The sequence below is a fragment of the Crocuta crocuta genome, unplaced genomic scaffold (assembly GCF_008692635.1).
Source record: "Crocuta crocuta isolate KB4526 unplaced genomic scaffold, BGI_CrCroc_1.0 scaffold343, whole genome shotgun sequence".
NCBI classification, from domain to species: domain Eukaryota; kingdom Metazoa; phylum Chordata; class Mammalia; order Carnivora; family Hyaenidae; genus Crocuta; species Crocuta crocuta.
The window spans coordinates 3,021,050-3,081,430 of NW_027532679.1; the positions used below are offsets into that span (position 1 = coordinate 3,021,050).

At 39.9% G+C, this 60,381-nt stretch overlaps 3 protein-coding genes and 1 pseudogene across 6 annotated transcripts in view; 2 read left to right on the forward strand and 2 right to left on the reverse strand.

Annotated features, from left to right (window-relative positions):
- The window catches only part of SOX30 (SRY-box transcription factor 30), a 30,411-nt gene extending 30,291 nt beyond the window's left edge, over positions 1-120 (reverse strand). The window contains exon 1 of the mRNA XM_077780735.1: positions 2-120. Within this exon, the coding sequence (XP_077636861.1) occupies positions 2-53 (52 nt within the window). The 5' untranslated portion in view covers positions 54-120. The remainder of the gene's footprint in view (position 1) is intronic.
- A 24,085-nt stretch (positions 121-24,205) lies between these two features.
- On the forward strand, positions 24,206-30,893 carry THG1L (tRNA-histidine guanylyltransferase 1 like). Of its 4 annotated transcripts, none has more exons than XM_077780730.1 (6): positions 24,206-24,472; positions 25,196-25,372; positions 26,166-26,335; positions 27,118-27,206; positions 28,312-28,419; positions 29,432-30,893. In XM_077780730.1, the coding sequence occupies exons 1-6, from the start codon at positions 24,282-24,284 to the stop codon at positions 29,591-29,593; spliced, it is 897 nt and encodes a 298-aa protein (XP_077636856.1). In that variant the 5' UTR covers positions 24,206-24,281; the 3' UTR covers positions 29,594-30,893. The 4 variants fall into 4 exon arrangements, with proteins under 4 accessions (XP_077636856.1, XP_077636857.1, XP_077636859.1 ...); XM_077780731.1 differs by lacking the exon at positions 24,206-24,472 and adding an exon at positions 24,626-24,735; XM_077780733.1 differs by lacking the exon at positions 24,206-24,472 and having other exon boundaries at positions 25,214-25,372; positions 26,261-26,335.
- Positions 30,894-33,661: 2,768 nt separating this feature from the next.
- Positions 33,662-46,616, forward strand: LSM11 (LSM11, U7 small nuclear RNA associated). The gene is made up of 4 exons (XM_077780796.1): positions 33,662-33,707; positions 38,455-38,594; positions 40,770-40,853; positions 41,353-46,616. The coding sequence occupies exons 1-4, from the start codon at positions 33,662-33,664 to the stop codon at positions 41,761-41,763; spliced, it is 681 nt and encodes a 226-aa protein (XP_077636922.1). The 3' UTR covers positions 41,764-46,616.
- Positions 46,617-58,900: 12,284 nt separating this feature from the next.
- Positions 58,901-59,701, reverse strand: LOC144245383 (RNA-binding protein 7 pseudogene; annotated as a pseudogene).
- Positions 59,702-60,381: the final 680 nt, after the last annotated feature.

The window sequence follows — 60,381 nt, forward strand, 5'->3', positions numbered from 1 at the left end:
GTCCGCGGCAGTTGGCGCTGCTGAGGCGGCGGCTCTGGCCTGGCTCTCTCCATGGGGGGGATGGGGACGCCCGGGCCTGGTCCCAGCCCGGATTGTGAGCTCAGCCGTTTGTTGGCGACCTTCCCCCTCCCCCTTTCGGTTAAGACCCTTCCAAGTGCCTTACTACCCAGAACCCTACGCGGTTCAAAAAGCGGCCCTCCGTCTTGGCCTCGCCCAATCACAAGCGTCCCGCTACCCCCGGCCCTCCAATCACAGGCGCATTCTCCGGCCCCTCCCGTCCTTCTCTCTGTCCTCGTGCTGAGTCCTCGAATCACCGGCGAGGGCAGGGGCTGTGGCACGTGCTGCCCATTTTTCCCCTCTGACTTTGCCTCTCTTCCGGAGTTCTCTTCCGGCCGTTGTCCTTAGTTACCCCTCCCCCGCCCGGAGAGCCTGACAATGGTGTTGCCCAGGGAACGGTGCGGTTCCACGCCGCTGACCTCCAGGAGATAAAGCCGAGTGAGTCCCTTACGCGGGATGGGGAGCCGGGCCTTGTACTTGCGGGCTGCGCTGCCAGAATACACGGAAGTCCCCTGCATCACGGTGGGGGCTGGGGGTGGGGGGCTTCGGATCACTGCCAAGGGGAAAGGTAGGAGATTTGCAACCCCCTCATTTGTACAATAACTTTAAATTAATCGCCAGGTTCTTTGGGCCCTACTTGCAAAATACATCCCAAATTCATCCACTTCTTTGGTTTCCACCGCCATTATTCTGCTTCCATCATCTTTCACCTGGATACTGCTGTGTAACTAGTCTCCGTTTTGCATCCTTGTTCCACTATAATCCAGCTGCCAGAGATCTTTTTAAAAGTGCAAATCTAGCCCTGTCACAGCCCACTCTCCTAAATATTCCCCTGGCTCTCCATTGACCACCTGATTAAGTTCTAATGTCTTTGTAAAGCATGTAAAGCCCCAAATGGCTTAGGCTCTGTGGGTTCCAGCCATACTGCCCTCTCATCCTTCTACTTTAAGGGGCTTTGAAAATACCCCAATGCTGTTTCTCTCTTGTGTCTCATTACTTCCTCCCTGCGCGTTTTTCAAATTTTAGCTCAACTGTCACTTCCTCAGAGAAATCAGAGCAAATTTCCTTTATGCACCATGCCCATTACTTCTTTTAAAACTCTTACCACAATTCGTAACACAATTTATTTTATTATTGACTGACTCCTTGACTGTAAGCTCCTTGAGGACAGTGTTTTGCTCATCATTGAATCCTCAGTGCTGTCCATAGAGCCTGGCTTAGAGTAGGCATTCAATAAATACTTGTTAGATAAATAAGGACTGCCATCATCTAGCAATAACAGTAATTACTATCTATGTTTAGAGTTTACTCTTGTGCTAGGCAGTCTCCAAGTCCTTTCCATGACCACGCCTCTCCTTTTACTAGGATTGTGTTTATTTTCACCATCAGGGAAACAAAATTTCTGATTACATTTGCTACATTTCTAAATGATGTCCTGAATGAGATCTATAGATTTATCTTGAGGCAGATGATTTTTGCAACCAAGACAAGTTATCTCTCCAAGAAGACCTGCCCCAGTTCTTTAATCCCCTATTGTCAAATGTGGCAAAGAGGAGTTCTTATATCTTGAAGGTAGACAAGGGCAGTGGTTCTCAAACTTTATTATCTCAGAACCCTTTACACCCACAAAAATGATCAAAGATTCCAAAGTGCTTTTATTTATCGGTATTTGTGGTTTTATCTATCAATATTTGCCATATTATAAATAAAAACTAAAGACATTAAAAAATATTTAGTTCTTAATTCATTTAAAATATCAATAATAAACTGATACATGTTAACACATCACATTTTTATGCTAAAACCATGTTTTCCCCCAAATTAGAGAGTGACGCTGTAGATCTAATGTCTGGCTTAATTTCAAAAAAAAAAATGGTTGGATTCTCAAGTCTGTTTCATGCAATGTGTTGTGATCCACATGTCATATGGAAGGCTTTACTCTGCATTCATGAGAAAATGAAGTTGAAAAGGCATATACTGTATTAAAATTATTATGAAGGGATGCTCTGCACGGCTTTAACTAAAAAACTGTGAGATCATGACCTGAGCCTAAATCAAAAGTCAGATGCTTAACTGACTAAGCCACCCAGGGACCCCATGTTTCATTCTTAATGATGTCTTTTACTAAAGCTTTTAACTTTGATTGAGTCAAACTTGTCTATATGCCTTTGATCATATCTAGGAAATCTTTGCCTAACCTAAGGTTAGAAAGGTTTTTCTGTCATTTTTTTCTTAGAAGCATTAGGCCATACTGTCTTGATTATTACAGCTTTATGGGAAATTTTGAAATTAAGTCAAATAAGTCCTCAAACTTAGTTCTTTTCCAAAACCATATTAGCTATTTTTGGTCATTTGAATTTCCATATGGATTTTTTTAATTAAAATTTTTTAATGTTTTATTTATTTTTGAGAGAGAGAGAGACAGCGTGAGCAGGGGAGGGTCAGAGAGAGAGGGAGATACAGAATCTGAAGCAGGCTCCAGGCTTTGAGCTAGCTGTCAGCACAGAGCCCAATGCAGGGCTCGAACCCACAAACCGTGAGATCATGACCTGAGCTGAAGTTGGATGCTTAACCGACTGAGTCGCCCAGGTGACCCAGGATTTCCATATCGATTTTAACATTAGCTTATCAATTTTCACCACACACACACACAAAGGCCTGTTGATATTTATATAAGAATTGTATTGAATCTCTGCAATTCACTTGCAGAGAAAAATAGATATCTTAACAATATGTTCCAATTTGCAGATTTGGAACATATCTCCATTTATTTTGGTCTTAAATTTTTCTTTACATTGGTTTGTAATTTTCAGTCTATAGTTTTGCACTTCTTTTGTTTAATTTATTCCTAAATACTTTTATACTGTTGTGAATATAATTATTTTTTAAATTTCATTTCTAGTTGGTTGTATATTGATATGATATTCACTTATTTCTTGCCTGTTGCACTGGCTTGAAGCTCCAGTCCAGTGTTAAATAGAAGTGGTGAGAGTGGACATCCTTGCTTTGTACCCAGTATTGGGGGAGAGCATTCTTTCATCTTTAAGCATGATGTTAGTTGCAGGTTTTATGTAGCTGCTTTTTATCAAATTAGAGAAGTTTTGTTCTATACCTAATTTGTTGAGAGCTATATCATGAATGTTTGTTGGATTTTATCAAATGCATTTTCTGTGTCTATTGAGATGACCGTATCATTTTCTCCTTTATTCCAGGGTCAGCAACATTTTCCAGAAAGGACCATAGAGTAAATTTTTTTGGTGTTGTGAGCTATATGATCTCAGTTGCGATCAGTCAACTCTACTATTGCAGCATGAAAGCAATTATAGGCAACATGTAAATGAATGGAAATAATTATGTTCCAACAAAACTTTATTTACAGAAACAAAGTCATACCAGATTTGGTCTGCAGGCTTTAATTTGCTGACTCCTGCTTTATTCTATTAATATATGCATTACACTAAGTGATATTCAGATGTTAAGCTAATCTGGGTAAACCTTACTTGGTCATAATGTGTAATCCTTTTTATACATTATTGGATCCAACTACTATTCTTTTAAGAATTTTAACATTTATAGTCATGAAGGGTATTGGTCTGTAGATTTCTTTTTTTTTTTTTTAAACATTTTTCTTTCTAGGAGAGAGAGGGAGAGAGAGACAGCGTGAGCAGGGGAGGGTCAGAGAGAGAGGGAGTCAAAGACTCTGAAACAGGCTCCAGGCTCTGAGCTGGCAGTCAGCACAGAGCCTGACGTGGGGCTCGAACCCACGAACCGCGAGATCATGACCTAAGCGAAAGTCGGACCCTTAACCAACTAAGCCACCCAGGCGCCCCATTGGTCTGTAGATTTCTTATGATATCTTTGTAGCTTTGTTATCAGGGTAAAATGAGCTGGAAAGTGTTCTCTTATGTTTTTTAAAGGGTTTGTATTTAATTTCTATTATCAACTCCTTAAATGTTGATAGAATTCACCAGTAAAGAAAGCCATCTGAGCCTGGACATGCCTTTATTTATTTATTTTTTATTCTTTTAATAATTTTTTTAAAGCACTGTGTTCTTAATTGACTAGTTTGTTTAGAGTCACAATCATTACTTGGAATTCATTTAGAGTACTTTAAACTTACATAAGTAGTTTCTTATCTATTGTTTTTGTGTTTTTATTTTTATTTATTTAAAATGTTTAAATTCTATTTAAATCTAAGGTAGTTAACATATACTGTAATAATTATTTAAGGACTAGAATTTAGTGGTTTATCATTTACATATAACACCCAGTGCTCATCCCAACAAGTGTCCTCTTTAATGCCCCTTGCCCATTTAGCCAAGCCCCCCCACCAGCAACCCTCAGTTTTTTTCTCTATATTTAAGAGTCTCTTATGATTTGCCTCCCTTTCTATTTTTGTCTTATTTTTCCTTCCATTCCCCTATGTTCATCTGTTTTGTTTCTTAAATTCCACACATGAGTGAAATCATAATTTATCTTTCTCCAACTGACTTACTTCACTGAGCATAATACATTCTAGTTCCATCCATCTTGTTGCAAATGGCAACATTCATTCTTTTGGATCACTGAGTAATTTTCCATTTTATATATATTCTACATCTTCTTTATCCATTTGTCAATCATTGGACATTTGAGCTCTTTCTATAATTTGGCTACTGGTGGTGCTATAAACATTGGGGTGAATGTGCCCTTCAAATCAGCATTTTTGTATCCTTTTGATAAATACCAGAAGTGCAATTGGCAATTGCTGGGTCATATGGACTTGAATTAAATAATGTAATATCTTTATTTGATATTGGTCCATTCAGTTTCTGTATTTCATCTTGAATCAATTTGGTCATTTATGTCTGCAAATTTGTTCATTTCAACTAAGTTGTCAAATTATTGGCATAAGGCTATTTATAATATTACTTTATAATCTTTAATATTTCTGTAGGGTTCAGATGTTTCCTCTTTCATTCCTAATTTTGGTAATTTGAATCCTCTTTTTTTGTGGTCATTTTACTAAAATTTTATCAATTCCATAAATCTTTTTCAAAACACTGTCAGTTTCATTGATTGTGTCTATTGTTTTGCTGGTTTAAAAAAAATTTTTTTTAATGTTTTATTTATTTCTAGGAGAGAGAGAGAGAGAGCGTGAGCAGGGAAGGGTCAGAGAGAGAGGGAGTCAGAGACTGAAACAGGCTTCAGGCTCTGAGCTGGCAGTCAGCACAGAGCCTGACATGGGGCTCGAACCCACAAACCGCGAGATCATGACCAGAGCGAAAGTCGGACGCTTAACCGACTAAGCCACCCAGGCGCCCCTGTTTTGCTGGTTTTTAAAAAATTGATTTCTGCTATTGTCTTTATTATTTCCTTCATTCTACTTTAGGTAATTGATTTTAAATCTCGTTTCCTTCCTAGTTTAAGCATTTAAGGCTATAAATTTCCCTCTGTGTACTGCTTTACCTGTGTCTCATTGATTTTGATATGTCATGAGTTTTTATTAATACAGTAGATATATTTTTAATTTCTCTTGTGATTTCTTTTTTGATCCATGAGTTATTTAGATGCATATTGTTTAATTTCAAATAATCTCCCAGATTTCCTTCTGTTATTGGTTTCTAATTTAATTCCACTATGGTCAAAGAACATACTTTGTATGATTACAGTACTTATAAATGTATTGTGATTTGTTCCTTCACCTAGCATATGGTATATTGTAGAGAATCTTTCATATGTACTTGAAAAGAATGTATATTCTACTGTGGTTAGTTGGAGTGTTCTAGTTGTTTAATACTATTGCTCAAGTATTCTATATCCTTTCTTGTTTACTGTCTAGTTATATTATGAATTAGTATTGTCAGTTAGTGAGAGAGAAATATTGAAATATCCAACTATAATTCCTGAATATAGTCTGTTTATCCTTTCAAAGTTATCAATTTTTGCTTTACATATTTCAGAGTTCTCTTACTAGGTGCTATTTGCAATTGCTGTATCTTTTTGACTAATTGACCCTGTCATCATTATGAAATATTCCTCTCTGACTCTAGCGATTTTCCTATTTTTAAAAATTCTTTAAATTTATTTATTTTGAGAGAGAGAAAGAGAGAGAGAAAGAGAATGTGAGCAGGGGAGGGGCAGAGAGTGAAGGAAAGAGAGAGAATCCTAAGCAGAGTTTGTGCTGAGTGTGGAGCCAATGTGGGGCTCAGACCCATGAACCGTGAGATCATGACCTGAGCTGAAACTAGAAGTTGGATGCTTAACCGACTGAGCCACCCAAGTGCCCCCCTAGTAATTTTATTAAAATCTATTTTAATATAGCCTCTCCAGCTTTCTTATGGTTAGTGTTTATTTTGTATACCTTTTCTCATACAATTGCTTTCAATCTGTTTTATTTTTTATGGTTCCATCCTTTTGTTTAATAACTTTTTTTTAACTTTAAAGGAATATATTATGGAATGGTACATCTTGGGACAAGCAAATATGTCTTTGAAATTCAGTAGTTGAGCCAGTTTGTCCTCTTTATAGTTTCAGTGAACTTGCATTTAATGAATTTTATTGCATTTTCATAATATTATTTCAGATGTTTTTGAATATCTTTCTATACACTTATACACTTAGAGATTTATCTTAAATCATACTTTTTATTTAAATTTTTAAATTTAATTTTTTTATATTTTATATATAGAGAAAGAGTGCATGTGTGAGTTGGGGAGTGACAGAGGGAGATAGAAAGAGAGAGAAAGACAGAGAGAGAGAATCACAAGCAGGCCCCATGCTCAGCAGGGAGCCCGATGCAGGGCTTGATCCCACGAACCTGAGATCATGACCTGAGCTGAAATTAAGAGTCAAACACTCAACCGACTGAGCCACCAAGGTGCCCCTGAAATCATGTTTACTTGATATAGAGATTATTTTATTTTATTTTTTCATTTTTTATGTATTATTTTAAAATGACTATGATTTTTTAATTCCAGTAGAGTTAATATACAGTGCTATATTACATTCAGGTGTACAATATAGTGACTCAACAATTCCATACATCACCCAGTGTTCATCACAAGAAGTGCACTCTTTAATCCCCATCATCTATTTAACCCATCCTCTTGCCAACGTCTCCTCTGGTAACCACCAGTCTGTTCTTTCTAAATTAAGAGAGAACTAAATTATTAAGAGAGAATTAAATTATCTCTCTATAATTAAGAGTCTGTTTCTTGTTTTGTCTCTTTTTTTTTCTTTGCTTTTTTGTTTTGTTTCTTAAATTCCACATGAGTGAAATCATAGGGTATTTATTTTTTTCCCTAGGATTATGCTCTGTAGCTCCATTCATGTAATTACAAATGGCAAGATTTCATTCTTTTCTATGGAAGAATAATATTCCATTATGTACGCACACGCGTGTGTGCGCGCACACACACACACACACATACACACCCCTAACATCTTTTCCATTCATCTATTGATGGTTACAGGCTGCTTCCATATTGTGGCTATTGTAAATAAATCTGCAGAAAACATAAGGGTGGATATATCCCTTTGAATTCATGTTTTGTTGTTGTTGTTGTTGTTGTTTTTAGGTAAATACCCAGTAGTGCAATTACTGGATAGTAGGGTAGTTCTATTTTTAACTTGTTAAGGAACCTCCATACTGTTTTCCACAGTGTTTGCACCAGTTTGCATTCCCACCAGTAATGTAAAAGAGTTCCTTTTCTCCACATCCTTGCCAACACTTGTTGTTTCTTGTGTTTTTTATTTTAGTCATTCTGACAGGTGTGAGATGATATTCCAATGTAGTTTTGATTTGTATTTGCCTGATCGTGAGTGATGTTGAGCATCTTTTCACATATCTGTTGGTCTTCTCTATGTCTTCTTTGGAAAAATGTCCTATATTGAACTGATTTTCCCACAGAGCCTCTAGAAAGAACCAATCTGCCTCCATCTTGATTACAAAGTGCTAGTCTCTAGAACCATGAGAGAACAAATTTCCATTGTTTTTAGCCACTCAGTTTGCAGTACTTTGTTACAGCAGCCTTGGAAACTAATACATTTCCATTTCTTTTCTCTTTTCCTAAGAGAGAATGTGCAGCAGAAAGTTCTGAGCTCGGTTCTTTTGTGTGGTTGCTACCATTCATTGACTAAAAGCCTCGAGGAGAATTTCCATTCACTGATTGATTAATTTATTCATTCAGAAAATATTTAATGAACCCCTTAAATGTGCTAAGCTCTGTAGTAGGTACTAGCAATGTAACAGGGGATAAAACAAGTAATTTCTCTTCTCTTACACAGTTTATCTTTTTAACAGAAATTTTAAATTAATAACAGCACTGTCCAAGGTCACAAAAATGTCCCTTAAGATTACTTAAAGTGAACCCACCAAACCATTATTATAGACTGAATGATTGTGACCCCCCAAATTCATATGCTGAAGCCCTAATGCCTAGTGTGGCTGTATTTGGAGATAGGATCTCTAGAGAGTAAATAAGTTTGCATGAGGTATAAGGGTGGGGCCTTAATCCAATAGGATTAGTGTCTTTATGAGAAGAGAATCTGGGGAGCTCTATCTTCTTCCCCACCCTCTTTGAGAACACACCCAGGAAAGGCCATCTGAGGACATAGCAAGAAGGTAGTCATCTGTAAGCCAGGAAGAGAGCTCTCACCAAGAATGAACTGTGCCACAACTTGATTTAGGACTTGTAGCCTCCAGCACTGTGAGAAAATAAATGACTGTTTTTTAAGCCGCCCAGCCTGTGTTTTTTGTTGTGGCAGCCCAAGTAGTTAATATAGACAGGAGCCAAATATCCATAGTAACTGGTGGGAAAGGGGTGTCTTTTATCCTTACAAAATTGTGAAATGAATTTGACTAAACTTATATTTTAAAAATTTTAGGTTAGAATTGCCACAACATGCTAATTCTTAGAACAAATACAGAATGAACCAAGTACAATTGTTTATGGGGGAAAGTGGACTTTTTTCCCTTCTTTTTGGACTTTCAGTACAGATAATTGAGTTTATTATTCTCTGTAATTCCGGCAGAATATTAACTTTACTATGGGCAAGTCCCCATGTAAATTTCCTATTGCTGTCGGAGCCATAAATTTAATGACTTAAAACAGCACAAATTTATTACCTTATAGTTCTGGGGGTCAGAAGTCTGAAGTAGGTCACATGGGACAAAAACCAAGAAGTCAGTAAGGCTGCTTTCCTTCTGGAGGCTCTAGGGAAGAATGTGTTTCTTGATTTTCCCACTGTTGAGAGGTTGGCCACATTTCTTGGCTCATCGACCTCTTCCATCTTGAAAGCCAACAAATGCATCACTCTGACCTTCCATGCCCCCTGCCTTCCATCATTACGTCATCTTCTCTGGCTCATTTATCTCCCTTTCTATCTTTTAAGTATCTTTATGATTACATTGGGCTCACCCAGATAATCTACAATAATATCCCTATTTTAAAATCTTTAACTTAATCATATCTGCAGAGTTCCTTTTGCCATATAAGGTAACATATTTATATGTTCCTAAGATTATAGTACATGGATGTCTTTGGAGGGGCATTAGTCTGTCTACTGCAGTCCCCATTCCTGTTTTATTTTTTTTATTCTCTGACACTTCTTTATTCACCATTTTCTATTCCCATTCCAATTCTATTTTCCCTCACCCCCATTCCCCAGGTAACCACTTTAATGTATTTAGTGTTTCTTTGGTTATATATGTATCATTGAGTGATATATAGTGTTTGGTGGATACATGTATTTGTTTTTTAATTCACACATATCATCTTAGATACAGACTCTTTTTTTCATTTAGCATAATTTTTAAAATTTCTTCTGGGTTATCTGTATTTTTCCAGTGGATGTGTTTACTGATTTTTTAACTTATTTTTTAGTGTACAATTTAGTGGGTTTTAGTATGTTCACAACATTGTGTAACAATCACCACTATTTGATTCTGGCATATTTTCATCATCCCAAAAGGAAACCACAAAGCCATTAGTAGTTACTCCCCATTTTCCCTTTGCCAGTGCCTGGAAACTACTGATCTACTTTCTGCCCTTATAAAGCAGAAAGATATGTAGAATGATCTGCCCATGTCATACAGGTACATCTGGTTCTGAGCTCCTGAATTCTGGACTCTGTCAAGCACTTTTTACCTCTGCATCGCTCTACTGATGGCCTCTTAGGGTGCCTCCAGCAAGCTCCTACCACCAGCAGTGTTGTCCTGGATATGTCCCCACCCCCCATAAACTTGTACAACAGTTTCTCTGCAGATACACCCAAGGGTGGGATTGCTAGGTTCCAGGAATGTACACACACCACTTCACTAATGAACAGATTGCTCTCTCGGGTGTCTATTCGACTTCAAACTCATAATAGCAGCACACACAAGTATTTCCTGTTTTCTTTCTTTCTTTCTTTCTTTTTTTTTTTTACCAACACTTGGTTTTGTTCAACCATTTTGCCAATCTTATTGGAGTATAGAAATGTCTGATTGTTTTGGTTTGCACTTCTCTGATCATTAGAAAGGTTGAGCATCTCCTCATAAGCTTACTAGTCTTTTAGCCTTCTCAATTAGTAATTATGTATATTCAAATCAGTTATCATTGTATTATTGTTCCCTGCTTTTTCCATGTTGATTCACAGGAGTCTCTTATTTATTATAGATCTTTAAATGTTGCAAGTATCTTCTTGTGTGTGACCCATCTGTTCACTTATCTCTAATATCCTCTGTTGAACAGGAATCCTTAATGCAGTTGCATCCATCATTATTTTACCTTATAATCTGTGCTTTTAGAGTCTTGTTTAAGAAATATTTTCCTGGGGCACCTGGATTGCTCATTTGGTTGAATGTCTGACTCTTGATTTTGGCCCAGGTCATGATTGCAGGGTCGTGAGATAGAGCCCTGCATTGGGTTCCATGCTGAGCATGGAGTCTGCTTGGGATTCCCTCCTGCTTCTCTGCTGCTCTCACACACTCTCTCCCTTCCAAAAGGAAGGAAGGAAGGAAGGAAGGAAGGGAGGGAGGGAGGGAAAGAAAAAGAAAGAAAGAAAGAAAGAAAGAAAGAAAGAAAGAAAGAAAGAAAGAAAGAAAGAAAGAAAGAAAGAAAGGAGAAGAAAAAAGGAAAGAAAGAGTAAAGAAAACATTTTCCCACCTCAAGTTTCTCCAAAGAATTCTTTTATATTTTCTTCCATTAGTTCTATAGTCTTGCCTTTCATATTTAGGTCTTTATTGTGTGTGATTTTCCTTTATATGTGATGTAAAATAACGATTTGAGTTCACTTCATATCTGGTTATCCTAACTCCATCTAACCATCTATGTTTTCTCTGCTACTGTAGCCTGTCTCCATGTAACAAGTAGCCCAATGAAGTAGGTACATGGAGAGGACTACAGCTTCCCACCAACAGCTACATAAGTGAATTATGTTGGAAGCAGATCATTTAGCCCCATTCAAGCCTCCAGATGGCTACACACCCAGCTGGCATGTTAATTGCAACCTCATGAAAGACTCCAATCCAAAATCACTCAGCGAGGCTACTCTTGAATTCCAGACTTACAAAAACTATGTGAGACAATACATACTGTTGTTTGTTGTTGTTTTAAGCCACTAAGTTTTAGAATAATTTGTTACATAAGGAAGGATTACTAACACAGTTTTAGTCCTGGATAAAGAGCAAATGGAGCTTTTTGGTCTCTATCACATGGTATCCTACAGTTTCTATTTTATTATTATCAGAAGAATCAAAGTTCTAGCTTTTCAATTTTGGCATTCTCTAAAATAAGAATGTAAGATAATTAATAAAAGGGGAAGATAGAAAAAGAGAGAAAGATAGCTGGGAAAGGAACAAATATTTGAGGTCCCTCACAGTGTACCTACTGTGTCCTTTTTTATCTTGTTTGGTCAAAAGAGCATTTGGTCAGCTGGCAAAAATGTGGTTCTTGTATTTTTATTATCTTCGATCTCCTGCCACATAAAATCACTACTGGCCAAAGCACAGAGCCTCAAGCACTGTTGGCTTTGACTTGGGTAGAGGCAGAGGTCTTAGAAAGAAATGAGGTAGATTTGGAAAATACTGTGAAGGAGATGTACATGTTGAATGTAATTTTTTTTCTGATATTCTTTAAGGTCTGTTGTCTCTGATATTCTGAGATACGGTTCTTTGTCTGGTACACTTCCATCTACCCTTCAAGACTCAGCTAAAATGTACCATTCCTTAAAAAGGTATCTCCAGTTCTCATAGGCAGAGTGAAACATTTTTTAAATCTATTCTTTCACAGTATTTTTTATATACCTCTATTTTGGCATTCATATTGGAAAAGGGGTATGGTAAACACTCTCGGTTGCCTACTTTTTCACCATTCTCCCTTTTTCCTTACAACAAAACCTTGCTTTTTTACTGTCCCAAGTACTGTTCCATTAGTTGAGATTGGTATAGAAGTGAGCACATGACCCAAGTTCTCTCCACTGAGACATAAGGAGCTATTGGATATTTCTGAGGGAAACCATTTTCCCTAATAGAAGAGGGAGCAGATATACAAAAAAGTTTTTTTATGTTTATCTCCTTCCTTTCTGCTTTAGATGTTATAGTACCAGGACATGATATCTGGTACTGTGGCAGCCATTTTGTGAACATGAGGAGAGATCTCTCTGATATGGTGTGGACAGTAAAGCAAAAAACCATTTCCCAAGTATTAAAAGTGTTCCAATCCTGATGGCATCATTGAGCCACTGGATGGGCCCTGGAACTGCCAAACTCAACTTCCCTATAGGCTATAAGTAAATTTCTGGATTGTTTAAGCTTCTGTTAGTCAGTCTTCTAGTTATTTGCAGCCAGAAGCATCCAAATTGATAGAAAGGGAATGAAAATAACATTTGTTAAACATTTGTAATATACTTTTTAATTTTTTGTTAACAGGTTTTTCTCCTGAAATTGTTAGTGTAGGGACCTTGTCTTAATCAATTTCTAGCAACTTCTACAGTGTCTGTAGAATGGCTGCTTGAGAAGTGTTTGGGCAATGAATAAACAAATTAATAAGTAATTGAATGGATAAATCTATAAACCATGTTATGTTATTAGGAGTCACTGTAAAAAAATGGTTAAGAACATAAGCTCTGGCATTACATGTTGGCTTTCTATCCTGGCTATACCATTTACTGGCTGTGTGATCTTGGACAAATAGTTTAATCTCTATAAGGCTATAAAATGGGGATAACAACAGTATATACCTAAAAGAATTGTTTGGAGTGTATTATTAAATGTTCTATGTAAAGGCTCAATAAATAATTTGGCATCTAATAAACATTCTAACTATTATTATTGAAGGAAAACAGAGAAGTGCCAACAATGATCCCAAATTTTCCAGCCTGTTGACTGGGAAAATGAAGATAAGTCTGGCCCAAATTCAGTATGGAAATGGAAAAGATGATGTTCATATTCAAACATGTATAAAACAAAGCCTAAATATAGTTCAAGAGTGAAGATACTTTGGTTATATTTATATAAAGAGAGTCAGTCTGATCCTAATTTATATTGCAGTTACTCATCCTGAAATTCTATAATTACAGAATTGTGCTTTTAAATGTAGTAATTTAAAGAGGAGGGTAACTTCAAGACTGCATCTACGATGAGTCAAAGGGGGCAGTAATTTGTGAGATTTTGCCTAAGAACATGTTCTTAAGTAGTGATCTTCATAAACAAAATATCACAGAGAGAAAAGATTTCCTTAAATGGTGTAAATACATGCAGTGTCAGTGAAGCAGTGTGGTTCAGTCTCTGAAATCCTTTGAATATTCTTCCCAAAGTTATGTTTCTCCACAGAAACAAAGGCAAACTGTGTCAGAAAATATTTAGAGGTGAAATTCTGTGTGTTAGTGTTCTAGGAACCACTTTTGATCCCCAATTAGCCAGAGCCAGTAATAAAAATCAATTTGTTATGTAGGGGTTCATAGTTAAAATGGAAAAGAAGATCTCATTGAACTAAGATTAGGAAGTAATTCTTCCCAAGCAAATTACTTAATGGATTTTCTTTTACCTTTAATTTCCTTCACTTAAGAATGAGTAACAGTATAAGCTATACAGAAAGGCAGTTCACATTCCAGATTCCACTTTTAGATAGGCGTGAAGATTTCAAATACTTTTTTTCAATAAAGCAGCCCAGTCACTGGAAAAAATTAAATTGAAATATATCTGCCTGTATCAACTCACTACCAACTTATGGTCCATTCAGGGCCAAATAAATCATTATGGAGCACTCAAGATGCAGCCCTATAAATAACTCTGTTATATGGTAGAATTTATACTTCATTGAACATGATTCTGTCTCTGTATCAATAATAATATCTGTAATTATTTCAAGATATCTTAATGTCTTGGCTTTTCTAAAAAGGATTAAAGATTTTTGTGATTTAGGACCTCAAAACATTTTATGGATGCCAAATTCTTTTCTGTTTCTTCACCCATATCTTCCTTTTAGTCAGCACTGCATATCTGAAATGTTAAAATAAATTCTCAGTTGGCCTAACTTCCTCTGGGTTTTTTTTTTTCCCCTCATGTACCCTTCATGCCATAGCCAGATTAATTTTCCTAAAACGCCATTAGATAGAGCAAGGCAAAAGTCCTTACCTTGTGCCTGATATCCTCTAGTCTGATTTTGTCTCTTATAGTTTGTTTTCCACTCCCTACTTTCCATCTCTGTGGGTCTCCTAATGTACCTCAGTCTACCTTGCATATATTACTCATACTCCTGAATTTATCTAAAGGTCATCCTATTCACTTTCAAGTTCATCTTACCTCTGTGAATTGCTTTTGATCCAACTCAAACTGATAAACAAAATGTTGGGTGCAATTTTTCCTGTTCTTAAATTATACCAAAGGCCTAAAGCTGAGAACATTAAGTGCAAAGTAGCCCACCTCTAACTTTCAGAAGCCCTTAAGCCAGCTACCTCCCTGAAGGGCTTGCTAAAGAAGCCAGAACCAGACCTACTGTAACCACCTCTTCACACTGAGTTGATAGAAGAATAGGACTGAAAGGGAGAGAGTTGCCTGCATTTGGAGGAGCACAGTGCTCTTGACCAACATTTGAATACCAATATTAATACATTTCACCTACTGAAAAGTTATGGGATCTGGTCAAGATTCTTTAAGGGAATTGCTAACCATGAATAAAGGAGATGAGAGAGCAGTTACTAGGAAAAAAGAAGTTATTTATTTATACCCCAATGAAATGAGGCTTCTAAAAACCCAATTTCATATACAAAAAAGGAACTTCTTGGTTTAATTTTTCAAGTTATTTATTTATTGTTTTACATGTGCCAAGCACTATTCCAGGCACAAAAAAAAAAAAAAAAAAAAAAACAGCTTTGAAAATATTAAGCAAGGTCCCTGCTCTCTAAGAACTTGTAACAGTCTGGGAGTGGCACTCTGTCCACTAGCTCTAAGCACAATGCTCAACTCAATGTCATCAGAAATTGTTTTCTGTATCTTTTCAGGTTTTTCCCTTTTGTATAGACCTAATCAATGGGCAGACTCTTCCATCTTGAAGGCAATGTGATCACCATTGTAGCATTTCTAATAGGAAGAGAATCTGGTTTTTGTAGTCATTCTAACAGAATGTCAGACTATCTCAATGATGGCTTAGGTCAGGTGCACATCTCTAAACCTTAATGGTAAGGTCTCAGTTATTGGTGAGGCCATGATATTTGTGCAGGTTGGTCACGACAAGAGGATAAGCAGGGGTTGAAATCCAGTGTGGAGAATACTTACCAAGCCCCTGCCTGGTGCACAACTATGTCTGCAGGAAAGGGGGCCTTTTTCTAATTCACACTGAGACACTACAGTGGTCTTGGTCATGTGCTTACCCTAGAGCAAATGTCAGATGGGGTATTCTCCACATAAACCAAATGGTCTGGTAGGGGAAGGACACTTGGGGGTGTCATTGCCATAAGAAAGAAAGAAGGATGCTGGGCAGGCAAAAACAAAAGCTATGTACTTTGTTCCTTTAAAACATAGCAAGGCAAGGTGGTAGAGTGGAGAATACTTAAAGTTGGCATCAAAAGGACTGGGTTCTAGGGAGTGCCTGGGTGGCTCAGTCAGTTGAGTGTCCAACTTCAGCTCAAGTCATGATCTCATCGTTCATGGGTTTGAGCCCTGCATCAGGCTCTGTGTGACAGCTCAGAGCCTGGAGGCTGCTTCAGATTCTGTGTCTCCATGTCTCTCTGCCCCTCCCCTGCTTGTTCTCACCCCCACCCCAAAATAAATATTTTTAAAAATTTTTTTAAAAAGGATGGGTTCTAATCCTGGTTCTGGAAGCCATGAGACATTGGGCAAATCATTTAAACAGTTCCCACAAAGTTTGTTTCCTTTCTTAGAGAAAATTATTGTTCTGCCTCCCCCACAGACTCATTGATAGGGAAAAAATAGGATATTGTATGAGGCTATGGTTTGGACACTTTAAGTTTCCTGCACTTAGAAAGCACTTTTTAAAAAAATTATTGCTGTTGTTGTTGTTGTTGTTTGTTATATCCTCCCAGTCAGTACCTTTCCCAGTGCCCTTACACACTGAAGGTGCCAAATCGGTCTTTTTTAATTGGCTGATCCATGGTATGGAAACTCACATTACTCTGATCCTTTTCCAAAATTTTGTACAAGCAAAATGTTTTGGCAAACTGTTTATTCAACATTAAATTCAACAATTCCAGGAACATATGAAGCAAGCTGCTTTTTGACGTCGTTATTCAGGTCATTATTTAAATACTGCTTCCTCGGGGAAAACTTCATGGACCATCCTTAGCTGCCCAGTCAGAGCAGGGCCTACAAGGTATTTCACAACACTGAACACAATTTTAGTCCAACAGTTACATGTGAAACTCTTTGTTTAATGTCTGTATTCCTCAACTGGCTGCGAACTCCATTGTGTAGGCACTAGAGGTGTATTGTTTGTTGCTGCATCCCAGTGAACATGGTACATAGTAGGAAATTAAGAAATACTTGTTTAATGAATGAGTAAATTTGTGGGATTAAGTGGTAACAAGGTCAAGTGGACTAGGAAACAGGCATCTAATTCCCCTTTTCTATTTTCCTAATGTCTTTTTCTAAGCTCTCCAGTGACCATATCCTCATGACTTCTGGAACTTCTACTAAGTAGAGAAAGAATGGGTAGTTACCAAAACATGTCCATTTAAGGACACAATTGATGACAATTTAAAATAAAACACATTCACTGTGACCTATGTAAGCTACATACAGGACAAACATATTATAGCAATTTCAAGGCCCTGGTAATCATTAATTTATTCTAGAATAATAGTTATAAATTTTATACCCATGTAAACCCTGGTATGTACTGATATTTTTATCTGCCTGAAAACCATGATAGAGCTAGGCAGTCTATTCCTGGAAGTGTATACATTACTCCCAGCCAGAAGTTTGATTGGAGTGGTTTAGAGCAGAGAAGGAGACTTTAGAGACAAATTATTCCTTCTTCTTACCCCCTCCAACCCGAATTTCATTTACATAATGTAGCTCTTAGTACAAATGAAATGAGTCAGCATCAGGGAAGACAAACTGAAATATGACTTCCACACCAAAGGCAATTATTTTTATTTCTGTCAGTTTCACTGATAAGTGATCTTCTAAGTAATAGAGAATTTTAAAAATAGAGGTCATTGTCCAGTTAGGTTAAAAATATCTGCTGTGTGCAGGATTTTAGTTTTTTTTTAATTGTGGGAAAATATGCATAATATAAAATTGACCACCTTAACCATTTTAAGGGTACAGTTCAGTAGTGTTAAATACATTCACACTGTTGTACAACCAATCTCCAAGCTCTTCATCTTACAAAATCGAAATTCTATATACATTAAACAATAACTCCCTTTCCCCCACTCCTCTTATTCCCTAGCAACCATCATTTTACTTTCTGTATGAATTTGACTACACACCTCATTGAGTTTCCAGAATCATACAGTATTTGTCTTTGTGACAAGTACCCCCAAGGCCCCAGCCCCAGTACAGGCCATGCCTATTACTGAAGGGGCTTAGAGCGGGAGACCCTGCTCTTTCATTCTGTTCCAACTCCAGCAACCTGGAATGGAGGTGGAAGCCACAGCTGGTTCTGAAATTCTCTACATCACCCTCCTCTTTTCAAGATTTAATTCCCTGTGAGGGCTGGGTTGGAATCCAGGAAAAGCAGAGGCCTTTTTATATAATTGACTTTCTACCTTGTGGTGGGAAGCCTTCTCTCTTCCTGGTGCATGGTTATCCTTGGCCATTTTTAGCACCAGGCTGATCTTCCAAGGACTCAGAGAGGAGCACCCATAGCTCCCTTTGGCCCTTCTGGCTCTGTCTGTCTTCATACCCTCTGTAGGAGGGATGACTTTTACTCACCCAGTGGCCTCAGAGGCAACTCCCAGCTCCTGTCCTCCCTTTTCCCCAACCTCGTAGCTGCTTCTTATCGAACCGCTGATGATAATGACCCCCCCAAAGGCTGAGGGGGCTGCAGTGAGGTATCCCCGTCATTTTTTTCAGGCATACCACATTGCTGATCCTTCTCATGCACTGTCCTAGTCTGTTCCAGAAACTTCCAAATATGGTGTAGTCAGTGGTCTCTACATTCACATATACCCCCATACTCAAGGGGAACAGGAGAGGGATACCTATCAGGATCTCTCAGTGACTCTCCTTAGGTACCCTGCTACAGTGATAGCACTGGGAAAATTCTTCAGGTCCCCAGATGGTAAGTAAGGAAGTGGTATTCCTTTTTGCCTGCCTTTGAAGCCTCCCCCAACTTCTCTCCTCATACTTTCCTCCACTACCTGCTTTGAGTTTCCCCGCCTGAGGATGGGAGGTGGGGGAACTCAAGGCAGGTGGTAGAGGGAAACATAGGGAGGGAAGAAAGTAATATCTCCTCTGGAATTTACAACCAATCACCTGTCTCTTTTTTTCTTTCTCTGCCTTCTCCTTCCTCTTCCTCCTCCTCCTTCTTCCTGTCTTCCCCTTCTCTTTCTCTCCCCCTCCCCAACCTCCCCCTCTTCCTTTTCCTTCTTTCTCTCCCTCCTCTTCCTCTTCTTCTTCTCCTCCTCCTCCTTCTTCTTTTCCTCTTCCTCCTCCTTCCTCCTCTTCTTCGTCTTCTTCTTCCTCCTTCCGCTCCCCCTCTTCCTCCTCTTCCAGACATGAGACTCCAGATGCAAGGCTAGATCCCACAACTCTGGGATCATGACCTGAGCCAAAATCAAGAGTCAGACACTGAACCAACTGAATCACTGATGTGCCCTGACTTCTTCTTCTTCTTCTTCTTTTTTTTTAATAGAGTGGATGAGGAGGGTAGGGACAGCAGGCTGGGAGTTAGAGTTCAGGGTGCAGGGCCTGTTAGGCTGCCCCTTTGTAACCCTTAATGGCTTTTGTGGCAGAAACTTCCAGTTGCCCATGCAATAGCATTCTCCCTTCTTTCTTGAAAAGAAAGAAAGATCCTATATTATTGGAGATGGCCAAGTGCCCAGATAAAAGAATTACATTTTCCAGCTCCACTGAAGATAAGGAAGGCTCAAAATAAGTATGCAGAAGTTGTATAGCTTTAGTAAAAATATGATAAAGAGACATGATTTGGCTTGGAGGTGTGAGCTTTGCTCTCTTCCCCCTTTTCCTTCCTCCTTCCTGGAACACACATACAATGGCTGGAGCTCCAGGCATCAAGGGTAGAAGGTACATACTAACATTGGAAAACCCAACCTCAATGGGCAGTTGTTCAGAGGAAATTAGATAGCCAATGCAATGTGACTAATATAGGACCTGGCACAGAGTAGATATTTAATGGATGGTCCCTGGTATTAACTGATAAACCTGGGGGAGATCTCAGGAGAGTTCTTATGCCTTTGACCTGTCCCTTCTCCTCCACATTTTTATAAGTTATTGGAAGGGAAAAGGAACTATGAGCCAAATCAAGTTTTGCAACTGGCTTCTTGAGTGAATTTTTCCTTGTTGGGAAAATGAAAAAGAAAACAAAAATCCTACCACAAAGCATGAGCATTATACTGGAATTGCATTTATCTTAATATGTTGTCACTCTCGGGGCACCTGGGTGGCTTAGTCGGTTAAGCGTCCGACTTTCGCTTAGGTCATGATCTCGCGGTTCGTGGGTTCGGGCCCCGCGTCGGGCTCTGTGCTGGCTGCCAGCTCAGGGCCTGGAGCCTGTTTCAGTCTGTGACTCCCTCTCTCTCTGACCCTCCCCTGCTCACACTGTCTCTCTCTCTCTCTCCTAGAAATACATAAAACATTAAAAAAAATATATGTTGTCACTCTCTATTGTTGATATGATACTAATATTCCATTTATAGTAATGACAGAGTTTCTCTTTCAAATAAATTCATTGAAGTGTTAAATAGCAAGTGAAAAACTGGGCAAGCGACTTGAACACATACTTCAAAATAAAGGATATCCAGGTGGCCAATAAGTGTAAGAAAATATGTTAAACATTGTTACTCATCATGGAAATATACTCTATGAAAGATCTACTACATACAAGTCTGAATTATGCAGCATAATCTTTTTAAAAACTAACAATATCAAGTGTCGGTGAGGATATAGAGCAACTCACGTACTATTTTGGAAAATGTAAATTGGTAAAAAAACACTTTGGAAAAAGTATGACACTTTCAACCCAAAAGTGAACAGATGTATTCTTCATGACACAAAAATTCTAGTCTTAGGTATATACCCAGTGGATGCACTTATACACAAAAACATGTGCACAAGAATGTTCAAGGTAGCATTTTTCATAATCACTCCCAAATGGAAGCAACCAAATGTCTATTCAACAATACAGTGGATAAAGTGGCATAGTTATACAACAGGATACTATAGAAGAATGAAGACAAACGAACTACAGTTACACTCTGCAACTTGGTTGAATCTTACAAACATAATGTTGATCCAAAGACACCAGATGCCAAAGAATATGTACTGCAAGACTTCACTTATATAAAGTCCAAAACAAACATAACTGTGGTGCCTGGCTGCCTGTCAGAAGAGCATGCAACTCTTCATCTTGGGATTGTGAGTTTGAGCACCTGGGCAGTGAGATTATTTTTAAAAATGAACATAAAAAAGTTATAGATGTTAAGAACGTTACTAGCTCTGAAAGAAGAGGGAATACTAATTGAGATGGATTCCTGGGAACTGACAGCGATCTCTTGACTGGGTTCTGGTTACATTGTGTTTTGTGTACTTTTCCATGTATATGTTCATTTCCAATAAAAAGATTTAAAAAGAGAGAACTGGCATAAAGAAAAATATTTCTCAATAAGGTAGTGTATGGAATTGACAAAATTCACAAAGGCAGTATGTGAATAAATTATGTTTGAGAATTAAGGGATTGGATGATTCATGTACCTTTATAATTTGAAGACTCAGTGAAGTACTGAATTGGTTGATTTCTGCCTGGTTGACACAGGCAGGAACTACTGTATAGCTGGTGAATAAAAATAAAGAGAGAGAGGGGCACCTGGGTGGCTTAGTTGGTTAAGCGTCCGACTTTCGCTTAGGTCATGATCTCGTGGTTCGTGGGTTCGAGCCCCGCGTCGGGCTCTGTGCTGACTGCCAGCTCAGAGCCTGGAGCCTGTTTCAGTCTGTGACTCCCTCTCTCTCTGACCCTCCCCTGCTCCCGCTGTGTCTCTCTCCTCCCCCAAAAAAAAAAAAAACAAAAAAACAAAAAACAAAAAAAAAACATTTAAAAAAAAAAATAGAGAGAGAGAAGGGAAGGTAGTACTGATGAGTAGCTAAGAGCATGAGCTTTGTAGTTAAAATGCTTGGTTTGGAATTCTTTTTTATTTTTTAAAAAAAAATTTTAAGTGTGCTCTTTGCCCAATATGGGGCTTGAACTCATAACCTCATGATCAAGAGTTGCATGCCCTACTGACCAAACCAGCCAGGTACCCCTCATTTGGAATTCTTGCATCACTGCCTGTTGGATCTGTGACTTTAGGCAAGTTACTTAACCTCTCTCTACTCAATTTCCACATCTTTAAAATGGGAATAATGATGGCACCTATTTCCATGCTGCTCTCCTAGCTTCTGATGATGGCTGGACATCCTTTGCCTTCCTTGGCTTATAGCTGTATCACTCAAATCTCTGCCTCCTCCTCCACATGGTGGTCTTCCTCTGTGTGTCTGTTTTTGGTTTTCATATGGGCACTAGTCATATTGGATTAAGGGCCCCCAGTGACCTCATCTTAATTGATTATATCTGCAACGACCCTATTTCCAAATAAAGTGACATCACTGCATCTTAGGTTAGTACTTCCACATATCTTTGTGGGTGACACAATCCATAACATGTAGAAAAATAGAAAAAATAATATAATAAATACCCATATGACTACACCTAGATTCAGTAATTGTTAATATTTTGCCACTCTTTCTTCATGTATCCCCTCAGATTAATATTATTCTCCTGCCTAACCACACTGCCATTATTGTGCCAGTAAAATTAACAATAATTCCCTAATATCAACTAATGAACAGTTGCAGTAGACTGCATTATTGTTCAAAATTACTTATGTTCCTATTTCCTGTGGGAAGATAATACATCCCTGCCCTGCAATCTTTGCACTTGACTATTGTTATACTGCTTTAGCAAATGTAATGTGAGCAGCAAGATGTTCCCTATGATACAAAAGCCTTTTAAAGCATTGCCTGAGTTTTGGAATAAGAAGACACATAAATCAGAACATCTACCTGGAGCATAGCAGTAGCCAAGCCAGGAATCTATGAGTGACTTGAGCAAGAAATAAATATTTGTTTTGTAAGCCACTAAAATTTAGAGCTGTTTTTAATTGCATGTTTTCCCAGTGAATTTAGAACTACTTTTTAATATTTCTCGGGCCAGTATACATTCCAGGTTTTCACATTGTATATCACTTTTATGTTTCTTAAATCCCTTCTATTCTGAAACAGTGTCCTACCTTTCCCCATCCTTCCTTTCATTTTTTCTTTTTTTCTTCTTCATGAAATTTATCTTTTTAAGAAGTCAGGTCAGTAATCTTATATAAGATTCTACATTGCGAATTTGTGTGATTATTTCCTCCTGGTGTGTTTTAACCTATTCCTCTAAGTACTTCCCGATCTTGGTTCCAAATTGACATCACCTTGTAATATTATTATACCAGTGTGTATGTATATCCATACCACAAATGGTAGCCATCATGTCTTCTAATGCTCACAATAACTTTAGAGGGTAGCAAGGGAGGAATTGGTGTCTTGAGGGAATCTGAGAAAAAAAGTAACTTATGTTAGGCATATAGTCAGTAGTGGCAGAGCCAGGGCATAAGTCCATTGACACTCACATCCTTCCTTTATTCATGTTGCCTTGAAACAGTTTGAGAGATTAAATACAGATGTTGATGTTTTTATCTACCCGTGGATGGATATACAAGAAACTAGCAACAGCCATTGTCTGAAGTATAGAGTTAGAAGTCAGTGAGAGGCTTTTCACCATATATTCTTTTATATTATTTGAAGGATTTTCTTGAGAATTAAAACATAATGTAAATATGTACTGAATTCAAAAGAGTTTTATAAGTTATAAAGCATCATAAAAAATATTAGGGTTTAATGTTACTATTACCTACCAGCAACAAGAAATAAAAAGTTGGGTCTTTGTGAAAAAGTTGAGTAAATTAATTTAGTAGGCCCATGTGTTAGAATAAGAGCCTATTTTTCTTTTTTAAAATCACCCTTTCGAATATTTGATGACATTGGAATATGCTCAAGGTTTAAGTGGAAAAATACAAAAACTGCATAGGTGTATGATTACAATTGTGTGTTCCCTGTGTACAAATACAAACACAAAGAGAAAAGTGCCTGGAAGAAACCATCCGCAATGCTTTGAAGGGAGAGGGGATATAGGAAGTATCAATTTTCTTATATTTTTCGTATATTCCGCATTTCCTGAAAGTTAATAAATGTTATTTAGAAAGAAAAAAATCAAACTAAACCTTCAAACTTGGTCAGAAAGGAATTTTTTACAACCTCGTGAGAGTGACTTACTGCACGACGGAGGAGAAAACCTGACAGCCTTGCGTAGTGCTCAAGTGCTAAAGGTACGGCTGAACGCGTCTCCACGCCCGGAAGTGGACTGAGAACTACAAGGAGAGGCGAGAGAGATACCGACCTCCACTACGGCTAGAGCGGCCAGTAAGAGACACAGGAACTTCCGGCCCGAGGCTTTCTAGGTCCTTCACCTTCCGCGGCGCGAATGTGGTCTTCTTGCAACGTGAAAGTTCGCGATTGCTGGGCCGTCACTTCCGTTACTCTGAGACGGTGCTTGAAATTGGGTGCGGCCATGGCAAAGAGCAAGTTCGAGTACGTGCGGGACTTCGAGGCTGACGACACCTGCCTGGCTCACTGCTGGGTGGTGGTGCGGCTGGACGGCAGGAATTTCCATCGGTGAGCGAGTTTGGACCAGGGCAGCAAGGTGTCCCAGGGCTTCCGGGGAATGGAACGCCGCTGGTGGCGGCCCGCTCTTGGTCACCGGGTAACGCGACAGCCAATGAGCGCGCGGCTTTGAGCCTCGCTCTGCGCGCCGGATACCGTCTGCTTGAACGCTGTCTGGTCTGAGTAAAACGGAGGCCGAGTGCCCTCGTGATGAGCAGCTGGGCCCGTGAGCCCAGACCTGTTAGCAGGGACTTGGTGGAAAAAGTCAGTCCCTGGTGCAGTATTTCAGCTCTTAAACCAGTTGCCCGGCTATTTAGTTATCTTTGAGGGCAGACTGTTTAGAGACCTGTTGAGGTCTTGCTGTGGGCTTTACAATATGTTCTTTGATTATCAGTAACTGGCCGTATTGACTGGACCCGGGGAGGACAAATAAAAAAGGGAGAAATGTAACAGATGCGGAATATAATTCTTAAAAAATACTGCTTTAATAATGATTCTTATAACTTTTATTGAGCATTTCCAAGGAGCCCGGCATAGTTATATGTTACCTACCTCTAACCTTCACAACAGTCCTATGAAATAAGTATACTTTACCTCCATTTCGCAGAACAGGGAATGGGAAACTTAGCAATTATGCCCCTTTTTCTCAGTTGGTCAGGGCGAGAAAAAATTAGACTTCTTAAATAAGTCAGGTTGTAAGCTCTCTTCCATTCATGCCCCTTTCCCTCTGTAAAGGTTTGCTGAGAAGCACAACTTTGCAAAACCTAATGACAGCCGTGCTCTCCACCTGATGACCAAATGTGCCCAGACTGTAATGACAGAACTGGAGGATATTGTGATTGCATATGGACAAAGTGATGAGTACAGCTTTGTGTTCAAGCGGAAAAGCAACTGGTTTAAAAGAAGAGCCAGGTAATTCCATGGCCTAGCTCCTTGAGAATATTTCCTGTCAGCATTTGGTTTTTGCTTTTTTTAATTGCTGACTTACAGACTGCAGATGGAATATTGCAACTGCAGAATGTATATTTCCTGTTTAGACTGTTGTACTTGTGTCTTTTATTTGAGCATCACATAAGCTTCTTTATCTAACTCTTTCTCCTCCATTCCTCATCACCATAGCTTCTAGATAGATCTGGCCCTGAACATTAAGACTAGAAACAGAGACCAGTAGAATATAATAATATTAATGATTACTACCTTGACTTTAGCCAAAAACAGCCTATATGTGCTTTACAATATTGCTTAAATTTTTAATTAAGAAGGACCTCAAAATAGACAAATTTGATATTTCATTTGGCAGTATATTGAAACTCTCAAAAGAAACAAAGCATATAATGAATTGGTATGGTTCTCTTCCTTCCAAGACCAAAACACACACATACACACCACACACACACACACACACACACACACACACACACACACACACACCTCCTGAACCATAAATTCACATAACATCTTACATAGAAAAATTTAGCATTAGTAAGTTACTTATTGGACTGGAAAGAGAGGTGGGCTGGTTTGTTTTTCTTGGCCCAGCACATTTTATCTCTTGTGTGCTGGACAGTTTGTATAATCATCTCTTTTATCTCTTGCTGGACAGTTTGTATAATCACTCTGTTGCACACACAGGCTCTATCATGGTTTTGAATTAATATGATGTATTTTCTTTTTTGTTCCACCCAATGTGCCTTACTTCTGCAAGTAAGTTCATGACCCACGTGGCTTCCCAGTTTGCCTCCAGCTATGTGTTTTATTGGCGAGATTTCTTTGAGGACCAGCCCCTTCTGTATCCCCCAGGCTTTGATGGAAGAGTCATAGTGTATCCTAACAACCAGACCTTAAAGGACTACCTCAGTTGGCGGCAAGCAGATTGTAAGTGAAACCAAATAGATGTAGTTAAACCACTAGTTGTTCCATACATTAGAGGTGCTGATTTGATACAGGTTTGGCACATGTGTATTTTGTTTAGAATGCAGTATTTCGTATTTTTTAATTGGTTGCAAACAGTTAGGACTTTTTGGGGACATAACATAGGGAGATTTATGTAAATATTCCCTATTTCCAGGGAAAAATCAGAAGACCTGGCAATACTAGGTCTCCATTCCCACTTAGTATTAGACATAACTTATGCAGTGACTGCTGCCTTTATACACACACACACACACACACACAGAAGCCAATGTGCCATGATCTGTACCATTCTCTCTTGTTCCCCATGGGTCACCCACTCTGCATTTATGTTCATGGTGGCCTCAGTGGGTGTTTGAATTGTGACCCCTGCCTTACAAAACTATGATGACATGTTTGTGTGACTTATTCATTTGGTGTATCTTGATTTTGCCAGAAGAACTGGAAAAGAGCTGGGAATAATCTAAATCAAATAACTTTGGAAGTATTCCTAAGTTTAATGTGTAAGTTAATTGGTTTATATAAAGCATAACTGAAATGAGAGAATAAAACTTTTAGGTAACAAGTTTGTTTATACTTGACCACTTCCCCCCATCTTTCCAGTGTATGGTTCCCGGCAAATCACTGAATGTCTCTGAGATCTCTCTTCTTTTGTGGAGAGAGGTGGAATTCTAATGTTATCCGAAGCGCGAGTATTGCGTAAAGATTATATCTGTATAAACAGTGCAACTCTGTTCTCCTCACAGGTCACGTCAATAATCTGTATAATACAGTTTTCTGGGCACTTGTACAACAGTCTGGACTGACACCAGTACAAGCCCAAGAAAGATTACAGGTATAAGGTCTTAACTGCATTAATACTTACCTGGGGGCGGTTTTCTGTACACTCTCCCATGACATTTTGCATTCTTTTAAAGCTCTCTTTACTGCTTTGTTTTGAAAGGATATAAAGATTATACTAGTAGCAGCCTGTGACCCTGAGCCTCAGTGTCCTCAGCTGGAAAATGGAATTGGTGACACTGGCTCTACATTCCCACGTGGTAGTGCGTGGCTGGGGCTGCATATTAGTGGCCTTCTTTAGACAGCACGTGCTCTTTGTCATCAGCCCACTTGGCATCTTTATCATCGTCATTCCCTGCTGGGAGCATGTATTGTTAAGAGTATAGGCTCTGAGAGTCAAATAATTCTACCTAGGGACTTCTGTTTAATTTTATCTCTCTGTCACAGTTCTTTATAGGTGAAATGTAAAAAATAACAGTTCCTACCACATAGGTTTATTGTGAGTATTAAATGGCATGAAGCACATAAAACCTAATAAACACTGGCGTTCATCATTAGATGACAGTGCTGCTTGTAGGATGACTGACTCTGAAATCAGGTGATGTGTTGTTACGCCTCTTAATACAATGCCTGGTACATTATAATTACACAATAAATGGTTGTCATTAACAGAGAAGGTGAAAATTTACAGAGAACAATACTTGGCATATTGGTGGATCTATCCAGAGTTTGGAAGAGCTGAGTTTAGATTTCGATTCTTCTTGTAAGAATAAAAGCAGCTTTTGGCCTTAGGCAATTTATATAATCTTCCTAAGCTTCAGAGTTCTGTTCTCTAAAATGGAGATGGTAATGAGGGTCAAATAAGATAACATACATAATGCACATAGTACAGAATAGTACTGTTAGTATTAGTTCCTGTCACCCCATCCCAGCTGTGACTTCTGAAGCCTGTTGTTTGCTACAGAAAACAGTTTCATGAATTTATACATCTAAAGAAGATTTAAACTGCTCTTAACAGTTGAAACTCATTAGTATCTATAAGATGTTTGGTAAAACCCTTCCACTTTCTTGTTTGTGGGAACTTAGAGGATGGAATGGGTAGGTAGTGTTAGGGCAGAGAGCAGATGTAAAAATATTTTTCTGTCTTTTTATTTTCTCAGGGAACTCTTGCAGCAGACAAGAATGAGATTTTGTTTTCTGAATTCAACATCAACTACAATAATGAGCCGCTGATGTACAGGAAAGGGACTGTGTTGATATGGCAGAAGGTAAGGCTGTTGTGTCCAAATTAAAATGCAGGTCAGAAAGAAGAGAGTCTCTGCCCGTCCCAAACTTTGTGTCACCTACCCCCTGTATGAAGATGTGACTCCATTGATTAACATGAATTAGGTCTTTTTTAAAATGAGATGCTATATATTATTTTGGATGCTAATTTTGTCAGTTTGTTAGTGCTCTTTGTTGTCTGGAATTTCTCTTTATAAGTAGAATCACAGATTTTGGAATTAGTTCATTTATTTTTCTGTGTCGTAAGCTCTCCAAATCAAATAAAACCCCATAACAAGGTACACTGCAGACAGAAGGATTTTTGCATTCATAGAACATTTAAAAAATACTTTCTTCCACACTGGATAATATCATTAAATGGTCCATCCATCCCTTGACAGCTGTAATATGAGGCATAGGGAAACGTTGTATGTAAGGGTTCTGCCACTTGCAGAATGTTTTTGAGATTCCCCAGATATTCATACTTACCTTAATATCCTATGCCTTTACCTAAATTCCTAATTTTACCAATATTTTCTCTCTGTACTGGCTTCTGAGCATAATGATTTCTCTAAATTTATTTCCTTCCATTTAGTTTTCTTTCCTTTTTTTAATGAATGTTTTCAGGTGTTAAGGGATACCTTAAGAATTAGTCTTCCCCACTGGCAGCTTCAGCTTATTAGTATTTTAAAAGCACATTTGCTCTTTAGCACAGACTTGGATACTTCTTCGTGCAGATGAGAGTAGCAAAAAAGTACCTCTAATTCTATAGTTACTGCTAATAAGGAACATGGAATCACTCCTTTGTTCCTAAGATCTCCCTTCAGAATATAGCAACTTTTTAAAAGTTTTTAATTATAAACAAATTCATGCATGTTGAGATACATGTGTATTTGTATATCTACCTGAAAAATATTTGTCAGAAGTATATAAAATAAAAAAGTCAACTTCCCACATATCCCCCTCTACTCTCCCAAACCCAGTTAACAGTGTTAATGTTTTAACTTTCACGTGTAGGTGGGTGAAGTCATAACAAAAGAAGTCAAGCTGCCAGCAGAAATAGAAGGAAAAAAGATGGCAGTGACTCGGACCCGGATTAAGCCAGTGCCTTTATATTGCGACATTATTGGGGATGCTTTCTGGAAGGAACATCCAGAGATCCTAGATGAAGACAGATGATCTTTGCTTCTCAGTCCTGGCATGCTTAACCATGCAAGACTCCCTAAGTTTCCTGGCCATAGGTGGCCCTAAGATCCTTACTACCAAGAACAGTGTGCCAGGAATGACATGACTGGTTGGAAAGGGACCAGGAAAAGAAGGGATGGATGGGGGTGGTTATCTTGTTCTGCTTTAAGTAGAACATTTTTTTGCAGTATTGGAACATGGTTCCTTCTGTGGGAAAAAAAAAAAGTCCTATTTTTATAAAGCAAGAACTGTTTTATGCTTTGCCGAATGAATCATTTTTACATTGTGGCATAAATCTTATAAAACACTTGTCCAGCTCTTTCCACCTATGGTAGAAGATGAACCCAAAATTTACTCGCAGCCACCTGTTCTTAACTACAGAATCCACTGACCTGGAAAGTCTCACCTTTCCTCCCCATGTACTTTGACCTGGAGATAAGTAATGGGTTGATAGCTGCAGATGCCTCTGAATTCAGGAATTCCAGGGAGGATGAGGGTTGTGTGTCAGTTTCTAAGCTGCCAACTTTGGCTGAACAAATGAGTAGTAGTTGGGATGTCTTTATGTAAACATTCCATAGATTGATTTTGAGGAGTTGTCAGCATGAGCGTCGTCTCGCCAGGGCTATTTCCAAGGTCACTGACCTCTTTCTAAGAAGAAAGGGAATTATATGTATATATGAAAAAAAGAAAATGTGTGAGAATAAATGAACAAGAAGGGAGAAGCATTTACTCTCATCTTTTCTAGATACTTCAGTTTTAAAAGCCCCCTTCCCATTGGATTCCTGAAAAGGATTCTCATGTAGCCTCTGTGTAATCAGAACACTGGCATTTGAATTGGCAGAGTGGTCAGCACTTCCCTTGGGGTCACAAGTGGCATGTGTCAGAAGACACCTAATAGTTCCACCTCCAGAAGGGCCAGTGGAGATGGGAGAGGAAGAGCAGAGGGCAGCAGCAGTAACTGCAAACACCACCACTCGTGAGGGACCCCGCAAGTGGGGATAGATGGTGAGAGAACCCCGTTGCCTGTTGTCCTGGTTTCGTATATCAGAGGAAGATTATTTGGCTCTAGAGAGAACTCAGCGGCAGCCTACATTTTAGTGCCTGGTCTTGCACTGCAGACTACAGCCACGAAGAAGATGTATTTTTGAAGGCAACGGCTGGTCTCCTCCTCCACTAATTGATACTCCATCTGTCGGAATCCTTTTTTTCCCTTCCTGTACTCCCTGCGCAGGAGGAGATATGGTGCATGTTTGGTAATTGATAAAATCTCTGAGAAATAAAGGTTTCAACTCGGCCTAAGTTTCCATTTATTTTTCTCAATAAAATGCAGTGTATGAATCCAACTTTTGAATATTATGTGTCTTTACATAAGCCAGGTAAGCATACCTTCATCGTAGCAGTGGTTCAGACTTCTCCATACAAAAATTTACTTGGAATGCCTGTTTAAGTTCCTCTTCTGGCCCCTCCACTCCCCATGAAGCTTTGAGGTTTGCTCATCTGATTTTTAACCCCAAAGGCTTCTGATGCCTGTGGTGGGTGATCTGTGGCACTTTGGGCAGTAAGGCCCTCAGGATACCGTGATAGGTCAAGTCAGGCAATAAGGTGATGTAACATCTGACTGGCAAACGTAGCAATGGTAAGTGATAAGTAGGCATGAAAGTACACACCTTCAGGACAAAACCACCCAAAGAAATGTGCTTCCTGTGGGTGCTATGTGATACTACAAAGGCTTGATTTTGTCACAATTTAGAGGGATGAGCATTTATTTATTGAATTAGCAGCAGTTTACAGCTTTGTTTTTTGTTCTTGGCGAGACGTTTTGAGCAAAGGTATGTATGGTTCATATTCCTGCCATAACCAAACCTGTAGTGCTGCTGGGAGTGCCCTCTGATGGTTTTTCTTTGTTGCCACAAGTGTTTATTCCTGCATATATTTTACAGTTGTATGTTAGTTTTCATTTTGCTCTCTAAGGTAGAGAATGTATTCTCTTGGCCTTTGCAAAGCTTAAAGAAATGTTAAGATACACAAAAACAGCTAGTATAGAATTAACACTAGTTGATAGTAGGAAAGTGATTTGTGTGGCCTGTAGGTAACTAGAAACACCTTGGCTGTGCTGGATGAGAGAGTAACACCTGGCCTGTGTAGACTATCACTTTATTTTTTAAATATTTATTTTGAAAGAGCAAGCCTAAATGGGGGAGGGGTAGAGAGAATCCCAAACAGGCTCTGTGCTAACAGCGGGACTTTGTCTTACTGTGAGATCCTGACACTTAACCCACTAAGCCACCCAGGTGCCCCTAGACTATCATTTAATAGCAAAATAAATGTTTTTGCTGAACAGAGGCTATAAAAACTGAAGGTTGTTAGACGGGTTTTGGGTGGGGAGTGGGCTAAATGGGCAAGGGGCATTAAGGAGGACACGGGATAAGCACCTGGTGTTACATGTAAGTGATGAATCACTAAATTCTATTCTTGAAATCATTATTACACTATATATTAACTAGCTTGGATGTAAATTAAAAGTAATGAGATAACAAGTACACCCAGGTCTTGGAAATCTTCCATCTTCCTGTCATCCAACAGCTGGATCCTGGTTTCCTCCACTTGCCTAAATAATGCTTAGAAAATCAGTGATATAATGAAATTTTTTTTAGTATTAAGGTGTCTCAAGTGTTAGTGCAATTACTTTTTGCACAGGGTTTAGGAAATGAGGACTGGGATCCATCCATCCTTCATAGCTTCGTTGTCCAACTTAACCAATACTAGCTGACATAAAGCATTTATATGCTCTCTATGCAGTATCTCTTCATTCTTAGGACAATTCTGTGGGTTAGATACTAGTTCTACTCTATTTCAGGTGAGAATGTTAAGACCCAAAGAAGCTAAATAACTTGAGTCCACGTAGGGTAGCCCCCAGTAAGATTCAGCATGCAAAATGGGACTGATTGCCGTCTTCCAGCCTCTTCCCACCAGCTCAAGCTAGCAGTGTACTACAGCTCCTGAGAACAGAGAAACGCCTAGTGAAGCTTGTTAAAATGCTGGTTCCAGGATCCACCCCCAGGGAATCTGGAGTATTAGCAAACATCCTAAGTGATAATGATATAAATGGGGAAACACTGCATTCAAGCAGATCAACCTGTTAGCCGAGCGCTGAGGCGGTGACCGGCCCCGCGGCACTGAGAGCAGACAGACACTGCCCTCCAGCGGCCGCGCCGGCGCAGTGCAACCCCAGGCCGCGGCTGCGCAGTGCCGCCCTCTGGCGGCCCCGCTCCTTCTTCCCATCGGCCTCGGCTTGCGGGCCTTTCAAACATGGANAGGGTGCTAGGGGCTTGGCGCTGGTCTGCTCGCGTTAGGCGGAGGGTCTTGGTGAAGGGTGCAGAGATCAGCGGCGACCGTGAGGGGCTCTCCTTGAATAGTGTGGGCAGTGGGGGCGTGGGGAAGGTCTTCTGGAGCACTGAAGGGTGAGGGAGAGCGACGGGGGGAGAGTGGTGAGGCCGTAGAGGTAACAGGGAGCCGTGGGAGGGTCCCCGCGGGTAACGGGTGTAGGTCCGCAGAGATAACGGGGTCCATGCAAGTGGCTGCAGAGGTGATGAGGAGCCTGCAACCGGGGTCTACGACCGCGAGAGTGATGGGCATCTGGAAGGGGGCTGGGGCCTGGAAACGGGACATCACAGGGAGGAGCTGCAAGGTGATAAGAGGTCTTAGGGACCACAGCCAGAGGGGAGGGGCCCAGCCAGTTTTAAGGAAGGGAGACTGGTGCGTGGGGCTGGGGATGATGGGATGGAGTGTGGGGAGATCTGTTTGTGCAGGTAAAACAGGGGACATAATTTCATAACCCCTGCACATTAAGTGACAGCTCCTTCTGGTGTTGTAGGAGAAAGCTGTGCCGTCTTCATATACATATGCTCGCATTACCAGATCACAAGTGCTGGAATGCAGCAGGCACAAATGCCACCAAAATACAGACAGTTTCCCAGCCCTCCTGCCAGGATGGGTGCAGGACTGTGTCTGTCAGGCTCACATTACCATATGCGCAGGTTATTTTAAGTTCTGAAGGTGTGAATGGCACAAGGGAATCTCTTGGAGCCTAATCGATCCTTAGAGATCTGTAAACAGCAAAGTTGCTAAGGTGGGAGTTAGGTCTTAGACAAATGGAATAAAAACAGCCCAGGGTAATGTCTTTTGTCATCTGGCAAGCAGTTCTGACATCTGCCAGTGAAGACAATGACCTAGTTAGCCATTCAGAGCATCTGTATCTTCATCACTAAACTGTAACATTATTAAATCACTGGCCTTGGAATGGAGGGTTGTGTTAAGCAAGTTGTGTCATTCCTAGAAATGTGTTTATAAAGAGAAACATCCTGAAAAGCTGTGTGCTGTGAGACGTGTCACTGTCAGATCATTTACTGTGGCAGTGCCAGAGCAGTCTTCACAAGCCAGGGTGCACTCCAGCCTGCTTCCCCAACAAGAACACAAAGATAGAGTGTGCACGTTGCTAAAATAAGAGTAGTTGGGGACTTTATTTTGGCTGGACTTTTTGCCACTATCAGATCTTTGAAATGCACTCCAAGTCTCAGATTGTAACATTTATTTCCATTTTGCCAGTTGTCGCTTTGCTACTGATAATGTCAAGGGAAAGACATATTTCTTTTCTTTCCTTTCCTTTCCTTTCCTTTCCTTTTCTTTTCTTTTCTTTTCTTTTCTTTTTTCTTTTCTTTTCTTTTTTTATTTTTGAGAGAGAGATAGAGACAGCATGAGCAGGGGAGGGTCAGAGAGAGAGGGAGACACAGAATCCGAAGCAGGCTCCAGGCTCCGAGCTAGCTGTCAGCACAGAGCCTGATGTGGGGCTCAAACCCACGAACCATGAGATCATGACCCGAGCCGAAGTCGGACGCTCAACCAACTGAGCCACCCGGGTGCCCCAAAAGACATATTTCTATGTGGTGAGTGGTTTTGGCTTTACCTATGGAGTACTCTGTTATATTAAGAGGACAGAGCCTGAAAACCAGCTTTGTTGACTTTCCACGATTAAATATATGCTTGGAATCAAGATCTCAGCATGTGCCATAGGCACTGAACATTTTTATCATACCACTGGAGATGGTTGGGTGTACGTGGTAGAGATGGGTAGACATCACAAAGAACTGGTGAGCTTCAGAAAGCAAGAAGAGTACAGAGTGAAGGTTAAGTTTATTCAGAAAGAGTTCCTATAAAAGGTTGACTTCAGGTCTTGAAATTAATCTAAAGAAAGGCATGCTTGAGGATGACAGTAATTATTTAAAAGTTAGCCACCTGGGTGGCTCAGTCGGTTAAGCGTCTGACTTCGGCTCAGGTCACCATCTAATGGTTCACAAGTTCAAGCCCCGTGTCGGTTTCTGTGCTGAGCGCTTGGAGCCTGGAGCTTGCTTTGGATTCTGTGTCTCCCTCTCTCTCTGCCCCTTCCCTGTTTCTACACTTACTTTCTCTCTCTGAAATAAATAAACATTAAAAAATATTTAAAGTTAGGCTATTGAAGTATAATTTTTATATAGCAAAATTCACCCTTTTAAAGTGAGTTTTGACAAATGTGTAGTCATGAATCACTATCACAGTTAGGATATAGAACAAATCCATCATCCCAAACAGTTCCCTCATGCCTTTTTTAAGTCAAGAGAGAATTTTATTGCTAATTATGGCTACAATTATTTAGTGGTTAAGTGCTATACACTTTACCAAACCTTTTAGATGCATTGTATCTTATTTTGCCCTTAGATACTACTTTACAAATGCAGCCTTTGAGTATAACTGCTTGCCCAGGATCACATAGCTAGCATACAGCTGGTTTGTCCAACTCCAGGGCCTAGGTACCAGGGCCATTATGCTAATCTCAAGTGAGGGAAGACGGGAGTACATTGTCATGTTTCCTTGCTTCATTTGGTGGGTGAAGAAAGAGCACCATGTAAGTGAGGCAGACAGTATATGCCTAGAGCAGTGAGAACTGAATTTGGGTGCAGGGAAGGATTTATTGAAACATTTTGAGGACCAAAGAGTTTCCCTTTGACTTTGTTATGATAGGTAGTGGGAACCATGGTGTATATTCTTAAGTACACACTTTTAGGGCAATGTTTCTAATAGCTTAATTTCTAGTAGTAAAATGTATTTGGTAGGGGGCAGTGTATAGACCACAGACGCCAGGGTTCGACTGCTGGCTTTTTTAGTTTTGAACACTAGCTCCTTCACTTTCTAGCTGTTTTATGGTAGGCAAGTCACTTAAACTTGGGGGCCTCAGTTTCATCATCTGTAAAGGGAGGAGAGTAATAGTATCTACCTGTAGTTGTTAGGTTTAAATTAGCTAATCCATTCAAAGCCTTTACAACAGTAGCACATAGGGAATTTCTCAGTGATTGTTAAATATCCCTGTGATTATTGTAGGTTGTAGTGGTGGTTATTATTGTTTGAGACTGTCTTAATTAAAAGCTCCAGGTCAGGATATATATATAACCTGCCTGTATTGAGTGTTGGCTCAGCTGTTAGTACTAGGTAAGTAACCTTGAGAAAATAATTTAAAGGAACATTTCTGAACTTAATTTTTCTCATCTAGAAAGTAGGGCAAAATAATAGTGTCTGTGTGTTAAAGTTGTGAGGATTAAATAAAATAACATATGTAAAGCTAAACTTACGTATCCCAGGGCCTGGCTCATAGGGAGTGCTCAGTAATTGGTGATAATGATGGTGACAGTGAGGATGGGAGCGAGGGGACCTAGGAGACTGTTGTAGTGAACCAACCACCCCATAAGGCTCTGGGTTGTATTGGTTGTGGGGAGAGAAAGGAAAGAGCAAGTCTTAGTTATTGAGAATCCATTGTCTGAACTTAATGTGGCCACAAGTAGGGAGAAGAATGGAGTTAAATGGTGGAGGCCTAAGAATAGTGGCAATGAAAAAGGTGATCTGGAAGAATAACTTCAAAGATAAGGCATATCTTTTTTTGTTGTTGTATTAAATTTTAGAAGCCTGGTTCATATTTGGAGTTTGTCATAGAGACTTCTGGGAAGAGATTCAGAATGTGCGTTCCGATTCAGAATTTTTGCCTTGGCAGTTTGCTCTGATAGGTGGTGTTAGTGTTGTATTTTTGATCACACAAGGAGTGAAGTGCTCCCTGGAATTATACCTTATTAATAAATCTTTGGAAGAAAAAAAATCAAGGGAAATGTACAGATATGAGAGTTGAAAGCCCTGAGTTTGTCATTTGTTTAGCTAGAATAAGAAACTGTTTTTAAGCTATGTGCTTGTCTTTTTTCTCTGTTGTGGGGGTTCAGGGGTAGAAGTCATACCTCTATTTTTTTACAAGTTAGAAAAACAATGGGCTTTCCACTGTTTGTGGAAACACATATGGGGATGGGGGGAAGCAGTGAATGTGTATAGGCAAAGAAACTAATCCAGGTTTCTAAAAAGTTGAATTACAGACACGTATTCCTGAAAGTTAACAGGTCAAACCTCGTCTTATGAATGAGGAAAGTCAGACTTGCGGAGAAGAAGTTACTCAGACATTCAAAGAATTTTAAAATATTGCTGGAGGTAGGGTAGATGATGAAGGTCAGACCAAGCTTCTCACATTCCTTTCCAGAGCCTCTGTCTCTGGCACATTGCCTTCAACTGTGCCTTCTTGCTGAATGTTCAATCTGACGTAAGCTCCTACTTCTCATTTGCTAGGTCACTTTCTTCAGAGTATTTTCTTTTATTAATTTATCACTGCTAGGGTGTATAAGCTCACCCAGAGTGAGGGATAAGGAAGTCAAGAGTAACCAGCTTAGCTGTCCCAACCGAAGGACAGGACTCTTGTTCTCTTTCATGCCACTAGAAACAAAACAGAGATTTTTTTGTTGTTATTGTTTACTATTGATGGCAAGAATCAATCTCCAAAGAATTATGCCTTGCACACTTGGGAGGGAAAGACTGAGACTATATGCAAGTATGAGTGTAAGTGTGTGTGTGAACATGTGGTTTTCTTTTGGGAGGTTTTGTATAGTATAGCCATCATATTTTGAAGGCTAAGTTAACATGAGGTAATAAAAATAAAATTCATCCCTGTTCCCAGGCTCTGAAAAAAAGAATCCATCATTGTAAAAGCTGCAATTTACAGTCCCAGCATTCTTCCCATGAATCGTCAGTCTCTCGTTACGTGGTGCTTATCCGCAGTGTCCTAGGAGCCTGCTGCCCAGCAGGTGCCTTTCTAGCAACAAGGCTTGGAATCCAACCAGGTCTCTTCCATCTAGTGTAAAGATCATGTCCATTGGAACACCAGTGGCCCCAGAGAGCTTGGGCATGGAATATGTCAGATGGAAGGCCAAAAGTCCGTTCTTTCTTTAGAGGACTGCACATGCCTAAGGGCAGACGTGTTACATGGTTTGTTTCCTTTAAACATATGAACAAGGCTTTTGGCTTTTTGAAGAGTCAAGCTGGATATGTGGTTCATCAGAATTATCTTTTAAAAAGTTGTATTAACCAGGCACAGAACTGAGAAGAATTTCGTTGCTGATATGTACATTTCATGTGGGATTTTTTTTCCTCCAAAAAACTTTTTAAAATAATGGTGCATCTCAGAATCAACGACATCACAGAACATAGAATATACAATTGGTGAAATATTTGGGTGACAGCCGTATGTGTGTCTTTCCCCACCCTGGTGCAGTCTCATCTTACTTCAGTGTGTTGCCTGTACTAGCCGCACTGCCCAGTGGGTCTTCTTGTTTCCCCAGTGAGGTTGCCACTGCACCATGTGGCCCGGTGTTGCTGGGGATGGTTGGGGGTCTTGGTTGTTAATTCTGGGAATGAAAGCAGACATTTACGGTATGCTGTCTGTTCTTGTCTTGTTTCAGTGCACGAAGGCAGCCCTCTGGGTGAGCTCCATCGTTGTATCAGGGAGGGGGTGAAGGTGAACGTTCACATCCGCACTTTCAAGGGTCTTCGGGGCGTCTGTACAGGCTTTCTCGTCGCATTTGACAAGTTCTGGAATATGGTAATTAAATCTTTTATATGTCTAGGGGCACCTGGGTGGCTCAGCCCGACTTCGGCACAGGTCATGATCTCACTGTTCGTGGGTTCAAGCCCCACGTCGGGCTCTGTGCTAACAGCTCAGAGCCTGGAGCCTGTTTCGTACTCTGTATCTCCCTCTCTCTCTGACCCTCCCCTGCTCACGCTGTCTCTCTCTCTCTCTCAGAAATATATAAAAAATGTAAAAAAAAAAAATAAATCTTTTATATGTCTAAATGACCTGAGTAATTTCATTTAGGAAAACCTATAGAATAACTTCCTAAAAGAACTAGAATTTTTGCGTTCTCTTGACCAACAACAGAAAAGTTCTTTTTATTGCCTCCTTTTCTTTAAGGCATTGGCTTTCAGCCAGGGCAATTAAAACAATTTTTTTAATGGTTATTTATTTTTGAGAGATAGTATGAGTAGGGGAGGGGCAGAGAGAGGGCGACAGAGGATCTGAAGTGAGCTCTGTGCTGACAGCAGTGTCTGGGGACATTTTTTTAATTGTCACATCTGTGGCATGGAGTATTAGTGGTATCTAATGGGTAGCAGCCAGAGGTGCTACAGCACATCCTACAATACACAAAAGAGCCCCCCAGCAACAGAGAATTATCTGATCCAAAATGTCATTAGTGCTATGGTTAAGAAATCCAGCCTTAAGAAATAATTATTTATTTTATCTGTTTAGTAATTCTATATCAATTTTCTACTAACATTCTTTCATTCATTTAAAAATATTTATTGATTTCCCACTTTGGCTGGTACTTTACCCCAGTGCTAGGTACAGAAATTTCAGAAAGGAACTTACCCTTGGTAGCGTTTGGGAAGATAGATAATGATAGAGGGGAAACAGACATACTAATAAGCAAGGCACTTCGCATGGTATTTCCTTATGAAGGAGTACATGCGCCCCGACACTCCTAGAGGCTTACTGTCTGTTTACTAGACATTTGTAGGAGTGAAGAGATAGATTATGGCACAATTATAATATGATGCAATTAAAATAGGAACCATCAGGCTTTCTGGTGTTTCTTTTTCATGTGGTCTTCTGTCTCTAACTTTTCTTTTTCCTGCGTTTCATCCTCCTCCATGCAGTCTCCTGGATGAGTGTAATAGTTGCTATTTATTAAGCACTTCCTATTTGCTCAATAGTATACTAAGGGTTTATAATATAGTATCTCAATGAACAAGGTCTGTTCCTGTTCCATTTTACAAATGAAGAAATTGAGGCTAGAGGTATTGAATGATTGGCCCAGATGACACTGTTAGTAAGTGGAAGTACTAGTACTTTATCTCAGGTCTTTCTGACTCCTAAGACCATCTTTTCAACCACTGTGGAATCAGAAGACCTGGATTTGAATCCTAGCTTTATCAATTGGTAGCTCTGTGACTCTAGGCAAGATGGTTTCTCTGAGGCCCACTTTTCTTATCTCTAAAATGTAGGAAAAATTACTATTATAATTTTACCTTCGAAGAAAAAGTTTTTAAGAGAACATCTTTCATGACAGGCATGATAATAATACTGTCAGCTTATATTTGTAGGGTGAGTCACACTTTTCGAACTGATTTCTCATACCTGAGCTCATTTGACCCTAAATAGCTGTCCTCTGAGGCCTATCACTCAGAAACAAGAATTCCCCAGCAGTTCTGTATGGAACCCTGGTTAATACCTGTTCATTGCTGTTGTAAGACCTAAATCTGAGGAAAGGAAAGAAGCAATAGAATAGTGTTTCTCAAAGTGTGATCTAAAGGCATCCGACATCAGAATCATGGGATTTCTGGTTAAAACAGAAAGTTCCTTGGCTTCATCCCAGACCTGCTGAATCAGAATATCTAGGAAGGGGCCTTGGATTTATATTTTAATAAGCTTCCTAGATATATGTGTGCACTGAAATTTAAGAACCCCTACCATGCATTAGTAAAGGCCCCTTACCAGAGAAGAAACCTATCTTATATGGTGGTAGCAGCTTGGAAATCTTACTCAGAAGGCTCCAGGTATTACCATTTTTTTTTTTCTGCCCAAGAGCTCAGTCACTTGTTACATTTAGTTCTGGTAAATTAGATGTTTAATCTGCTTTTTAAAATGTTTTCCTAGAAGCTGTAAAAATAATATTTTTAATCCTGCCTTATCTTTTTCCCCTTTGGGCTGTTTCTCTAGGCACTTACCGATGTGGATGAGACCTACCGAAAACCTGTTCTAGGCAAAGCGTATGAACGGGATTCTTCATTGACTCTCACTAGGGTAGGCAGTTTACTCTGACTTCTGAGTGCCCAGGAGGCTTTCCATCTTACACATTGAGATCACTGAGCCCGGTGACCAGGTTTTCCTGGGGGGACACTGCTCAGTTGCTTTCCATACTATATGCCTGGACCAGGGTCTTCATTAGTCTCTTCTCACACATGCAGCTCATCACAAATAAGTCTGTGCTTCTGGCCTGCACCTTATTTGAGTCACAAGTTGCCTCTTATAAGAGTTATAAGACTTATAATAGACTTATAAAAGAATTATAATAAGTCTTTCCATTTTATATCACAGGAAAAAGCAGGCACATTTTCTCTTTACATATTTATTCATTTATCTGAATTATGGGTAAACACAGAAAACTCACTGCTTTTTAAAAATTGCAAAGCAGAGTCCATAAAACCTAATTAAGGAATATGGTGTTTTTTCTATTAATTATTAAAAGAAGGATGTTGAAGGCTAAAGAGAAGGCTGATATTTATCATTACTTTCCTTCTAGCTATTTGATCGCCTAAAACTTCAAGATTCCTCCAAAAAGGAAGCAGATTCTCGGTCTGCAGTTGAAGACTCCACTCTGTCCAGATACTCCCAGACATCTACTTGGAAGGTGGCTTCGGTGTGGGGAAGAGGAGACACTGACCGGGGCTCACGCAGGCGTTCCCGCTCCGTCCCTTCTTCCCTGCAGGCATCTGCAAGGGAGGAGTCCAGGTCAGAGATGTCAGGGAGGACTACACGGACAGAAGGGTCAAGTGCAGGAGGTACCTTTTCCAGGGCTACTACCCTTTCCAGGGGTCAGCCCCGTAAGAAAAAGCGAAAGCCCAAAGTGGATTACCAGCAGGTATTCACTCGACACATAAATCAGATTTTCATTCGAGGTGAGAATGTCCTGCTGGTTCATCTTGCACAGTGACCAGCTCGGCCTCTCTTGAGCTTTGGTTTTTAGAAATAAAATGCATGAACCGCTGCTATGCTATATCCTAGTATCCCAGTGTAACTGAGTTGGAATGATTCCCTCTGGTCCTGCATGTGCAGAGCATAGAGCCAGGTTCGGGCCCTCTGGAAGATGAGCTCCTTCAAGGGGACACAGGCCTTAGGAAGGTGGGTGTTTGCATTAATATCAAGGCAAAAGCTCTACAGAGGAAATATGCATCCAATTTGGTGTCATGCTTGACTTTAGACACTCAAACCAAATATCAGATCTTCCATTTGAATTAGGAGTTACAGTATGAATTAAATTCACTGCACAGACACTGTAAGGATGGGAAGGAAAAAACCCCTCAAAAAACTCTCATTTCTAAAAGCTAGTGCTCTGAATACTCATGAATTTAATTCTAAGAGTAGCAATATAAATTGCACCCACAACTTGTAACTGACCTTTGAATTTTGCTCTACACCATTCTCTCTCTTTATCAATAAAAGTAATTTATTACCTTTAAATATCTGTAAAACTAAGAAAGCCACTAACTAATGTAAGAGTAAAATTTGGATAGCTGATATGCTTAGAGCAGTCAACAGTGAATGTTGCTCTCTTTCTCCGTATTATGTAAAGAGATACAGGACTTCATCAGTCTTCCCCACTTACCAGAGGTAGCTTCTGAGAATGGCATGCCACATGGGACTATACGATGCTCGTGAGGTGGCTTCTTGTCCTTTTCTCTCACTTGTGTGGCATGGTGTAGTGCATGTACCCAGTGTATTGCCCTTCTGTATGTAGTATGAACTGTGCTGTGGGCTTTATGGCAGGAGATTGTGACCTACGTATCTGGCTTCAGAGAGTTCTGCATGAACTCACTAATATGTATGCATCACATGGTTGAGCGTTCCCGTTCTGGGGAGGGCTGGCCTGTGTAGACTAACTTTCAGAATGGTTTTTTCATGAAAGAGGAGTGGTAGTTTATTCCCTCATGTCATGCCAAAGAGGTTCTTACAAAGTACAATGGGTGGCATCTATAAAGAACACTTTACCCACAACCTGGCTTGAGTAATGGGAACACTGTAGTACGCTCTAATACTTCTACTTGAATCATACTATATGCTTTTTCAAGCACCAGTACAAAACAGGCTACATCTTGATGCAGACTGTTAGGCAATATTGATTTTTTGTTTTGTTAGTTTATATTTGGTTTTATTTTATATAACTTATGTTCAAAGTGAGAATAAGAAGTAGCTAATTAGTTAAAATGCTTGAAAAAAAATTCCCTACTGTATTTTCTGTGTAACTTAGATAAGCCTTCTGAGAAGCAGGGTGAATAATGTTTAGGGAGTTAGGACACACCTGGTCCTTCCGCTAGCTGGGCCACTGGCTTGTCATGCAATGAAAGGAGAGCAGACGTAACCCCTCTGTGCCTCAGTTTTTCCCATCAGACACCTACCTCACCAGGGCACTGAGACAGAATTTTAGGAAGGCATTTTAAAGTCTCTAAACATGTTTAAGTGCCATGAGTAATTTTTACTAACTATATTTCATAGCTCGATAAGAGTTCTATGTCTTATGAGCAAGGTAGGTGCTACATAAGAAAGTCATCTCTACAGGTGTCGTAATTTTGAACTTGTCATCAGAAGGCAGTGATATCTTCAGGAACTATTTTCCATATTCCATTCCTTTCTCCTAAAGGACAAGGGAAGTTCGAAGAATATCCTCAGTAAAAGAAGAGTAACATTTCTTTGCTGCTTTCCCCCACAAATGCCAGCCCCAACCTTTTTCTGATCATCATCAGAAAGAATTTTCCTGAACTTTTCAAGAGGTTTATATGATATTACCAAAGGGAGAATGCACATCTAAAAATAACACATCACCAAAGGGGAATTTGTGGAACATGTTTTGTTTCATTTCGTTTACTTGTTTTTATTGTAAGATGCATATTAAATATACTCTTTAGAGCCAGATCAGATGCATTAAACATTTAGAGATGTTCTGTGTTACAGAGTCAAACAATTATCTTTGGAATCTGCTAATCTAAATTATCTTCTTAATAGTATGTCTATTAATAGAACCTCAGTTCCCCAATTAATAGTTATCTTGTTTAATCATCAGGCACCCCTGCCTCTGCATCTTTACCTGTCTCTCCTGTTAGATGTCCTCACCTGTCTGCCCTACTGCCCCTCAGCTAGAAGATGCTTAGATTCCAGGTTTTCCCAGTAAAGTAAAAGTTTGGTATCAAAAGGAATATATGACTTTCCATTCATTCTAGTGCCTGACTAAATCTAATGTGATTTATTTTAAACACATGCTGAGTTTTCACGTTTGTATATAATTTTCACATATCAAGATAAGGATTGGTTTACTGCTTCTCTGTCCAACGTAATAATTCTGGCTCTGAAAATAATTTTAAACCCATGTGAGCAATTTATGCGCCCATTTGCCCCCATTTATTGGTTCAGTTTTGGACAGTGATTCTAGGATAAGTACTATTTAGTAAATGTGCTGTATTGTACAAAGCATGCCAATTATTTTATAGGGAAGTCATTTTTTAAATTATTGCCTTTTCTTTATTATTGTAGAAATATTTCAAAAGGAAGAAAAAAATTGGTCCTAAGAATGTATGTGCTGCTCAAACTATGTCATCATCTAGGGCATTATAATCAGTTACTATGAAAATAACTGAAGGCTTCCTCAGAGGAAAGAGTGAAAAAGAGAAAGTAACAGCCAGAATGGTAGAGTTCTGGAGGTCCCCACAAGCTTACCTGAGGGGTCCCTGTGTTGCTGAAATGCAGCAAAACTGGTTTCTAGCATTCTCCAGGGGTTTAGGCTTAGGACATTTGGTAGGGATAGTATTTTTAAACATCCAACTTGGGTCCTTCAAAGTGATCTCTAGATGTGGAAATTCGTTTCAAAGACAGTTAATGGGACACACCTGTGCACTTGTTGAGCTCTTCGACAGAACACCGGACTTGTTAGATGATAACAAGGCATCGAGCAATGGAACATGGGGTTTCACACCCAGAATGATTTCATGTGCCGTTCTTTGTACGTAGAGGCAATTCTGTGGTTCTACCACTAGGAGAATGTGCACATTAGGTTGTTGGTGCTAGTACTTGGGAGGTGTTTATGTTTCCTTTCAGATGGTGTGATGTGTGATGTGTGATGGCTAGCCAGTGTTAGCAGTGTCTAAGACAGACGGCTTTAGACCACGTGGTACCTTGCTGTCTGTGCATGGTGCATATACTGTCAGAGCCTAGAAACTATTAGCATTAAAGTCTAGGCGCATCAGAATCCTTGCTCTGAGTTGTTAGTGGATCAGGAGAGGCTTGGCTTATCCTTGTGGTAAAAAGTCCAGGAGTACCTTTAGAGGTTGTGAAGACGTGAACTATGGAATGTCTTTACTCCTCAGAAGCCTTACAGAAATCTAGATATACCACTTTACCCCTTGAGAAAAAAATAGAAACCCAACTTGATGCAGAGGGATTTTTTGGATTTCTTTTTGCACTAATCCTCATAGCTGCTGACATGGGCAGAATAAGGAATTAGAATTGATTCTGTAAATTGTCTCTCATTTTTGCCTTTAGGAATAATCAAAATTATTCAAAGACAACTGTCTGTCACTGGTGCTGCCCCAAAGCTTTCCTATCTTTTATGTATTTTTTATGAATGAAATGGTTGCTGTGGGAAGGCCAGAGTTTATGTAAGTGTATCATGGCATAAATATAATGGTTTAGCAACTGTTTTAATTTTTCTTTTCCTGTGCCAGATATAGAATATAGTCAACCCTTTCCAGTAGCTTCTGTTCATCAGCCTATGTTTTCCTGGGCAGTAACTCCCAGAACGCTTTTCTTAGTGATTATAAAGCAAGAAAATCTTATCTGGGCCTATGTTGCAAAGGTGGGTGGTCTGTCATTACTTTCTGGCATATCGAGTTGATGGGTTTTAGATAAGCCTTTGGGGTTCCTGTCACAGTTTCCTGGGCTCTGAGGAAGGGTTGTGCCTTTTTTTTTACTTTCAGTGTTTTGAGTATTTTTCAAATGTTTTTAAGTTCTCTTGTGCCCCTCTAATAAAAATGAAAGATACCTGTCAAGGAATGGCTTTGCATGGTTCAGAGATCTAGGGAAAAATAAATAAGTACACCTGAGACCTTCAGTTGGTCTTTTATTTATTTAGAATAAAAAGTAGTTTGATAAGCTACCAGAGTTAGTGTTGCTTTAAAAACACTCTCTGAAAAGATGGCAACTGTCCCTCAGGAAAGCTATAAAAGCTATTCCCAATACATCGCAATTGCTTTTGATTTTAGTTCTTTGGAGCAAATGTCTGATGCTATGTCTGATGTTATGTTTTTAGAGCTGTGGGGGGAAAATGTCTCAACAGTTTTAGGGGGTATTATTTAAGTGATTATCTGGCTGAATTATGGGTGAGCTAGGTTCTAGGGCAGCTGTCCAGTTCTTTTTCTGTCATCCTGACAGTAACACAGATAGCAAGCCATGTCTTCAAAAGTGATCTGCTTATTTCATACTGACATCTAAAGACATTAGCCTTCTGGTTGGCAACCCTGGGGATACCCCTCTACACCATGACTTATTAATGCGATTTTTTAGACAAGGCTAAACCTGGTGACCCTCTGTATTTATAGTTTCACTATTCATATATCAGCTGCTAAAAGAAAAACCATAACTTATCATCTTGTCTTGAAATTACTCCTAATTGTGAAGTTCACCTGAATTCTTCATGTTTATGGAGGATTGCTGCTAGTAACGTCAGTTTGCAGTGTTCTGCTGTAGGTATGTGTCATACAGGAGTCTGGAAACTGTAATAAATATGATTGTGTTAATGTACTGACTGCTTTGTCTCTGCTGATTTTGAGGGGCGGTGGAGGGGAGGAGGCAGGGGAGTCTATTTCCAGGTGAAGACATTGACCTAGAAAGTAATGAAAGCATCTCAAGCCTTCTGTTATCTCATTGTTGTAACCTTGTGCCTTTTCTTCACCGAAGCACACACATCTACATCGACTATCCTTGAGGTGGCTTTGTTCTTCCATGCTTAATAGCAGGTCATGCTTAGAAAAGGAACTTGGCCCACATTGTGTATGGTCTCTTCTAATCCCAAACAATGGTTATTGTCCTGTAAATTTCTTACCTAATAGCTCACTGGAATTAACCCCTCTTCAGGATCTGCTTACTTACTCTGCTCCCTTTGAGAGTTTTATCGCATTTGACTAATTGATCCTCACATGGTTCCAGAAATATTTGAATTTGCCACCAGCTTCCCTCTGTGCATGTACAGGAAGTTGAACTGCCCAAAGATTTGCCACATTGATTACTTGGGCTCTGGTTACTTCCAGCACTGAGTCACCTGGGTAAGGGAGAGAAACAAAAAGTCAACACTGATGCTTACAGAGGGAAACCTCAAGTTAACTGTCAAGACCCAATTCCCCACTTTCAAAGAATATTTTGAGCTGGGCTTAGCCAATATGCAAGAAATTTCTGACCACTGCAGTGGTGGAAAAGGAGGCAAGACCTCTAGTTCTTGCTCTAGTTCAACTCCTTGCTTATTTGTTTTATATCTTAAAGACTTCTGATTAAACGAGAATGTCCTCATTAATCGAAATAAAGGCAGAAGAGTCAGCTAGCCTGTACATTTAGAATGTACAGTGACAGTTAAATATTAGCAGGTGAGGGAGGCCAGTGGAATGAGATATATCTATTATCTTTCCCTAAGCTTTCCAGATTTGAGTGGCAAGGACAAAAAAGTTTATTGCCCAACCACGTTCTTCCCTGAATAGAAGTGAAGCACTTTTCAGTCTGCTCAGCTGCCACTAGGTGGCAGTGGATTAAAGAGAACTGCTTAACTAGAGGCTCTAGAAGGACTTGAGTCTCCAGCCCTCCAGTCACTGCTACACTTCATTGTTAAATGCTCCAGTCTGAACAGCGATAATCAAGGAGAAACAAGCTATAATCAACCCAAGTGGCAATATAAACGTTTCTTCCCAATATCTAATGTGCCTAATTTGAAACCTAGGCAACCTGACTGATGGCAATCAGCCAGTGAATGTGCTTGGAGAAGAGTGGTAAACAGAGATATTGCCCAGCATCCACCGTTCAGGGAGTCTCTCACTGTTCTCATGTCTGGGGTTCCTTGTTTTTTCTCAGAGTACAGTCAACTCCACCAGCCTCTTCCCAGCTGCCGGCTAAGGATTACCCCCAGGGAAACTGTCTTGAGGCCCCTATTTCTCAGCAGTTGTCTCACATTTAGAAACAATTCAGTTCTACCCAGTGTTGATGCCTGAGAGCCTGCATGTAAGAAAGGTTGCAGCTCTCTCATGATTCCATGACCTGAATTGAGTCTCCATTCCAAGACCAAGCAAATATGCTCCTGAGTCAAAGGAGGTTTTATAATAAACACTGAAAAGTGTGTTGTTTTAGGCTGGACTCTGGGGACAGAAGGGGTGGGAGGGCAGTGGTAGTAAGTCAAGGCCTTCAAAAGACCTTCTCCCCGCTACCTCAAGAAATGATTTCTCAACAGCCTATAGTGAAGAGGAGTATATCGTGTGAAATAATAAATATAAGGCCTCCAAATGAGTAACTACAGATAAGATTATAACAAAAAGCTTTATCTCATGCCTTTTTGCACCACGGCAACTTGCACCACAGTTCACTCAACCATGCTATGTGAAGGGGCAGAGGACAGATTAGGCAATAAAGAAATACTGTCATTTTTTAGTATTTCAGCCCTATACCAAACATACATGCAATACCTTATTCGAATACAACCACCATGAGAGAAAGATTTTATCCCTCTTCCATACGTGAGGGAACTAAAAGTACTTGCCATTATCTCTCGCTAATCAATGGCAAATTTGGGAAACTATCTAGATCCGATGGACTCTCAAATTGGAGAGTTGTACTTCAAAAATACTAAACTTCTCAGGCATTGACCAGGAAGCTGACCGAGCTGAGTCATCCCCTTTGACTAATCAGAAACCAGAGGGCTGAGTTAAAATATGGTTTGGTTATCTGCTTCAGGCGTCTCTAGCCCCTTCTGATTCATACTGTTCTTTAGCTGGAAGTGGACATGCACATAAGGGCTTCCTGGCTTCCAAAGAAGATGAAGGTGGTGGGCACCACCAGGGCAGCAGGCCCATTGTGGCTCTGGGAATAGTGGCTGCCAAGTGAGCACCAGGAAGTATTTCGTCAACCGGTAAGTTTGGCCCTGGAAGGGTTTTGATCCAATAGTCTTGTTAAAAAATAGATGGAGTGACTTAGTGGTCTTTCCCAGCTCTTCAGGATGCATTGGAAAGTCTGCTGTTCCTATCCTTCCCATGTTCTCCAACACTTGGGAAGAATGCCTTATCTTGGCCTTGACTGTAAATTCATCTTATCGAAGAAACTCTTGTCAGGCCTCCTCTGGAGACCTGAAAAGGGGCACAAGTAGAAAGGTCTATCTACCTTTCAACTTGATAATATGTTTATTTCCAGGATGTAGCAATCCTCAGAGGAGCCTGCCGTCCTAGGCTCTTACACTAGTTACTTCTGAGCCTCAATTTCCTGATCTCTAAAATAGGTTAATACCACTTGGCCCAGAGAGTACACCCTTAATGTCATTTACTCTCTGGTGAGCTTACTTTGTGATGCCCAGCAGCACTCTTCTCTTCCCCATGCTTGCTTTCTATGTACTGAGACCAGGCCTAGAAAACAAATGGACAGAGCAGAATGGTGCTGTCATCCTTTTTCTAGCATACAGGTGTGTGAAAGATTATTCTCCCTGAATTCTCTGTGCTTTCTTATTTGGCTTTCCCTGGGTTAAAACTTCAGAATATCATCAACTTTTCCACTGCTGGGAGAGCTGTGTGCTCCCCCAGGAATGACATTAGGCTCCACGGGACATTCATTAGTTGGGGTTACGAGAGGACCACAGGGCACTGGAATGGTAATTTCCTACACGGGACCCCAGTGACCCAGAGCGAGCTAGCTCAGCTGGTCTGAGCCTGTGGCTAATGAGGGAAGGGTCATGGTTTCACTCCTGTGTGGGCCAATTAGTGTCACGTGGAAAAGCACGCTCCTGGGGTATCAGGCAGCAGCCTTACATGCGTATGGCACTGGTCACCAGGATGGCTCAGTGTGGCCATCATCACTATCAGAAACTCAACCCAAAGCTTACATCCTCTTTCTTTTTGTTAGGTAGCCCATTGTTTCCAAAATGGGCTCATTTGCAGAGCACTTTCATGATTTTTGCCTTATCCTAGGCAGACTACTGCTTACTGATTCAGTATTTTTCTATAAATTGACTCACTTTTTAGCTTACACTTATCAATGGCAAATTGGAACATTTGCCCTAAGTTGAAAGCACACATTAAAATAAATATACAACTATTGAAATTAAAATGTTTGTCTTCAGGGGTGCCTGAGTGGCTCAGTCAGTTAAGTGTACAACTTCTCAGGTCATGATTTGAGCCCTGCCTCAGGCTCTGTGCTGACAGCTCGGAGCCTGGAGCCTAGTTTGGATTCTGTGTCTTCTCTCTCTCTGCTCCTTCCTGCTCATGCTCTCTCTTTCTCAAAAACAAACATAAAAAAATATTTTTAGACCTTTGTCTTCATACTATCAGCAAACACCTTCTGAGCCACAAGTGATCAATGTACTGTGTGTTAGTAAATGTTGCATTATATAAGCTTTGTGTGTTTTATAATATACGCACTGCTCTGTAATAAAATGCTCACATCAGCAAAAACTATATTATAAAGCAATTGCTTCAGTGGGAAGAGTTGGAACCAGTAACTGGAGAGTTTCACACTTGAAGTGATGAAATTATTCTTGCAGGAATATCAACACCAAGGGTCTTTCTAAATGCCATAAATGTATAGCTATAAAACCTCAACTCTGAACAAATCCAGGGTTTAATTTACGTCTAGCTTTTGCTCAAAAGTCATGGCTTTTGTTCGCACTCTCTACTGGCACTATCATTAACACTGTGCTTCTTACACATCCTTATCATTATCGCCTGTTTTATGATAAACAAAGCCCAAACATGCAAAGCAGATGTGTTTACTGCACAACATTTTTGTTCCCCTCCAGTCATGAACCAGTTCACACTAACCTGCCTAGTTGGCCAGTTCCTTATAGAGATCAGATTATAACCAATAGTGCTGTTGGTAATAAAAATATTCCCTAATTAATTGAGCATGTTACATCTAATCCAGTTATGAAAATGTGCACTGGAGGACAAATACACATAGAAAGATACACATACACACACACACATACACGCCTCTTCAAGGTTGAGAGAGGGCCCAGCCACTTCCATTATTTGAGGTTCCCAATACATTAAAAAAAATGAAGAAATGTCAAAGCCAAGTTGTAGACTTTGTGATATATTTTAAAAGTTCAAGTTGAATGATAGACAGCTTGATCAATCTTCTCTGTGTATCTGTGAGTGGCTCTGGAGTCTCATTTGGAAACAAAGTCTCAAGTCTTTGTGAATGCAAGGTCTTGGGAATATGAAGCCCAGAAGGTCCTCCCTCTCTGCCCCCATGTCCAGAGATGGGCCCTGCCAGGAAAAAGGACTTATAAAGGGGGATCTTGATTCAAATATACCACAAGGCAGAGTGTAACATTTTAGCATTGTGGAAACACCAAGTCATCCAAGGTATCTTTTTTCCTCCTGTCTCCCTTACCTTGTGGTCCCTTGCTAAAGCCACTTCTGTTATTTTGGTGCTGCTTGGGTTTCACACTTTTATAGCTTCCTCATAATCCTTGGAAAGCCACTGATTGGTAGCAAGAGAGCCTGGCCAGGATAAGTGCCAGAAGACTTACTTAAATCAGAAAATCAAAATATTAAGAAGTAGGGATGCAGTTATAGTTTTCTTCCATTGCATGTGGACCAGATGAGTACTTTAACCACAAGAACTACTTAATGATTGCACACACATGCATGTGTACACACACACACACACACACACACACACACAGTACAGAACAAGGGAAGGACTCCATGCCATTAGCATCTACAAAGTTCTCATTGCACGATTCTTGCTGGAATAGTAAGACTGTAATGGGGAGTGTTGTGTATGTATTTATGTAAAGCAGTGCAAAAATAGTATTTACTTAAGAGTGTCTGTTAGAATTCTGTTTGTGTGACCTTGTTCTAAGATTGATGCATACTTATGATCTTTGCCTCTGAGGGCAGAAAGCAATTAGTTCATTTGGTATTCTGTGTGAGAAATCTTAGGCCTGTGTACAGCCTCCTCCCTACCCTTGCCAGGTCCAATTATTCCTCAGCAAGTCCTCTTACTCCCCTTCTCCCCGGTCCCCAGAGTTCATCTGAGCACATCTGTTGCTCCATGAAAAGTGCTTTGGCAGAAACTTCCCTCTCCTATGCTGGGAGTCATCTATCCTCATTGGCTTAGAATTGTTTTTGCTTACTTATTTAAAAATACATCTGTACACATGCATTTATATACCCTTACGTATAAATATATATGTGTGTGTGTGTCATTTTAATAGAGAGACCAATATTATGACATCAAACCAAAAGTAATATGGATTCCAATTACAAAATGGTTGGGAGAAACTGCTTTAATTAAAACCCTCACATGACAGAGGAAGAGCCTGGAAGGATTCAGAATGTTTCCTTCCAGCTCTCACTTCTACTTCAGTCCTTCCCAAATATATCACTTGGTGATCATCATACCTCAGTCATACCAAATCTAGGGTCTTTTTACTGAGTGGGTATTCAAAATTTAATACTAACTCTTCAGGGGCATGATGGTGGCTTAGTTGGTTAAGCACCTAACTTCAGCACAGGTCATGATCTCATGGTTCGTTGAGTTCGGGCCCTGCACTGAGCTCTCTGCTGTCAGCACAGAGGCCACTTCAGGTCCTCTGTCTTCCTCTCTCTGCCCCTTCTTTGCTTGCTCTCTCTCTTTCAAAAATAAATAAAGATAAATAAACTTTAAAAAAATCCTATCTATTCATATTAAAAAATATTGGCAAGGACCTAGTAGATCTATTTTAGGTCACAGAGATCTTCTTACCAGAAAGTAATATACCTAGGAACACATCCTGCACAGGATTGCCCCAATGGCAAGCCATGGCATCCTGAGTAATATAATTGATGCTTCAGTTCTTGGGGCAGCTGCAAACTCTGGGCCAGTCACCTCCAGCCAGGAACATCAACAGTTTCATCAGGGACCCTTGAGGGTGGCTGAATGGAATAAGGTATGAAGGTATGACCCATTGTCACGTGAACATTGAACCCAATGAGCCTGATGACATCCACATTGTTATGCTCTGTTTTAAGGAACTGAATACAGAAGCTAAGAAGTTGCTTCATAACTCAAAAGCCAGTGGGGACATATGCCATTGTCACAGCGTAGCTACTACTGGAGGAGTTTGTGCTCCAGGTACCGCAGATGCCAACACCAGCTACATAATTTGCAGGGCCTATTGCAAAATGAAAATGCAGGGCTACTTGCTCAAAACTCATTTCAAGATGCCAGCAACAGAGCATTAAACCAAGAAAAGGCTCCTTCTAAGTGTGGGGTCTTGTATGACAGTACAGGTTGCACACCCATGAAGCTGGCCCTGCAGGAAGCACAGCACCAGGCCAACCTGGAGCCAGTCACAAGTTCAAAAGGGGCAGGGAGAGAGGCAAGGAGGTTCTTGGCAGGCACAGCACTGAATCTGTCTTCACACATATTGGATTCTTCCCTCTGTGACTGACATGCCCTTTCAGAGGTGTCTAAGCTGGCTGTGCTTAGTAACTACTCTAACGATGCATGAGTGGCCTATGAATTGAAGCATTTTTTTTTATAATCTTGAAATAATTTTGTTTGAGAAAGTTCCCAAAGCTTTGAAATCCAGGCACACAATCTCAAGGAATTTCAGTAGTGCAATTGTCACTGAAAGAAAAAGAACCATGAGATCCTTTAAATAAGTCTCAAATGCTATAAAATTTGAAATGGCTTCAAAAAATGTTTTACTTTCTTGGTAAAAAAAGTTATTTTTTTCTTATAATTATATAATATTAAAGAAAGACTAATGGAGGTTTTTGCCAAGACCCATGTAGATGCCCTAAGTCCCTTCCAGTTTACTCCAATGTGTACCTTAAAATATTGTCATTTTCTTTGTGTGTTATGAAGGAAAAGTGTTGAAAGCAGCAATAGAGCCAGCAGCTCTCTCAAGGAGTCTGAAGCAACTCATCTGTTTACACCTACTAATGGTGCCAGAGGCTGTTGGTCTTTGACTTGGGAAATCAAAGCACGACTGAAACAGAATTCAACTGTGATGACAATTAATAGTATTTTATAGAACTGTTGAAATGATTACATGAGATACTGCATGCAAAGTGCTTAGAGCAATGCCTGGAACATGGGAAATACTCAATGGATGGCAATTACTATTACCTGGCACCTTGGATAACTAAGTTGACAAACTCTTTTGAATCTTGTTCATAATGCCTCAGCTCTGTTCTTAACCTCACTTTCCATTCCTCCTGTTCTGTCCCACTATAACTTAGTGTTTTATCACTGCTCATCTGGACAGTTATATTAGTGTTTTAATTTGCTTTACAATTTCCAGTGTCTTCATTTTTGACCCGTCTGGTTCAATTAAGATGCTTTGGATGGCAGGTAACAGAATATCTAACTGAAACTTATTCTTTCATATAGTAAGACACCCAAAATGTCCAGAGTTGATTCAGCAACTCAACAATATCAGAGTTCTTAGGTTTAGGGCATGTGTGTGTGTGTGTGTGTGTGTGTGTGTGTGTGTGTGTGTGTGTGTGTAGTGTTTTGTTTGTTTTGCTTTCCCCTTCATAGTCTCAATATGGCTGCTATAGTGCTAAGAATTACCTTCACTAATGATGATATACAAAATAATGGTGTGAAAGAATGTTCATTTTGTGTGTCTCTTTTTATCAGAGAGGAAGATTCTTCCAGAAATCCTGAGTTCCTCAGAAAACATTCACCATAAGCCAATCCACAGGCAAAGGGCAATGGCATTACAATAATTGGTTTAGACTGTTCATCATTTATCCCTGGACCTGGGCCTATATTCCCTAAGCACAGTACTAGTTCTATAGCCTAAGAGAACTGGGATTCTGACAGCCAGGAAAGAACAAAGGCTCTTGGGTAAACAACCAACAACTTCAGCCAGTCCTTCCTACATACTACCAGTAGACTCATCAAGCACTTCCTGCTTGAACAAGGGTTCTCAGCCTGCTGGGTGAAGTCCCTGTCTCTTCACCTGGAAGTAAGTGTTTAGTCCCTAATCTATCAGAGGAGTTCATATTTCACCACCAAAATTCCTTTGGAGCATCATACTTTCCTTCATAGCTCAATATCATCTTTTGTAATTATACATGAATTTAGGGAGATTTATGACTAGTGTCTCTAGTCCCTAAATTCCATTAGGATTATGTCTGTTTTGTTCACCATTATACTCAACACTTAACACAGGTCTTGAACACAGTGGGTATTCATAAATATTTGTTGAGTGAATGAATGTCTATACTTGTCAAAGGGAGCAAGCAGCAATTTCAATAGTTAGATATTTAATCTGGCAAAAGCAGGTTTCTATGTAGCTATCAAAAGAGGTTGAAAGAATTTGGTACCTCAACATCACCAACATTTTGTTAAAGGACTAATTGCCAAGCCCCGTGTACATGTGGGACCATTAGTAATTCTGTAGCTATGCAAATTAAAACAGTGATGTATGATTTATAGCTTTAATAACATTCTGAAGGCTCTTAAATTTTAATCACTTGCAACATCCTTTTTAATATTCAATTACTTTATTAACTAATTAGGTCACTTGCTGAAAAAGCACATAAGGCTGGTGCTATTTTAATATCAGCTGAGCCTCACAAAATACCTTTGAAATGGTGCAAATGGTTTATTTATTTTAAACAGATCATTAAGATGCTATAATTAATAAACCAATTATGAAAAAAAGGCCCGATAGTGATAGATGCACAAGTACAATAGCAGTGTCCGATGGATTACTCATTTTTATACACATATATCAAGAGGCAAAACTTAAATGAAAACCCACTGTAAAAAGTGCTTTCCTAAATAATTAATTTGTGCAATGACTGATAACCCTATCACTGCAAACCTAACTTGAGGCTTGTTCATTACACAAACCTGTAATGTGTACTTTCGTTTCATCTAATGACACTCCGGATGGAAAATCCACAGCATGCTAAACTTGGTGTTCCTTGATTACTTACAAGGGCCTTAATTTGTAGATGGAGCTGGGCACTTCATGACTTATCAGTGCATTGGAGTGAGCCAAACCTCCCAGAGGAGAATCAGAAGGAGACATAGACAGGATCAGCAGCATCCCTGCTTATTGATTTCTCAGCACCGTGTTAAGGTCTTCAAAGCAAACAATGTGAACAAAGAAAGCTGAGGCCAAACCTGTGGGGATTTTTCACCTGATATTCTCAAAGGAGATTGCATCGTAGCACTAAGCCTGCATGGCTAATACACAAATATGATGGGACTCTGGCTGGGGGTGAAGCTCTCAGGCTCAAAATAGAATTTTATTTCTGGGGTCAGGGTGAGGAGGAACCAAATCATTTTTGCTGGGCTGGGAAAGAACGCTGTCAGATCCTAGAGGCCTGGTAATTTTTTTTTTTTTTTTGCCACCAACAATTTAATAATAAAACCATAATAACCACCATTTGCTAAGTGCTTACTATCTAGTGAATAGACATGTATTGAATGCCTGTATCATCTTCCCAGATATTTCAGGGCATCTGTTTCATCAACACTTATTTACTGAGGACCAGGCACCAGGGATACTGGGACGAACAAGCACAGACTAGTTTCCTGCTCTCATGGTGTTAACATTCTACAGGGGAAGTGAGACAAGACCCATAATTCCCAAGGAAACAAAGTAGAAACAACTTCAGACAACGGAGAGGGCCGTGAGAAAGCTCAAACAGGAGGCTGGGAGGGTGAAGGGAAGGTCTCTCAGAGGAAAGCAGCATTTGCAAATGGACAGGAGGGTCTGGAACAACCTAAGAGTTTGTTCTTCCTCCAGGGTCACCCGTTGTTTTCTGTTTAGTGTCCTTTCCATGGTAGTGGGGGTGAGTGGGGAAGGCAATAAGGGAGGGGACGGCAGAGTAGGGGTGAGAGTGGCAGGCAACAAAGATGGAAAGAAAGCGCAAGATGGCATTACTATGCTGCTGTCATTATCATTACCATTCTTTGCAAGGGCAGGCACTTTTCTGTACTCTGCCTCTGATATGAACTTGTGTGGGTCCAGCCATTGGTTACGGGTGCTGGTAGGTGAAAACTGCAGAGAGAACTCTTTTTCATCCCTGTCTCCTTCCTGCCACTGTCATGCTCCGCAAGTGGTTACAGCTCTAGCGTATATACTACCACTCTGTTTTACCACCTCCATGATGTGTTGACGGAACTTTAAAATATTCATACATTTCCACATTGTCCCAGGGATGTTAGGTTCTTTGGGAAGAGCAACCTAGCCCAAACAACAAATCTGATGTGGATACTGTTCAAAAGTGTGGGAAAAAATATCATTCTGCCTGGGTCCCTAAGGGAAAATATCGGAAAAGTTCCCCATAATCTCTGTCAATTGTGAACTAAATAGTATTCTAGCAAAGTGTGCCCCTCCCTTCCGGGGCCCTTGGGACTTTTTATTACACCCATGGGACCAAGGTATATCCAATTCCCAGCACTACCTGAATGATCTCTGAGAGGTATGTTAAAAACATCCTTTTTGAATGAGACAAGAAAAAATTAATTATAAGCAGACCTCTATATAATGAATAACTACTTTGGTGGATGAACTTCTTTCCCCTCTTCACTGGCCCAAAATAGACCCTACTCATGAATGTATGAGAAAAGAGTGTACTAATGATACGTTGGTATTGAAGAGGAGAAGAGCTGTGAGTTTAGCGGAGAACCTGGGCAAGAAAAATCTGGTTCTGCGCATCTTTCATGTCCTGGAAGCAGACTAGAGGACCTTTTCAAAGTGTTCACAAAAGTCTCCATTTCTCACTCTTGTGGCTTCCCTGACAGTTCAACATTTTGTTCCATGTAATCACTAGCATTGTGACAGCATTATAATCTATACATTGTCTTTGCAACTGTTTCTGCCACACTGAGTATTAAATAAATCTTTGCTAAGAAAATGAATGATTGTGAACTGTTTTTACAGAGAGATAAATTCTGAGTTATAAATGAAGAGTAAGAAAATTTGGAAACAAAGTCCATTTATGGCCTGGGTCTTTCCTTTTTTTTTTTTTTTTTTTAAATTTGGACCTGGAACAAGATGGTTGGGTTTTGAGATTTCCAAAGGGCTATAAAAATGATTCCTCCCATGTGAGGGTGACCTCTGGGACACACATCTTTTCCTCCAGAGTGGGTTCTTCAGCCTCCTGCCTGCCTCAGGAATAGAGTAAGAGAGAGCAACTGTGCCTAGCACAACAGACTGCAATCACACCAAAGATGCCCAGCCTGAGATTTTCTATTGTTTCCTGATATGATAGTAATGAATTCTTCTGACTAAACATCCAATTTGTAAAATGGTGTTTAGTGTTTGACCCCTAAGTGTATATACTTATAAAATAGATATCTGTTCTGTCAGTGTGCATTGGTCATTAGTAAAATTTATTTTCCTATATTTTATTTTTTCACTGAAATTATTTTCTTTTATTAACAAAATACTGACAGTCATTTCAGACTATCAAAACTTGAATGTCTTCTATTGTATACACCAAATCTGATTCGCTAACAATGAACTTCTTGCAATACAAAAAGATAACAGATAATTAAAATATTTGCTTTATAATACAACCAATCCATATAATACATCCCTTTCTTAATTGTCTAAAATGATTAGAAATTGTGGCACTTTCTTTTGCATAAAACCCTTTCCTCTTCATAAAACCCTGAGGTGAAAGGTTATTAATGTAATAAAACTGGAACCACAATTCTTATTTCTGTATTAGACTGCAGCCATAGGTTTTAAAATTTTTATAAAGAAATGTGGCAACTTGTAAAGCTGCTCTGTACAGTTAACAAAACACTTCCAGATCAATTTAGCCAAAAGGGCCCAGAATGACCCTGTAAAAATATCGTCCTTTTAATACTTGTTAGTGTCGAGATGAACGCCATTTTCCATCTCTACTACTGTCTCTTCTGTTTTCATAGTCGTGGCTCCAGCCATCAGGATTTCATTCTTCATGGAAGTAGTCATCTCTGCTTCCTCTGTAGTGATGGTCAGACCCATGGTCAGTGTAACGCTGTTCACGGCTGTAATGCCTATCCAGGGCGTAGGGATGAGCATTCTGTCTGACTTTACGTTGTGATGACGGCGTCTCCTGGCGCCACTGGGAGCTTGAAGACTGGTTAAACGTAGGATTGTGTGACTGAACCGATGGGGAAAATCCTGACTTATCCAGATGTGGAGAACCAAACTTCCCACCATATGAATCTGTCGCAAAATACTGTTCATCACTGCTTGTCTCTGAAAATTTTCCGGAGTAGAGAAAGACCTCTGAATTATCTGTGTTGATGAAATCATGTTATCCGCAGTCCTTTCATACCTGCTAGGAGATGTAGAGGTAGGGCTTGAGTTCCCAATATGATGTTGGGGATATGACAAACTGACATCCTGTGAGGCGTGGCTACTTCCTGATCTAAATTGAATTTTGATGGGCCTCCCAAAAAGTTTGATTCCATTAAGTAGATTCATCGCATAAGGAACAGACACTTCATGTTTGAAATTCACAAATGCAAACTGCTTTGGTTTACCATCCTTAATCTTTTGGAATTTTCACTTTTATTACTGGCCCAGCCTGGTGGAAAAGCTTGAAAAGGAGCTCCTCGGTCACTTTTGTTTCAAGGTCGCCCACCAAAAGCGTGCGATCCGCTTCTGCCGCCACCACCCCCATCGCAACGTCACTCCCTCCCTAAAAAGGCCGAAGGGTCGTCACCGCCACGCTCTATTTTCCTATATTTCAGATAAAATAAATACAAGTAGACATTTTACCCATGACATGCCATGGCAGATCCTCTGGCGTTCTCCCAGGGCCTGGGTGAACCTTCTCTTGATGATCACCACTCTGAGCAATTGAGGTGACTTAAGATAGATGTGGTTTCTTGCAGAAACATATCCCATGTTGATGGGGAACAGACCTACTGCTAGGAGCATGTTAAGAGCATCTTAAGAGCTAGATTCTTACATATGAATCAAGATGGAAAATGCATTAAACAGGGGCGCCTGGGTGGCTCAGTCGGTTAAGTGACTGACTTCGGCTCAGGTCATGATCTCGTGGTCTGTGAGATCAAGCCCCACGTTGGGCTCTGTGCTGACGGGGAGGAGGCTGCTTGGGATTCTCTCTCTCCTTTTCTGTCCCCAACCCCCTCCCCCCATGTTCTGTCTCTCTTTCTCAAAACAAACAAATAAATAATTAATTAAAAAACAAAAAAGAAAATGTATTAAATAAAACATTCTGGCCTTTGACCTTCTGTGGAGCTTCTCTGGGGACCATGGGTCAAAGAGAGGTTCCATCATGTCATATACGAGTGTTTCCCCAAGCTCTGCCCTTCTCATATTACTCTGTGCTTCATC

What these genes read in the sequence shown, in the direction of transcription:
- THG1L (XM_077780730.1), top strand. Translation starts at nt 24,282, where the DNA reads ATGTGGTCTTCTTGCAACGTGAAAGTTCGCGATTGCTGGGCCGTCACT. An exon ending in GACGGCAGGAATTTCCATCG is followed by an intron (nt 24,473 to 25,195) that starts GTGAGCGAGTTT and finishes CCCTCTGTAAAG; the next exon opens with GTTTGCTGAGAAGCACAACT. An exon ending in AAGCCCAAGAAAGATTACAG is followed by an intron (nt 27,207 to 28,311) that starts GTATAAGGTCTT and finishes TTATTTTCTCAG; the next exon opens with GGAACTCTTGCAGCAGACAA.
- LSM11 (XM_077780796.1), top strand. Translation starts at nt 33,662, where the DNA reads ATGGCACAAGGGAATCTCTTGGAGCCTAATCGATCCTTAGAGATCT. An exon ending in TTGACAAGTTCTGGAATATG is followed by an intron (nt 38,595 to 40,769) that starts GTAATTAAATCT and finishes CTGTTTCTCTAG; the next exon opens with GCACTTACCGATGTGGATGA. An exon ending in CTTCATTGACTCTCACTAGG is followed by an intron (nt 40,854 to 41,352) that starts GTAGGCAGTTTA and finishes CTTTCCTTCTAG; the next exon opens with CTATTTGATCGCCTAAAACT.